Source organism: Rhinopithecus roxellana, chromosome 9 (assembly GCF_007565055.1).
Source record: "Rhinopithecus roxellana isolate Shanxi Qingling chromosome 9, ASM756505v1, whole genome shotgun sequence".
Taxonomy (NCBI): domain Eukaryota; kingdom Metazoa; phylum Chordata; class Mammalia; order Primates; family Cercopithecidae; genus Rhinopithecus; species Rhinopithecus roxellana.
The window spans coordinates 84,242,613-84,313,801 of NC_044557.1; the positions used below are offsets into that span (position 1 = coordinate 84,242,613).

Consider the following 71,189-nt stretch of genomic DNA (forward strand, 5'->3'; position numbering starts at 1 on the left):
CACAGAAATGACGATTCCCCAGCCACTGAGCAGCTCCGGAATCACCCGCGTGATCACAGAAATGACGATTCCCCAGCCACTGGGCAGCTCCAGAATCACCCGCGTGATCACAGAAATGACGATTCCCCAGTCACTGGGCAGCTCCGGAATCACCCGCGCGATCACAGAAATGACGATTCCCCAGCCACTGGGCAGCCCTCAGCCCAGTGAAGGCGAAGCACAAGAGGACCCAGTAGGGCAGCCCAGCCCCGCCATGAGTCAGTCAGCTCTGCACGAAGCCACCCCAAAGAGGCAGCCATTCAACTCGCACCTCATACCTGATGCAAATCCTGTTTCAGGACGTGGCTCCAGGCCCCTTTCTACTGACAGCTTCCCGAGCTTCTCCCATGTGGGGATCCTGGAGCCTCCAAGGGTGAGCGTGTATGTGGAGGGAGGGGCCAGTGAGGTGGGAGAAAGGTCCAGAGTTCCACATGGAGTGCGTCTAGCTTTAGGAGACATCAGATGCCCCCATAAAGGACAGCTGGGTGATGCATGAGGACAGCTGCCGGCACAGCTATGGGCTGGAGTCATCTAGGTAGAGCCCTATGTCTTGCACATGGTCTTTGAGTATAAGGTATTAAGAATGTTTCCATTTGGGACATGTTTATACTCAAACATTATTTGAGAATAGTTTATTTGAGTATATTTATACTCAAACATTATCAGAAAGTCAGATTTAGTGACCGGGTATGGTGGCTCATGCCTGTCACTTGATCTCAAGTGATCTCGAGATCACGTGAGACTAGGAGTTTAAGACCAGCCTGGACAACATAGCAAGACCCTGACTCTATAAAAATTAAAATTAAAAAATGAGCTGGGTGTGCTGGTGCACACCTGAAATGCCAGCTACCACTGAGGGGTGAAGCAGGAAGATCGCCTGAGCCCAGGAGTTGGGGATTTTGTTGAGCTGTGATCGCACTGCTACACTCCAGTCTGGATGACACAGCAAGACCTTGTCTCTATTTTTAAAAATTAAATTAATTTTTAAAAAGGAGAAATTCAAATCTGGTGACCCTGAGGGGATGTCCGTTAGAAGAGTCAGTACAGCATGGAAGACCCCTGTTCTTACAGTGAAAGGGTCTCAGGGCATGGGTGGCTGGGGGGTGTGGGTGACTGAGGGGTGTGGGTGGCTGGGGGGGTGTGGGTGACTGGGTTGGCTGGGGTGGCTGGGGGGTGTGGGTGACTGAGGGGGTGTGGGTGACTGGGGTGGCTGGGGTGGCTGGGGGGTGTGGGTGACTGGGTTGGCTGGGGTGGCTGGGGGGTGTGGGTGACTGAGGGGGTGTGGGTGACTGGGGTGACTGGGGTGGCTGGGAGGGTGTGGGTGGCTGGGAGGGTGTGGGTGGCTGGGGTGACTGGGGGGGTGTGGGTGACGGGTGGCTGGGAGGGTGTGGTGACTGGGGTAGCTGGGAGGATGTGGGTGGCTGGGGTGGCTGGGAGGGTGTGGGTGGCTGGGGTGGCTGGGGGGGTGTGGGTGACTGGGGTGGCTGGGGTGGCTGGGAGGGTGTGGGTGGCTGGGAGAGTGTGGGTGGCTGGGGTGGCTGGGGGGGTGTGGGTGCCAGGCTGCACCGGGCCCTGGAGAGCATGCAGTGCCTTCCTGGGTGAGGGGCAGTCGTTCGAGACCAGGAGTGAGAGAATGGCAACTCTCAGTGTATGCTTTGTAAAGACCACTCTGGCCATGGCGGCAGAGAGGAAAAAAGAGTTTGGTTCAGGGGGGATATGGTCAGGGCAGCCGGGAGGCCAGGGAGGAGGCTGCTGTGCTCCCGGTAGGGGAGAGGGCGGTGGGTGGTGCTGGCGGTGGCAACAGAGAGGCCTTTGCAGGTGGCCTTGACGGAGGAGCAAAGAGATGAAATAACACTCCTGTTTCAGGCGAGTAGGATCCAGGTTCCGCATGAGGAGCAAAGGGCTTCCCCAGGGAAGGGCCTGCTGGCTGAGAGAGGCGGATCTCTGCCCCAGCCAGCGGGTACTTGCAGGAGGGGCTGCCTGCCTCCCAACACGAGGAGAGGCAGAGGGTAGAGAAGGAGGGGCTTATCCAGGAGACCCCCTGCTCCCAGCACAGACAGCTCACCCCTCAGTGTGGCCTGCACCTGCCCCGCTGTCCCGGGGTAGAAGGGAGGTGTGCAGCTCTGAGAAGCCACAACAGCCCCCAGCTCGACAGCCAGGGCCCCGGAGCCGCGCAGTTTCACATTGAGGAGATGCGTCCCACTCAGGGTCTTTGTGTGAGCAAAACGTTCTTTTTCTGATTCCATTCTTTTTCATACAAAGAAAAAGTCTCATAAAAGGGCCCAAAGCCACAGCGATTCGTCTCCAACTCATTTCAGAGTTTCAATTATCTAAATTATTGCTTTGCCCTGGCAGAAAAGGAAGAGGCTCTATTTTTAAAGTCACTGGGAGATAAGTGCCGGGTTGCCTCCCCTGTCAACAATGCATAAGAATTTTGATCAGGCGCTCATCACGTTTCAATAGCAGCAACAATGGCAGCCACCGGGGTCCCGGGGATTTTATTTTTAGCCTGAAAATCACAAAGGAGGAGCCAGGAGATTTCACACGGCAGCCTGGGCTTTTGAATGTCGCCTCTGCAAGGCCAGCCAAAAATCGTGCTTGGCTCCCCGCGAGCTGGGAGAGTCCGAGTGGGAGGGCCACTTGGCTGGGAGCGGAAGGAGCAGCCTCTGGCACCGGCTTCGTGCATCCTTTGCGCATCCATCCACGATGCTCCATTAGCTCCTTCGGCAGATGGCCGGGTCCCCGCAGGGAAGGAAGAGCCGGTGCTACGCTGTCTCTGTCGGCAGGGGCGCTAGTTCCCAGCTGAGGGGCAAGGGCCCTGCAGGAGAAAGACAGGGGATGCCAGGAGGCTCAGGGAGACATGTAGGCCTGACAGTTATCACAGGCGGCTTCCGGGAGGAGGCAGCACAGTCTGAGCCTGGGGAAACAAATCTCACCTTGATGGTTGCAGATGAGAGTGGGAAAGGGGAGGGAGGGTGTCCCCGGGTGTGGAGAAGCAAAAGCAAAGAGCTGGAGACCGAGAAGAGCAGGGAGCCTGGGTGGGCAGTGAGTGCAGCGCAGAAGAAGGAAGTGAGAAGAGATGGGACAGAAAGTGGGCATGCCCACAGAAGGAGGCGGGGGATTCGGAGGACGGCAGGTGACAAGGAAGGCTCATGAGCAAAGGCGCGGAGGGCTGGTGCTGGGCTGGACCTAGGTCCTGGGGAGGCCAGGCTACCGAATGTCCCAGAGGAGGTCACGTCCAGGGTTGAGGTCAGCCCTGTGAGTATCTGCCAGCCGGCTGAGGAGCAGTGGGGGAGTGAGGTGCTGCCTGGGCCCTGTTCTCTGCGGGTCAGGGGGTCTTAGAGACAAGAGGGACCCTTCCCGCTGATTCAGTCAGACCAGGGTTTCACTGGCAGGGCGCTGGGAGGCTCACGGAAGGGCCAGGAAGGCTTGAGGTCCAGGCTCGGCGGCAGGTTAGACGGAGAAGCCACCCAGCCAGATGTGCAGGCCCAGCGAGGGCACCACGGCTGCCCTCAGAGGCTGCAGCTCGTACCCTGGCAGTTGCCAGCTCAGAACCCCAGCTGTGGGCACTGCCACCGAGACTGGAGCAGCCCGCTCTCCTGGGTCACAGCTTCTCTGGACCTCCATGTCCTGGGATATTGGCCTGGCTGGTTGAGTCAGGGACAGGTGCCCACATCCTAGCTATAGGGCTGGGAAAGTGATTCTGTGTGTCTGACTTCTATACTGGAAAGGAACACAGAGAGGGGTCCAGGTGCTGACAGCCAGAAGACCGCACAGGTGTCAGCTATGCAGGGTCACAAAGGGGAGCACCGGCTGGCGATAGGGGAAGCTGCTGTGAGCCTGCACTGCGGTCTCTGCAGGGAAGGCCAGGTGCGGGGCAGGCAGGGTGCGCAGACCTGGTTTGGCTCGTTGGAATAATTTTGGTGGGTGAATCATTTCAGTAGGCTCTGGGCAATGTGGGTGGTCAGGTGCTGGTGACTCAGCCTCTTGTAGACGCAGCCAGTAGACACACAACTGGCCTTAGGTGATTTAGGGCAGGGGACTAGTGTCCTGGGCTGCGGGGGCCTGATGATGGCAGGTGAGTGGTCTTTGGGCGCTGGGTGGGCCGGCTGCATTGGAACAGCACTCTGCATGGCAGCTTCTATCCCTAGGGAGTGGCCAGCCTCTCCTGGTCAGCCCTGGGAGGGGCAGCCACTCCTGGTCAGCAAGGCGTCTCCGTCAAAGCATGGTAAAATATGCAAAATGGAAAGCACAGTGAATACAGTGCTTTCCTCTCCAGCCTCTGCTGTTCTTGGGCTGGGCGGGAGATTCCTGTGGGGAAGGAGGCAGCTCTGCCAGGGCTTAAGCCTCAGCTCCCTGTTGGCGGTCTTGTCCTCCTGCCCTCGTGCCTGGTCCTGCCCGTGCTGACAACTTGCTCATGTAATTGCTCCAGGTGCCCGGCCTGGCTGCAGGCCTGTGGACCCAGCTTCCAAGCCTGGAGTCTCTATCCTTACCTCCTGACCTCCTGGCAGGCTTAGGTCTTATGGACCTGGGAGCACACACCAGGTCCCCAGCCCTGTGGGAACACCCACCATTGACAGAGCCTGGGGTCTGCTCTTCAGACCCTTACAGCCTGGAAACCCCTTTGTCCCTGGCCCTGGAGTGAGGCTCAGGATTGAGGATGGCTGAATCGTGGCCTCACTCTTGGGTTCTGGGCCTCTGGGAGAGACACATTCATCCATAGAACCCTAAGTCAAGGCGGGAGGTGCTGTCATTGAGAAAGGCCTCGCAAGCACCGAGTGGCCTCATTTCCAGTGTGCTGGGAAGTGCGAGGGGTTCCGCCTGAGTCAGGTAGGTGGGGTTGGGAGCAGAGGGAGAGAGAAGCAGATGCTCAGGAGCTGGGCTGAGGTGTGCTCAGGAGGGGACTTTGGGGGAGTCAGATTTTGGGGGACAGCATGGTGGAGAAGAGTGTAATCCTGAAGACTTGGCCTCTTGGGCACTGGGACCTGCAATGTCAATCTCCTCCCTGCCCACCCAACCTATCCACATGTGACCTCCACACCGGGCACTTTCCAGGGACTGCCACATCCCTAACAAAGCCCTGAACTCAGAGACCCAGAATGCTGACCCCCTCGCCTCCCTATGCCTCAGCCTCTTAGGTGTGTCCAACTGGATGAGACCCCTGGCAGGCTGGCTGTGGGTGCCAGAGGTCACAGGGCTAAGCCCTGACACGTGGTCCAGCCTGAGTCTGTTCCTTCTGAGAAGCTCTGACCTGCCAAGACCCCGGTCTGACCTGGCCTCTCCGCTGCCTCAGCCTCTCAACTGACAGAACAGAAGGAAGACGTGTTGGGAAATAGCCCAGGGTGCTGGTGCTCCTGCCTCCTGTAGACACAGCCAGTAGATACACAACATAAAGCAAGACACACACACACACACACACACACACACACACACTGTTCCTGCCTTGCACCCAGCCAACCTAGGCATTAGGGATGGGGAGAGTCCCATGACTCAGGTCTGAGGCCCTCCGAGGCTTGCAGCCCCTTCCTTGGTACTTAATGCAAAATCCTCTGCAGACACTTCTGCATTCTGCATTCTCCATGTCATGGCTCACTTCATGAGGCACTGCTTGGGCCTGGTCTGCGTCCACCCCCGGATCGCACCGCATCAACTGTACGATGATTAGGGAGCGTGTGGCATTCTCTTGGTGCCTGCATCAGAGCTGCCCAGCCCCTGGGAGGGCACTGTCCAGGAAGACCTGTCTCCTTGCAGTAGACTGTGAGCAGCCGGCCCTCACTTGTTTCTTTCCGTGTGAAGATGAACAGCGTGCATGGAGCCACTCCATCACCAAACCTCCTTCCCCGCTCCTCGGAGGATGGAGTCTTTCCTCAGTGCCTCACTTAACAGCCTGCCTGACAAGCAGTGATTGGCCCAATGGACTAGGAGATTAACTCATTTTTAGGAGGATTCAGGGTTTCTATTTATCATGCTCCCCCAACTGTGCTTCCTGGAGTGATTGATGGGGTGAGGAGGATGAGGGGCTGGTCAGAGGCAGCCGAACCACAGGGAGCTCTCCATTTTCTTCTAGACTTTCCCCACCCCAGCCCAACCCTAGCTGCTCACCATGGATACAGGTCAAGAGAGGGAAGGATTCGGTTGAGGGTGGGCTGGCTTTGGGGCCAGCGTCCAGGGGAGGGAGGCAGGGCAAGATGAGGCTTGCACTGGAGGCAGCCAGGGCTGGGCAGTGTGGCCTCAGAAGCCCTCGAGGAGGTGGTCTTGATGTTGGAGCCCTGGCTCTAGGCATGGGGGTAGCATGCTTGTCTTGCATTTTGAGAAGATCACAGTGAACACAGCATGAAGGGAGGTGACAGTGGACATACTGTGATGCAGGAAGCCAAGTAGGAGATGAGTCCAGATGACGGGAAAGCTGGGATTGTCGAGGGGACTTAGGAGTGGCTTCCCTGAACCAGGACAGAGCTGCTGATTCATGAAATAGTGGCCCCAGTGCATCACTGGGCTGCAGTGTGCAGCTGTCTACCTCTCTACTCATGTTAGATGCAATTCACAGAGCTGGAAACAAGAAAGGTTTTCTGGCCTGCTCACCCCTATGTTGAAAATGATACTTAGCATAGTGAAAACATGGAGTTTTGGTATTAAACATGGTTGAATCTCACTTTTTCTTTTTTGAAAGATCTTGGACATGTTAGGTGAGACCCTGGACTCGCCTAAGCTTTTATACCCACTTCTGGCCCAGACAGCTCCTAAAACACACCCCTGCCTCATAAGGCTACAGATACTTCCTGCCTGTCTCAGCAGGTTAAGTAACAGCCTCACTCCACAGTCTGGACGTTAGCACAAGTTGGGGGACTAGACCTTCCACACTCCTGACCTGCAGATGAACATTACTGATGAGGAGGTCAACCCAAGATGCTAGGCCTTTCACAAGAAATCAACAGACAGTGGCTTTGAACTATGGATGATCAATATGGACTGTGGATGGCCAATATGGACTGTGGATGGCCAATATGGGCTGTGGATTGTTAACGTGGTCTGTGGATGATCAAAATGGTCTATGGAGGATCTATGTGGACTATGGAGGGTCAGTGTGGACCATGGAGGGTCAGTGTGGTCTATGGATGGTCAGTGTGGACTATGGATGGTCGGTGTGGACTATGGAGGGTCGGTGTGGACTATGGATGGTCGGTGTGGTCTATGGATACACAGTGTGGTCTATGGATGGTCGGTGTGGACCATGGAGGGTCAGTGTGGTCTATGGATGGTCAGTGTGGTCTATGGATGGTCAGTGTGGACTATGGAGGGTCAGTGTGGTCTGTGGATAGACAGTGTGGTCTATGGATGGTCAGTGTGGTCTATGGATGGTCGGTGTGGACTATGGAGGGTCAGTGTGGACTATGGAGGGTCGGTGTGGACTATGGATGGTCGGTGTGGACTATGGATAGTCGGTGTGGACTATGGAGGGTCAGTGTGGACTATGGACAATCAATGCAGACTATGGTTGGCCAACGTGAAGGGAGAATTCAGTCCCTGCCAGAGTAGAGAGTTGAGTCTTGTGACCCTCAGGATGGATTCAGCACCAGAGTGTGAGAACGTAGTAAGATAGACTTGGTCACAACATATAGGAGAGCTGCCTAGCACAAGATCCATCTTCAGTCATAGGGCTAGCTCAAAGGTACTGAGGTCCCTGTTACTGGAGGTGTTCAAGCAGAAGCTATATAAACAGAAGGTTGCTGAAGACATTCTTGTACAGTAAAAACAAAAAACAAAAACCAAACCAAAACAAAAAAACGTTGAATGAAAATCTAATCCAACCTCCAACATCTCTTCCAGTTCCAAGTTTAAAAAATGTTTCTTGATCTTTGCAGGATCCTCTCCACTTGCCTATCCCTCTGGTGCCCCTAGTTTCTGTCTTTAGTCTTTCTCCCTTCCCCTCCCTCCCCTCCTCCACTCCTCTCTTCTCTTCACCTCTCTATCTGCTCATTTTGGCACCATCTTATCCACAGACTCAGTTAACCTGTTTGTTGAAGATTCTTACCTGCCCTTTTAGCCTCTCCTTTAAGTTGTGTCTGTCCCAGCCCGTAGCCAATTGCCTTTGGAGCATCTTCTCTTGGGCATTACAATGGTGATAAAGGTCAGTGTGTCCAAACTGAGTTATGGATCCTTCTAAGTCTTCTCCTCTCCCAGAGGCATAGTCTCTGTGAAAGACCCCTCTATAGATCCAGTGTCATGGCTGGCTCTGTGCTGTGTCTCACACACCCTCTTGGCCTCCCAAGTTCTCTTTCTGGATGTCTACTCTGACTCCCCCAAACTCACCAGCGCCACTTCCTGTCACCCTCGTTCCTCTGAACACATCACACCTCTGCCTCAGGAGGTCCTGGCTTCCCATAGCCCAAGGAGGAAGCCCAACATCTTCACTTTCAAATATGGTCTTTTGCCTTTACTGACTTTTCTCCTCTCTGTTGGCAGAGCCAACATCCTCTCTGCCCCATGAGGCCCTCACCCCAGGTTTCCTGGACAGCATGGGGTCCCAGGGGTACTGCGGTCCCTCGCTTCTATGGCTTCTTTGCGAGTTCTGTTACCTCTGCTTCTGGCGCCGCCACTCCAGGAATCCCTCCTCCCTCCAGCCTGATAAGTGGCTGCTCCTGCTTCCAAGTTCAGCTGAAGCGCATCTTCTCCCCGGGCCTTTCCTGCACATGCTCCCTCCAGCCCCATGCTGTGCTCTCTGCTTCTTCTGAACTTCCCTCTGCCCCCTTCTGCCCATAGTGTGATGATGGCTCAGCACTCTGACCTGGACTCTGGGGGAGAGTAGGGGCCTGACCACCTCCAGCCAGCACCATGTTCCAACTCAGCTTACCCAAAACCCCTTCCTCGGAGGAAGTACCTGTCTGCTTTCCCAGACCTGTGGCAGGTGTGCTGCCCCACAAGACCTCATAAGAAGGGTGGCCATGGCTTTCTGCCTGAAGCCAGTGTCCTATAGTGGCACCATAATCCTGCCATCACGTCTAGCAAGTGGTGGGCCTCAGGATCATGGAAGAAACATCTGTTCCTCTTAAGAGGCCACTGAGAGAAGCACCGCTCCTGTATCTCTGTTTTGTGCCTGTAGCCAGGTCTCAGGGCATTCCCTGCACCCAAGCCCAGTGTCCCAAGGGGGTCACATTTCTGTCTATGGCCCACCCTACCAGGCAACAAAGCAGAGCCATGAGCGTCTCCAGATTACACCAAGCCACCGGATGAATGGGCTCCATGTCCACGCAAGCCAAGTGTGGACAGAGCTGCCGACCACAAGAGAAAGGAACAGCTGGATCAGCACAGGACCAAGTGGCCTCTATCATTGCCATTGAGAGGTGTGGACTAGGAGGGCACACATTGCAGTGTGTGGAAGCCAGGTCAGGTGCCCTTGAAGCCTTCTCCGAGGGCTCTGTGGGCCCTACTCCCAGGCAGGGTCTCAGGGGCTGTGAGGTGCCGTGGGACTGACATCCTGGGTGGAGGCTGGCTCTGTGTGGCTCCTGCTGCTGCACTCACAGCACAGCTGAAATCATAACCACCGCCTTGGGGGGTAAGTTGTGTGCCACTTAGCTCCCATCCCAGGCACACAGGTGGTGGAGAGCCAAGACCTGCATCCTTCCCTCCGTCCCTGGAGCAAGAGCAGGCACTGGCTGGGAATGTTCCAGTGGCTCTCCTAGCATAGGAAAGTCAGGGCCATGGGATTCTGCTTCATCACACGAGGTGCATGTTGGGTGCGGTGCACATGCCATGGCATCTGAGCTCACCCCAAGCTGTGCCTCCAGGAGGAGCCTGGTGCCAGGTAAAGAATGTGGCCAGGGGCGTGGCGGGACACAGCACCCTCAGGTGGGCAGCATCGCCCACTCATGCAGCATCTGCAGGCTGAAGAAGTGTTTTGACTCAGCCTTGAGCTGTGACCTTGGGTGAGTCACAAGGCTCTCCACGTTTCCTGTCCTCATCAGCAAGGAGAGGCTAGTGACGCCATCCTCCCATGTGCTACAGATGCCCTGCCGTGGGGTCCTTGCCACAGCCCTGGAGGAAGGGGAAGGAGCCTTGATGCCCACCTGCCTTGGCAGACATGCAGATGGCTGAGAGGGCTGAGGGCCCAGGGCTAAGGGCAGTGTTAGGGAGCAGTTACTGGGGTGCTCCTGGGGTCTCTGCCTGGGCCTCCTTGCGTCCTCAGCCTCTCTGTGCGTAGCTCCCTCTTGGGTCAAATAAGAAGGGCATCCCGCCCCAAAGGCCTCCTCAGAAGGGTGCTGTGAGATGAAAGGGGAAACATGATCCCACAAGGGCTTCGAGGGAGTCACCAGGGTGCTGGGCCACTGCCTTCAGCTCTGCAAGTCTAGGCAAGGGCATCGTGATGACCAAGCAGGGCTGCAGCCGGAGACGGCTCAGCCCAGGGGGAATGGGTGTCTGCTATGGAATACACTCAGAAGTGGCTGGCAGGGAAAAATTGGGGCTGCCCAGAGCACTGTGAACCTAAATGCAGGTCTCCTTGCCCCAGGCCTGGCCTTTCCTCGCTTCTGCTGAGGGCAGGGCCTGCTGCCAGAGTGGCCCCCACTCCAGGGCACACAAGGGCTGAGCCCTGAGGGAGCAGCTGGTGCACAGAATGCATGGCTGCTGCATGGGGCAGAGGGTGGAGGGGTGCGCTTATGTCAACCAGGGACAGCCTAGCCAGACAGTGCTGGCTCTCGGCTGCATAGGAAGCACAGGCTTTGCAGCCAGATAGGCTGGAAGGAGCTGAAATCCTGTGTCTGTGGCTTCCGAGCTGTGTGACCCTGGGTGTGTCTTCCGCCTTTATGATTGCAGGGAGCATGCCTTTCCCCACTGGGTTGTGTGCAGCTGTGAGGGGCAGAGCAGAGATCAACCAAACACACAGGCTGTGTTCATTGACTCTGAGATGCTGCAGATGCACTAATATTTTAGGTATTCCTAAAAAGAAACAAACCCGATGGTTACATGGTAAGGCAGCATTGATTGTGAGCTGTATCCTGGTTTCTGAGCTGTTCAGATGTGAACAGATACGTTCATCACCGGCGGGGAGGACACTCCAGAATATTCATTCCCAAAGCAGTATTCACATTTCTGAAAGGCCTTGATGGGAACATGGAGCAAATATGCCAGAAACGGGACTTCAGGGTGAGGTTCCCAGGAGACGGACTTGCTCAGTGTGAAGAAGCAGCCTCTGGGAGTCACAGTGTTTCACGGTGAAATGGCTGCTTCGCAAGGAAGTGAGCTCCCCAAACCCTGGGAATGTTCAATCCAGACGCAGTGGGGTCCAGAGAACTCAAGAACTGGCCAGAGACTGCCCTGAATGCCCGCTCATGTCCTTTTCCATCCGGGACTCACTTCTGTAGACATGAACCTGAGCTTACGAAGGTGGGTAGATCAGATGGCCTCTCACAGTGCCTTCCAGCTCTAAGTGCCCCGGGCCTCAGGCTGCCTGTCAGCCTTCCTGTCTTGCTGTTGGCTGGTATTTTGACTTAGGAAATGGGTGGTTAATGAAAAAGAGACACAGCAGCTTCCTGAGAAGGGACTGAGGTTACTGCCTGCCCAAGGAAGACAGCTGCTAATTACCAGCTCCAGCTGGCAGCCCAGGGGGGACCATGCTGAAGGCAGAGAGATGGAGGGAGGAGAGGACCCAGAGAAGGGAGGTGCTTCCAGAAGCAGCCTGCCCTGGAGCCTTCTGGACTCCAGCCCTGGCCCTGGGGAGGCCCCGAGTGACGGGTGGGGAACCAAGGCCACCCTCCCTGCTGTGCCGTTCTTGAGCAGGCCTGGGTGAGGCTATCAGTAGAGCTGTTGGGTCCATCTGATCACCAGCTCCATGCTGTCCATGACCTTCAGCTGACCTTGACTGTCACCTTTGACCAGCACACGTGTCGTCCCCACACAGGGGCTTCTGTCCACTTGGCCAATCACCCTTCTCTGACTCCCGTCTGCATCGGGAGCTTATTCCTGTTGAGCTCTTGTCACCATTCCTGCAGACAGGCAGCAGATGGCTGCCATGATTCCATTTCCAGTCCCTGCTGGGGGCCAGTGCCTTGCAAGGCAGGCCATGAAGGCTGTCCCACTTACGCTTGGGATAGCACAGTGAGGGGGTTACGACAATTCTCACTGTGCAAACGAGGAAGCTGGGCTTGGGAGTTAAACAGCAGGCCCATGTCATCGGCAGAAGTTCCCAGAGACTTGGGTGGCCGGGTCTGCAGCTCTAGGGGTTAAACAGCAGGCCCGTGTCCATTGGCAGAAGTCCCTAGAGCCTGGGGTGGCTGGGTCTGCGGCTCCCTGGCTGGGTGCTGTGCCATGCTGCCTTCCTCTGGGGTCCCGGTGCCTCTGGGAGCCCCACCCCTCTTGACACCCCTGTCCTGGCCACACTACGCTTCATATTCCTCCTCTCAGCCAAGAGCACTTAGAGCCTGGGCCCAGGTCCTCAGTGAGCCTGGCCTCTCCCCAAGGCAGGCTCCGAGTGTGGGGGACTCCGCTGCCCTCCCTGGCCCAGAGCCACAGGCCTCCTACTGCCCCGGAAGGTGGCACCACCTGAGGGACATTCTGCCCTCCCTGCCCCGGGGTCTCCCATCAGGGTTTGCTCTGCCTAATACCCAGACCTGCAGCCCTGCTCCCTCAGACGCCACCTTCCGCTTGCTCTACTGGCGTCTGTCCAGCACCTGCGCCAGGTGCTCACCTCCTCACTCCACCTGCCTGGAGAGCACCCAGCATGGACCCCCCCCGACTCATTCTTCCCCATCCAGCTTGATTCTATGGGATCCCACTGTGCAGACACCCCAAACACCTCAGGAGCGAGTGCATCCTGCCAACCTTGGTGAGGTCAGATTTCAGTGGCCAGGAAGCTTCCTCTCAACCTCAAATCACTCCCTCACCTCAAAGGTCCCAAAACCTTCACCTGATAGGAGGCAAGGGGGAGCCCAACCCCCAGCCACCCTCGATCTTCCCGTATCGGCCTCTCAGGGCTGTTGGGGCAGAGAGCTGTCCCTCGGCTCTGGAGGCCGGAAGTGCAGTGGGGCATCGGCAAGACTGCCTCCTTCTGCAGGCTCCGGGGAGGATCTGTCCCGGTCCTCCCCCCAGCTCCAGCTAGCCTTGGCTTTCCTGGGTTGTGGAGGTGTCACTCAACCTCAGCCTCTGCTGTCACACGGCGTCTCCCTGGGTCTCTGTTTTCTCTTCTTATAAGGACACAAGGTGGATTTAGGACCCACCTTGGTCTGGTATGGATTCATCTTACCTAATTACATATGTAAAAACCCCATTTCCAAATAAGATTTCATTCTAAAGTTGGTGGTGGACATGAATCTTTGGGGACACTGTTCTATCCAGGACACCCTCATATGGCTCTGCCCTCCTGGGTTCTCTCCAGCTCCTTCTCCCACGGTCACTGTGTCCTCTCATGCTCACACTCAAGGACCCAGTTCCTTACTGTGCCTCACATCAGCTCCCACAGCCCAGCTTAGGGGTGCCTTGGCTCCATCCTTGAGGGTGTGATGCCTTGGGGCCACCAGGACTCAGGGCCCCAGAATTATGTCCAAGAAATACCCAGAAAAGAGAACTAGCGACCCTGGTGTCACCCCTGGGAGCTGACTTCAGGGGTGTGAGGAGGGGGCTTCCTGCCTTCGGGCTGTCTGACAATGGACAACCGCAGACGGACGTTAAAGAAGGGGCTCAGGGACCTGAGAATCTGCAGGAAGTGCACTCAGCTACCCGGGAGACTCCATTACCTCTTCAAACCGGGAAGGTCCCTGGAATTCCCATCCCCACCTCCCCACCCCACCCCGCCTGAAAGGTGTGATTGTGCTTACTGTCATCTGCGTTAGCAATAGTAGCCTGGCATTGGATGCCCCTTTATTCTTCTCCAAGCCCCTCTTCTCACCAGTGGCCTCCCGTGGTCCTTCTAGGCCTGGGAGGGTGGCAGCGTGGGAGTCACTGCTCTCCCTTTTAGAAGACACTGCCAGAGGGCACCTTCCTCCAGCTGCCATCCACTGTGGGCTGTTCTCTCCCAGGAGGCACCAACTCCCAGCAGACAGTGCCGTCCTTCCTATCAGCATCCCCGGCTCCTGGGCTGGTGGTGCTGAAGGGAGGAGTCTTGTCACCTGGCCTCACTGCAAGCTAGTGACAGAGCTGAGTCTCTTGTCTCTTAGTCCAGAATCTTCTAATCCTTGCTATTGGCTTTCCTTGTTCCTTATTTTGGAGAAGGGACTTACAGCCAAAAGCTACTCTGATCTGTTGAGAGGAAATGGAAGCACCATAGTTCGGGCAGGATGGGGGCTGCCTCGCCCAAAACCCCCGACACAAACCCCTTCTCAGGCATGGTTGGGCAGCTTCAGAGGCAAGGAGCCCTATGGGGCACTGGAATAGAGCCTTCTGGGTGAGAGAAACCTTCCCCTAACATCCCAGAGAGGGACTGCCCCATGCACAGGGGGCCTGCATCTGCTCCTGGTGACCCTGTCTTCCTCCTCCCCAAAGAGACAACCCCTCTGGAAGCCCCTTTCTGAGTCGCCCCTTGAGTCTCTGTGTGCCTGCAACCCCATAATACTTACCTGGATGGGTTCTCGGAGACCCCACCCTTCACCTGCCTAGCTCCCCCCACTCTGCAGATTCTAATGCTATACGGTGCTTTGAGGCACTCCGGAGGTTCTCATGCCCAGCCCCAGCCGGCACCTGCTTGCAGTGGGTCTAATGAGGAGTGGCTCCTGGCCACTGGTCCCAGGGGAGTCTTTGAAAGGACCAGCCTCCCCTGTAAGCAAGGCAGCTGTCTCCCAGTACCCCAGCGTGTGGGAGAGGCTCTAAGCCCCCCAAGGGTTCTCCCTGGAGAGGAAGGAGAGGCTCCAGTGAATGGGTGGGATTATACAAGCCCTTTGGGGCAGCCCCAGGCCAAATCGCAGCTTGAGCACTCGGTGGACTGGCAATCCTCTAGTTATCTGGGTGTCCCAAGCCTCCGTTTCCACCTGGCAATGGGAGCACCAATTGTTCTCCGCTCTTTATTTCATGTTCTCTTTTGAAAACCTCCTGTCTCAGGCACTGGGACACTGGACCTAGGAGCCTAGGACTTGTGGTAGGATCTGCTGGCATGAGTGTGGATGGCAGCTCGCACTGTCCCTGGGATGGGCCAGGGCACGGTAGGAAATTGTGCCTATAGTTCTCAGCAGCAGCGTTGCAGAGAAGGCGGGTGTGCGCGGGAGCAGCCCTTCTGGATTCTCGAACCGTGAAGATGATGACAGCAACGGTAACAGCATCATCCACAACAACGATGGGGACAGCAGCCCTCGACGCTGGGTCCTGCAGCAGGCGGCGCCTCCACCGCTCTCGTGTCCAACAATGATGGGGACAGCAGCCCTCGACGCTGGGCCCTGCAGCAGGCGGCGCCTCCACCACTCTCATGTCACCCTTGGCAGCTCTGGGATAGAGACACCAACATGAAGCCTTTTCACAGGGAAGTAAACGCATGCCTGGGGACGTGCGAGAGCGCTCAGGTGTCTGCCCCAAATCCCAACCTCCTGTGTCTGCAATAGAGGCACCAGGGACTCACCAGGTGGGACAGGGGCAGCCCACCCGCCGTGGTGGGAGCTCTGAGACCCGGCTTCCTCTCCTGTGGATGGTCGCCCCTGGCTGCCCACCCCTGGGAAACAGAGGGCTTCCTTAAACACCCACCATGTTTCTGTGGGGTGGAGGCCTCATGGGCCTTTGCTCCCCAAGCTTTAGAAGGCCACCCATGAGCATGAAAACAGGACCCCCAGCCCAGATGACGCCACCTGCAGGCACACACGAACACACAAACACACGTGTGGGCTTGCACATGTATGCATGCTATGCTACGCTTGGTCACGGGACCACATGAGCTTCTTTTTTACCTTGAGCAAAGCTGAAGGCCAAGGAGAGGAAATGAGGTGGCACAGGAAGCGTTTTTCCCGGTAATCACCGCACCTTGTGTAATGTAATAAGCCGTAGAGGGGCCCGGATGGAACATTTAGGCAGAGTTATTGAATGTTTCCTCGTAGTTCACTCAGTCGTAGGTATTAATTGATTTATGGGATGGAAGAGTGAGCATGTGTGTCTTTGTTAATATGGTTTTCCTTCGTGTGAAAGCAGAGAGGCTGGGCTGCCGGCTGGGCCTGGGCCTCACCTGTTTTCAGACTGGCCAGGCCCACAGAGCAGAGCCAGACGGGTGCTGGCAGGCATCACCCTCTGAGATTAAAAGCCGAGAAGCCACCCAGAGGGTGTGGGGAGGTGGTGCGCACATGTGAGCACAGGCACCTGTGAGCGTAGACACCTGTGAGCTCAGGCATGTGTGAGAGCAGGCAGCTGTGAGCTCAGGCACCCATGAGCATAGGCACCTGTGAGCTCAGGCACGTGTAAGAGCAGGCACCGTGAGCACAGGCACCTGTGAGCTCAGGCATCCGTGAGCATGGCACCTGTGAGCTTAAGCACCTGTGAGCATAGACACCTGTGAGCTCAGGCACGTGTGAGAACAGGCATCTGTGAGCGCAGGCACCTGAGTACAGGCGTGTGTGAGGTAAGTACAATCTCTTGCTTACTCTCCCTAAGTGAGTGATGCCTTCTGTCACGGGGATGATGCAACAAGAAGGCCCCCACCAGATGCAGCCCCCTGACCTTGGACATCCCAGCCACCAGAACTGTAAGAAATCAACCTCTATTCTTTATGAAGTACTCAGTCTGTGGTATTCTGTGATAGCAGCACAAAATGAACTAAGACAGATCCATGATGTAACAAATGAGGAATGGAATGTCACATCCCAGCACAAAACCTGACAATCCCATTGGATTCCATCAATAAGCCGCTCCTGAGTCAAGCAGGGGCCTGACGCAGCACGAGCCGGGGTGACGGGCCCTGCCTGCTGGAGACTTGTGGCTCTCCCACTGCCCAGGACACCCTGGCTGGTGGCAGGGGCATGTGGGAGAAAAGCCTTCTTCCCTCCTCTTTCCCATCCAGAGCAACACTGGTCAGAGGCCTGGCTAGCTCTCAGTCTACCAGGAAACCAGGTCCTTTCTCCCAGAATTCCCTGCAGCGATGAGAGCTGCCGCCCCTGTCCCAGGGAAGGGGAGTCAAGGCAGCGCGGTGTGAACAGGTTCTTCTGTGGTTGTGGTTCTGAAACACACACTTGTGGGCACCGAGCCTCACCTGGCCACATTCTGGCCACAACTATCGGCTTCTTTTCTCTGGACCTCAGTTTCCCCTCCTAGAGGCCACCTCCAGAGAACTAAATAAACCACTGTGCGTGAAATTCTATTTCAGTGCCCCTGGCACAGCGGCATCCAAAAGTCCCTGCTCCCTGCTCTACCTTCCTCCCAACCCAAGGGAGCCCCATCTTCCAAATGGCCACACTCAGAAGAACGTGTCCACAGGAGGATACCCCTTACTTCAGCTTGCACCAGGCTGCCTTCCTGCACACCTGAGCGTGCTGGCCCAGGGCCTGCGCTGCAGCGTCAATCCTTTCCCACTCCTCTGTCTCCACGTTTGCTGGTTATGTTACTCTCTCTTCTGGTTGGCAGATTAAATGAAGGGAGATTTGCATAGCAATAAAAAGGTAATTAAAATCACAAACACATGAAAAGGCCATTATGAGATTCCTTGGAAGAGATGCCTCCACTGGTCAGGAAAGATACAGTAGGAGGGTGGGGGTGGAAAACCAATTAACCAAGCCTGTTAGCCGCCCATGATCAGCACTGGGACTGCAAATATAAATATTAATTGCTGCAGGGCCAAATTGTTAACAGACAACCAAACTCACAAATATCTCGCGCACAACTAATGGTGCCGAAGTGCATCACCGTGGTGGGGCTTTGAAGAGCTTGGGGTGGACACTGAGGGGGAAGTGGGTGCGGCCACCACGGGTATCCTGCTTCACATACGCTCATTGCAGACGCAACTACGCTCCCTGATAAGCATCGATTGCATTTCGAGGTCTGAATGATGATGTGTCAGGTTATCAGTTTATTCATTATTTACAACCACTTAGAAAGGATATGTGCGTGCCCATATACATACGTATATATGGACATACATGTTGATAAAACTAATACACCCGTCAAGTTACTGTGCAGTCGATAATTACATTAGAGCTCTCTTGACCAGCAGGAATCCTGGGGTGATCTCCTTTCTGAAGACAGTGGCTTCTTGTGTAATAACGTCAACAAATGACACCCCATTGGCCATAAACGGGCACTCGGGGCTCAGAAACAAAGTCCCCTGCTGTGGTTTCTCACAGCCTGGGCGCTCCCAGGCATTCTACCGAGGGGTATAATGGCCCCTGCCCCGTGCTGTGATTCCACTCTGGAAAGCAATGGTGAAATCCCAGAGGCCACCTCTGTTCCAGAGAGAGGCTCTTTCCACCCCAGGGGAAGACCTGCCCAGCCGAATGGAGCACTGTCTGGGGAGGTCAGAATTCAGGCCAGCTCCCTCTTTCCTGTCTCAGCCTTGCCAGTTGTGCCCGTGGACTCAGATCTGCCCAGATGCCACTCCCAGACAGGAGGAGCCACCGCGGGGTCTGTGTCTCAGGGTCCAGGAAGCATAAAATCCATGGCACGTTCATGCAGCCAGGGCTGGGTTCCATGAAGCCCAGGGAGTGCTCGGTCCCCGGAGAGACCTAAGTTAGACCCCCTCCCAGTCCTGCGCTGCTTGGATCATTCATTTATTCACTCATTCACTTCTTCCTTTCACGACTTGGTCATGGAGTGACCATTTCCCGAGGGTCCGCCCTGCAGACTGTGGGCAAGTGCTGAGGGGTGTGAGGTGAGTTAGGAGAGTCCCCAGCACCCCAGGCTTCGCTACCAAATGTGAGGATGCCTGTTTCCTCATCCGTTCTTCCTCTGTCCCTCTGCTGTGCTCTCTCTCCTTCCTTTCCTTCTTTCTCTCAACAAGTGTTATGGACCAAGCACTGCTTTTAGAGCTAAGCATGGAATAGTCAACAAGACAGAGTCTGCTCTCTCTGAGCCTGTGTTCAGCGGGAAGAGCAGACAATAAACAGAGAACATGTCAAGTGGTGACAAGTGCCGTAAGACAAAGAGAATGATTGTAGAAGTGCTGTTCTCTGTCTGATAACTACGAGCCAAAAGGCCAGGAGGAGGTGTGAGGGCCACAGGGAGGAGGCCCCCGTGGGCTGTGGCTGGGAGGGGTGGGTCGCAGGGGCGGGGGGCAGCATGCTGAAGAGACTGCAGGGGTGGTGTTTAATATCACGCAGGCCTTTCTAGGCCGTCATGAAGACTTGGGCTGTGTTCTAGGTGGGGAGGGGCCCTTGGAAGGCGTGAGCGTGACACAACTGTGCTTTCATGAGACCATCCTGGATGCTGCGTTGAAAATGGTCTGGAGAGGGGGGAAAGTCAGAGAGACAGAGAGCAAAGGGAAGACATACAGACAAGGAGGGCGAGAGACGGAGACAGAGAAAGGAAGCGAGCGAACACAGGAGAGAGCACAGTAATGCCAGTGAAATGCGGGTGCGTTTGGAGAGAAACGTGTTAGTATGGAGGTAATGGGAAGTGTCTGGACACTTAAATATGTTTTGAAAATAGAGGCTATGGGTTTTTCCTTTGAATTGGATATAATTGGTGTGATATGAAGAGAGGAGTTAAGAATATCTCCAAGGTTTTTAACGTGAGAACATGTGGAAAAGAATTGTCCTTTGCAAGATGGGGAAGAGCAGGCTAATTCGGGGAGGGGAGGAATGTTTGGTTTTGGCCACATTGCACCTGGGGGGGCCTTAGACATCTAAGTGCTGTTTTGGTTAGACATTGGATATATAAATCTGGAGTTTAGAAAAGAATTCAGGCTGAGACAATTATTTTACTTGGGAAGAGAATTGAGAGAAAAGGCCTGGCCTGACACCACATCCCGGGAGAACTCCAGGTTCTGGAAGTCGGAACGCTGAGGAACCGCAGCAAAGGACACAGAGAAGGAGGACCTGGGGGATGGAGGAGAACCGGGAGCTGGGGTGTCTGGGAGGAATGCTTCAGAGACACGGCAAGGGGCCTCTGGCCAAATACGGATAACAGGTTGAGTTAAATAAGAGTTGAGAAATGGCTGCTGACAAGTGCTGCTGAGGTCAGATGTGGGAACACTCTGACCGGAGCAATGGAGGCGTTGACAGAAGGAGAAGGAAGCCACATGGACAGATGATGTGCTGGAGGGGTCTTCTGTAAAGGGGAGGAGAGGGAAGGACAGTTTTTTTGAGGAATTCAGGGTCAGTTTATGTGTGAACACACACCCACACCCACACCCACGCACCCACATACACAGAAGGTATTTATACGTATTTCATATACACACACTTATGCATATATATATATGCAAGAAGACATATACATTTCGTGTGTATGCAAGATATTTACAGCAGAATTTTATAAAACCATAAGGTGGGGAAATTTGATGATGCAGGGGACAGAGGCAAGATATTGGCTGGAAATGGCAGTTTCAGGAGAGAGCAGGACCCCACGGCACCACAGAGGAAGCATTTATGACCTTCGACAGTGAGGTGAAACAAATAGAGAAGGGAGACTTGGTTCTAACATCCAAAAATCGGATTGGAAGATCAACAGTCGTGGTTCCTCTTACTTCAATCTGAACCCGTCTGAGATTCTTCAGATAGATCCTGAAGTTACAGATGAGAAAATAAAAAAGAGGTTTCGGCAGTTATCCATATTGGTGCATCCTGACAAAAATTGAGATGACGTTGACAGCACAAAAGGCTTTTGAAGCTGCGGACAAAGCTTGCAAGTTGCTACTGGACCAGGAGCAAAAGAAGACGGTCCTGGATGTAATTCAGGCAGGAAAGGAATTCTTGGAAAACAGTGTGAAAGAGTGAAAAAAAAAAAAAAAAAACAATTAAACAAGGAAGGAAAACCTACGAGTTTAGCAGAGGGTGATCCTGAGCTGTTCAAACAAGCTGTATATATACAGACAATGAAACTCTTTGCCAAACAGGAAATTAAAAGGAAAGAGAGAGAAGCCAAAGAGATGCATGAAAGGAAACGACAAAGGGAAGAAGATATTGAAGCTCAAGAAAAAGCCAAATGAGAAAGAGAGCGGCAGAAAAACTTTGAAGAAAGTCGAGATGGTCGTGTGGACAGCTGGCGAAACTTCCAAGCCAATACAAAGGGGAAGAAGGAGAAGAAAAATCCGACCTTCCTGAGACCACCAAAAGTAAAAATGAAGCCGCGTGAATGACCACCCAGGGTCACAGCACAGAACCTTCCCCCTGCTCTCTCCCCTCCTGCTTCCAAGACTCATTCTTTCCTCCCACTTCCACCCCAACATAGAGTAGTATTTGCTTTTTAGTCCATTTTGTTTTCAATACAATTTAATATCGAACAGAGTAATTCTTTTGTGCATTGAAATGAGGGGCTTGGTTTAAACAAAAGACCTTCCCCTTTCCCTACCCCTAGAACCTCCGGAATTGGAGGGTGTTGCCTCCTCTTCCCCCAGCCTGTAACTTAATGTTCTTTTCTTCACTGAATTATGATGGTTAGAGACTTCGTGGATAACTTGTGGAAATCATCCAATTAAACATATTGCTTAAAATGGCATTTGTGACTTCAGAGACAAGCCTGGAAGGGGCACCTCAGGAAGCTGCTTTGCTTCAGTTGCTCACTTCTGGGTGTGCTCCCTTCAAAGCCCCAGATGAGACAGGGAACCCTGCTGCCCTGATGCCCTTTGGTGTTCGGCATGTGCTCTCCCATCTACTGACCTATCAGCCTGGCATGAGGCACATGCCGCCCAAACCTTTCACTTTCCGAAGAGCTAGCCATCCTCCACCCCGTACCATGCTGTCCTAGCCTGCCAGCATTTGTTAGTGGTGATATTCTTTATGTATAACAAACTTTTATACCCCCGCAAGAAAATATATTGTCCAGTGGCCCCAAGAAACAGGTAAATACCCTGCGCTGATGGCTTCATTCAGGCCCAGGAGCTACAGACTCCCTCCGTGCCCAGGGTGCTGTCTGCGGTGCTGAAAGTGACTTTGCTTCCAGCCGAGATGACACTCGTGAACCCGGAGGAGGTGCTCGAACACGCGATTTATGGTTTGGCATTTGACTACAGCAGCCTAGATATTTAATTGGTATTTTGTCATCCATTAAATCATAAACATCACATTCTGTATTGGATCCCATCTGTACTGAAGAGGATGGAATCTGGAGGAAAGGGGGATGGGAGAGAGAGGAGGCTGGGTCTCTACACAGAGCCCAAAGCATGCCAGGCATGTTGCTAGTCGGTTCTCCTCAGTTATCTCAGATACCTACACGGAAACCTGACAGGTGGGTCCCAGGATGGTCATTGTTCCGGTGTGGCTCAGGTGGGTCCTGGGATGGTCGTTGTTCCGGTGTGGCTCAGGGAAGTTCAGAGCCTGGTTGTGCACTGCACGTGACAATATTTGAACCCAGCTCCGCCTACATGCCCTTATCACCTTGCATGACCTCAGATGCCACCTACAGGACATGTTTCTCCCATACCTTCCTCCACCCCCACTGCCGTGCTTCTCCCGAGGTCAGCAAGGAACAACAAGACGGGGTCACTCTGCCTGGCTGGAGGAACCCTGGGAAGGCTCAGGGTTTGTGTGGATTGTGAGCCTCAGGGAAGTAGGTTTATTCAGGGTCTCACAGTCACCACAAAATAATCAGTTTTCATGGAGTGCAAGAGTGCTCAGCATAATTGGCCAATGGACTCACAACCGCCTTCTGGGCCCCCACCTCCTGTGCACCGCGGCATCAGCCTGCCCTCATCCCCCTTTGTCTTCAAAAGTGTCTGCCAAAGAGTGGGAGGCACTCCCTGCCTTCACCTCCTTTAGCTCCTCCCCTTAATCCTCCACCGATGTGCCCGTAACCCACGACCTACACATCCAGCCCCACCTTGCACTGCTTCTTGATGGACCCAAACTAACTCAGACAGGAGGTGCTCACCTGCTCTGGGGCTCCTGAACCAGAAGTGGCTGTCACCCAGGTCTCACCCAATGGCTTCCTCTCCTCTGTGTGTGTGTGTGTGTGTGCACAGGTGTATGCTCTGGTGCTCAGTTCTGATCATCAGCCCCTGGGAACCCCTTTCCAGATGAGGATTTGATCAGCACTTTTTTTTAGTGAGTGAGAGAGAGGGTCTCACTCTGTTCCCCAGGCTGGAGTGCAGCAGTCCAATCATGGCTCATGGCAGCCTCCACCTGCCAGGCCCAAGTGATCCTCCCACCTCAGCATCCCGAGTAGCTGGGACCACAGGTGTGAGCCACCATGCCCAGCTAATTTTTTGTTTTGTAGAGATGGGGTGTCCCTATGTTTCACAGGCTGGTCTCCAACTCCTAGCCTCAAGCAGTCCTTCTGCCTTGGCTTCTCAAAGTTTTGAGATTACAGGCGTGAGCCACTGCTCCCGACCTGTTCAGCATCTTGACATCAATAACAGGGTGACTCTAAGGGGAAAAGGTCTCTTCACCCCCATCATCATCTTATAGCTTCCTGTTTCTCCTTCCCACAAAAATATTGCTCAAGGCCCCCTTCCCAGAGCTGGGTCAGGCCTGTGTTACCTGGGCCTTCACCTGACCAGCTCTCTGAAGGCCAGTGGTGCCATGCAGCTGGATAGAGAGGTATAAGACCCAGAGGCACAGCAGAGGAGCTGTTCTGCTTCAGCACTGGGCCCTGTGTGATGGTCTCTGCCTGCCTGCAGCGGAGAGAACTGCAGTGGTCTCAGACAATTTTAAGGTAGCATTTTGATTCGTTGTGTTGATTGAACTCTCTGAAGTTGCCATTTTTGTGGATCAAGAACAGCTGACTGTCAGTGATTTCCTGTTTTACAGAGATGCCTTCCTTCAGAATCTTGCTGGGGCCATGAGTTGAGGAGACAGCATGGCAGAATTCAGGCATTCTTGGGTCCCTGGGCCTAATAACAGCAAATATCATTCAAGCCAACCTCTTCCCAGGTGGGCCTGCACAGACCCCACCTGGGAATTGCACCTGGGGACTCAGTATGGACTCCAATTCCAATCACAAAAAGCCCAGCTGTTTTCCTAAACAAAAGGGTGTGGATGGGTCTCCTGAGAACCCTCTTCCCTGCACCAGGAGGCAGTGCCCAAAGTGGCAACGTTAGCTTCAGTCCGGAGGATTGGAAGGGAGGGGAGGCCAAGTGGCATGGACTGAAAGCATCCCTGCACCCCTCACCTGTGTGCCAGCACTGCACATCTGAGCTTCAGGCCATTTTCTCTTCCTCTCAACACTCATGATCCCCACTCTGTCTTGAATTCCCAGTCTCGGCCCTCCCTCCACACAGCTGCCCAAACCAGAAACCTGAGCCTCTTTCTCCTCTGTCATCCCCATGCCGACCCCTCACTAAATTCTGTTCTGTGGGCCTCTAACCACTGATGGAATTCATTCCCTGGGCTCTAGCTCCCTGCTTCCACCATGGTGAGACCATCACAGAGCCCTGCCTAGGTGATAGTGACAGCGCCCTGCCAGCCTCACCACCCCACATAAAAGCCAGAGCAGTCTTTAAGTCACACATCAGCTTCAGCTGCAGCCTCATTTCAATGTCATCAGTGTTTCACACCACTTCCAGGACAATGCCCTGTTGCAGGCCTTGACCCAAGGTCCTTCCCCACCCAGACTCATCTCTCCCAGCTGCACCTGCGCCTGGGGAAGCCTCACTCCTGGCCACCCTCTGCCCTTTGCTGCCGGTTGGCCTTGTCCCAGTGTTGGCTCCTCTGCCCAGAGAGCCTTCACTCCCCTCACTTACTCAGGGTTGCTGCCCTCTTGTCCTGGAGGCCCGCCACGAGCCATGTCAGGCTCCCCTCTGCCAGGAGTCCCACTCAACACAATCCAGGATCATGGTCTCTCTGGGAACATGCTTCCTCCTTGAAGGCACTCAGAGGCCAGGACTGCACTGAACCTGCATTTCCAGGAGCTCTGCAAAGGAACCGGGCATGGCTGGGCTTATGCAACTGAAGGTTGCTGTTGTCTCCACAGCCCCCTGGAGTCTCTAAGACCTTCCTCCCTGACTGTGGGTCTCAGGATACAGAACCAGAGGAAACCCATGGGATGTGGGTGATTGAAAACGGGAGGTTGTACTTCCAGGGAAAAGGCACAAAAGAGGATGTGAGGAAAGTCAGAATGGCAGGCTTCAGGCTCAGTGGAAGGGGCATGTTTAGGAGCTGTGAATTCTCACCAGCAGCCCTGAAGTCTAGTCCCCGAGGATGAGGCTGGGGCCAAATATGTGAGCAGAAATGCTCACTATGGGGTTGGATTACTTTCTTCAGTCTTCTCTTCTTGTATTGTATTTGGAATCAGTCTCTTAGAGTAATGGGATATATCTATATCCATCTGTCTGTCTGTTTATACTTCTATCATCTACTTATATTATCTATCTATATCCATCTCTCTATCTGCATGTATCTATTTGCCTGCATCTCTCTGTATGTATCTATCAGCATGTATCTATGTATCTCTCTGGATTTATCTCTCTGCATATATCTCTGCATTTATCTATCTGTATGTATCTACTTATAGCTCTCTGCATGTATCTCTGCATCTATCTCTCTGCATTTATCTATCTGCATTTGTCTACCTTATAGCTCTCTGCATGTATATCTCTGTATGTATCGATCTGCATATATCTCTCTGCATCTATCTCTCTGCAGTTATCTATCTGCATGTTATCTATCTGCTTATAGCTCTCTGCATGTATCTCATTGTATGTATCTACCTGCATGTATCTCTCTGCATTTATCTCACTGCATGTATTTCTCTGTATGTATTGACCTGCATGTATCTCTCTGCATGTATCTTTCTGCATGTATCTCTCTGCATGTATCTTTCTGCATTTATCTCTCTGCATGTATCTATCTGTATGTATCTCTCTGCATGTATCTATCTGCATGTATCTCTCTGCATGTATCTTTCTGCATTTATCTCTCTGCATGTATCTATCTGCATGTAGCTCTCTGTGTGTATCTATCTGCGTGTAGCTCTCTGCATGTATCTACTGTATGTATCTATCTGCATGTATCTCTCTGTATGTACCTATTTCTATCAATGTGTGCATCTATCATCTCACCTAAATAGAGAGAGAGGACAGAGTCTTGGAGTGGAAGGACCCACAGCTGGGATTCCTGTGATGAAGACCCCACCCCATTTCCTGCCCTGTGACTTTATTCAGCACTGCATTCTAGAAAGAGTTTGGTCCGCATTTGGGCGTAGAATCGATTCCTATGTTTGCTCTTGGTGACCGTGAAAACTTCGACTGTCACATGAACTCTCTGTGCTTGGGTCCTTCATGTGTGAAGTGAGGGAGTGGTAACCAGGTTGGAGGCTGCAGTGAGGCGTCAGTGAAGCAGGGGTGAGAGAACCCTCGCCCCAAAGGGCCCCCATTTACCTGAATGTAAAACTGCACGCCTGAGGGTGAGTTTGGGGCCCAGCTAGGCTGGGGCGAGACTGGAACCTAAGCTTTGTTAGGGCAGCGTCCACATCCATCTAGTTATCTGTCTAAAGCCTAGCACCTTGCCAGGCAAAGAGCAGGCATGCATAAAGGTTGACTGAGTCTTCTTGGAGGGGCTGATTTATCTCTGCTCAGTCACATTTCTCAGAGGTGCGCCCCCCTGCACTGGTGAGCCCCAGCCCCCGACAGTGGGGATCTGCTGATGGCCTTCTCTTCTAATGAGCTCCGCATGTCAGCCTGCAAATTGGCAAAACTGTCAGACAAGCAACAACAGAAAAAAAAGTTTTTAATTAGTTCTTCATAAAGATCAGGAAGTGTGGTAAGGGAAAAATGCTTGAATCTGCACGTGGTTCTTTGAACTATAATTAGTATGTTGGGTTTAAAAGTGGTAAAAGCCCATTAGCTCCTGTACTGGCTGCTGAAAAGTTAGATGAAAAAGAGGAGTCTGGGGAAGGCTGGTGAGGATCAACGCTTTCAGTTTAAGAAGATGCATTCTCCAGGCCGTAAACACTTCGGGATTGTCCTTTTCTCTGTGTGCACACCCACGCAGCACAGCTGCCTCGTAGTTGGGTGCTGCACTTAGTGATGAGGATACAGTGTCCATCTATGGGACGTTCACATCTGATGAAGGAAGCAGGACCTTCATGCCACAGTTTCTGGACAGGCTGGGAGTAAGAGTTCAGGGCATGCCTGGGTACTTGGGGAGCTGAGAAGTGACCTGAGACGGGTTCATCTCACACCCATGTGGAACCTCAAAAGGCCCCTGACCCCTTTGGGCAATAGTTTCCTCCTTGGAAAGCTGAAAGAGGTCAATCAGGGCTGGACTCTGTGAGTCTTTGAATTTCCCAGTAAGGTATCCGATTTAGCTAATGGGGAGGGGGGAGGAAAGGGAACCCCCCAAAAGCTCAGTTCACCTGCATTGATTGGCCCCGAATCTTGTTTGTTCTTGAAAGGCCACCTGAAGTCCCTCCTTCTCTCAGAATCTTTCCAAAGCTTCCGGCCTGCAGGAATTTCCCTTCCTTAAGCTCCATGACATCATAATAGTAATTACAAGAATTAGAAACCTGAAGAAGCTGTGTTCTCTGCACCTGCTAAGTCACAACTCACCTATTTCTCACCACCTTAGACTCATTTTGTAGATGGAGAAACAGAAAGAAGGTGAAGCCGCTTCTTGTGGCAGAGCTTGAACTCAAACCCAAGCCTGACCCCAGAGTCCACTCTCTTAACTGACACCCAACACCCCAATTTTCCTTTTTAGCAGGTTTACCACACACCAGGTGTTGCATTAGGTGCATTAATTAGGCTGTCTATTAGACCTCAAACATTTCTGCAGTGAGGCGCAAAGATGCAGCCACGAAAGTGGAGGAAGCTGAAATGTCTTCCCCGCCGTTTTGGGCTAGGAAACTGCCGAGCTGAGATCTGAACTCAGAACTCTCCTGGCAGCAGTTGCCTTCATGTGGCATCAACAGCACAGGGTTCGAATTCTACTGCTGATCATTTCACAGCACTGTTTAGCACTGTAAGTAGAATACACATTCAGAGAAATGTATGCATCATAAGGGAACAGACTTGATGAGATTTTACAGAGATTTTACTGAGTGAGGTCCCCCAGCTAACCATCAACTGGGTCAGGAAACAGAACATCACTGGCACCGCAGAAGGCTGCCTTCCCTGCCTGTGACCACCTTCCAAAGGTCTCTGCTATTCTAACCCTGACACAGAGATGAGTTCTGCCTGACTGGAGTAGGGTACGATGCACTCTTGTGTGTCTGGCTCCCTTCTCTCCACATTATGTTTGTGGATCATCCCTGCGGTTGCAAGGAACAGCACTCCGTTACTTTGATTTCTCTATTACCCCCCTGTATGAGGCCATGGAGATTTAGCTCTCCATTCTACTGTTGAGGGACAATGTAATTGATTCTAATTTTTTGCCTATTACAAGTAGAACTGCTATAAACCTTCATATACACATCTTTTGGTAAATAAACACATTTATGTTGGGTGTATACCAATGAGCGAAATTAACAGGTCATAAATGCTGGCAACGTGGTGTCGGGAAACACTGGTGGCTGGTGGCTGGGTCTTCAGTATAGCTGTGTCAGTTCACTCCTACCAGTGCATTGCCAGTTACTTCACATCTTTGCAGACACTTCGAACCTTCAATTTAAAGATTTAGTTATTCTGTGTAGTGATACCGTTTAGAAATTTTAATATGCATTTTCTGGATGACTAATGAGGGTCAGCACACTTGTATATTAACCAATTCAATATCTTTATGGAGCGCCTGTATGAGCTATTTGCCAACTTTTTCTAAAAAAAAAAAAAAGAATTGTGTGGTGGCTCACACCTGTAATCCCAGCACTTTGGGAGACCGAGGCAGGCAGATCTCTTGAGGTCAGGAGTTTGAGACCAGCCTGGCCAACATGGTGAAACCCCGTCTCTACTAAAAATACAAAAATTTGCCAGGTGTGATGTTGGGCACCTGTAATCCCAGCTATTCAGAAGACTGAGGCAGGAGAATGGCTTGATCCCTGGAGGCGGAGGTTGCAGTGAGCCGAGGTCACGCCATGCACTCCAGCCTGGGTGACGGGGGAGACTCCGTCTCAAAAAAAAAAAAAATTGTTTGTGTTTTTTCTGTTGATTTACAGGGGTTTCCTTTAAAACCTATATTCTGGAGATGAGTCTTTTGATGGGCATAAATTATTAATTCTGATAAAATCCCATGTTTTAACCTTTTCCTTCATGGTTAGCAACCACCTCAAGGTCATGCCCTATATTATGTCCTAGAGGCTTTATTGTTCTACCTTTCACTTTCAGGTCTAAAATCTACCTGACCTGGTGCTTTGATGTGGTTGTTAAGCTACTTTTAAATGATGTGAAATCAGGGTCAATTCATTTTTCCCATCTGGTTATTGGATTAGCTCAACATGATTTATTGGGAAGACTGTCTCGTCCCACCGCATTGGAGCCGCACCACATCAAACATTCTGAGGGTTTTCTTCGTGAACAGATTTTCAACTACAAACTCAGTTTCTTTGTATGAGTAAGGGGTATCCCGGACAGCTATTTCCTTTTGAGAGAACTTTGGTTATTTGTGTATTTAACTAACTTGTGAGTTTTATCTAGATTGTCAAATTTATTGGAATAAAGTTCCTCATATTTCCCCAGTATCCTTTTAATATCTATATAGTCTGTAGTGATGCCATCATTCTGATTTCTGATATTTATAATTTATGTCTTCTCTCTTTCCTCTGGTCAGTCTGGTTAGAGCTTTTCCAATTTTAATGACCTCAAAAAAATAAGCTATTGGCTTCATTGGTCTTCTTGTTTTTCTGTTCTCTATTCCATTGATTTCTTCTCTTATCTTTATTGTTGCCTCACTTTTGCTTAATTTCAGTTTAATTTTCTTTCCTTTTACTGGCTCTTTAAGGTTGAAGGAGAGAGCTTTGATTTGAAACCTTTCTTTTCATCAACTATTGGTCTTCCGTGCTCTAAATTTCCTCCTATCTGCTGTTTTAGGGACATCTTGCCAGTTCTGATACGCTCTGTTTTCATTTTTCATTCAGTTCGAAACACTTTCTAATTTCCCTTTGAATTTCTTCTTTAATGCATGGGATATTTACAAGTATATTATTTAGTTTTCAAACATTTAGGAACTTTCCAGAAATCTTTCTGCTACTGATTTCTAATTTCAGACCACTGTGGTTACAGAGCACACTGCGTATGAGCCTTAGTCCACCGTGGGCTGCTGCAATAAAATACTTGAGACCAGGTAATTTTTAAAAACCAAAAATGTATCTTCTTACAGTTCTGGAGGCTGGAAAGTCTGAGATCAAGGTGCTGGCAGGTCCAGTTGCCTGGCGAGGGCTGCACCCTCCAGAGCGGAAGGACACCATGTCCACACAAGAGGAAGCCGGAAGGGCAAGTGGAGGAAGCCTCAGGCAGAACAGGCTTCACCCCACCCACGGGAGGAGCCGACGGCCGGATCATCTCTCATTATCATCACACTGGTGAGACCTGCATTTTGGAGGGGACACACTTACACCACAGCACATGACTTTCAAATGTATTGAGATTTTGTTTTGATGACCCCAGATAGGGTCCGTCTTGGCAAATGTTTCACATGTACGTGAAAAGGAAAACGTGCTTTATAAATGATAAATGTCAATCAGGTCAAGTTAATTCATGCTGCTGTTCAAGTCTTCTGTGTCGTTGTCGACTCTCCCTCCTCATTTTATCAGTTAGTGAAAGATAGATGTTTCCATCTTGCTATTTTTGTGGATGTGTCCATTTTCCTTTTGTTCATAACAGTTTTTGCGTCATGCGTTGTGAACCTCTGTTATTAACCCATAAACATGTAGGACTGTTATGTCCTCCTCATGAGGTGACCCCTTTGTCATTTCTGAAATGATCTTAAGAGCGCTCATGACACTCTCTGCTCTGAAATCTATTTTGTCTGAGCTTAATGTAGCAACTCCAGGTTTCTTTTGGTGACTGTTAGCAAAATAGACCATTTTCTATCATTCTACCTTTATTTGTGTCTTTATATCCAGAGTGGGTTTTTTGTAGGTAGCATAGAGTTTGGTCTTTTATTTTTTTTTTCTTCATCCAATTTGAAAATCCCTGTCTTCTAACTGAAGTATTGAGGACATTTAAATTTAAAATAATTATTAATAATAATGGGTTTCATGCTGCCTTCTGAGGTTCATCTTTTATTTTTCCTTTTTCCCTCTTTAATCGACATAGCAATGTCCATTTCTAGAAGTTCAATTTGGGTCTTTTCCTCTCTTCCGTGTTATGATGTAATATGTCCAGTCTTCTCTGGGTTATTTTTCTTTTTGAACACACGGAATATAGTCATAAGAGCAGTTTGAATGTCCTTGCCTTTTACTGTTATGATCTGTGCCATCCTCTCTTGAATGTTTTTTTGTCATCAACTTCGGTCAAACTTTCTGCTTCTTTGCATACCTGGTAAATTGATTGTATAACAAATGTTATAATTTTTTTTTTTTTTTTTTTTTTTTTTTTGAGACAGAGTCTCACTCTGTTACCCAGGCTGGAGTGCAGTGGCCAGATCTCAGCTCACTGCAAGCTCCGCCTCCTGGGTTTATGCCATTCTCCTGCCTCAGCCTCCCAAGTAGCTGGGACTACAGGCACCCGCCATCTCACCCGGCTAGTTTTTTGTATTTTTTAGTAGAGACGGCCAGGATGGTCTTGATCTCCTGACCTCGTGATCCGCACATCTTGGCCTCCCAAAGTACTGGGATTACAGGCTTGAGCCACCGCACCCGGCCACAAATGTTATAATTTTATCTTATTGGGTGCTGGATATTTTTGTGTTTCTATAAATATGTTTGAGGATACTTGGAAATAGTTTGATCCTTTTGGTCCTTCTTTCAAGTTTAGTTAGACTGATTCAGAGCCACAGTTACTGGAGGCTATATTTATTCCCTTCTACTGAGGCAAGACCTCTTCAACACCTGACGCCCCATGAATTGTGATGTGTTGAAGTTTAATTGTTGGAATCGAAAATATTCCTAATATTTCCTATTGCAGGAGCCCTAGAAATTTTTCCACAGCCTTGGCAATTTGGGGGTTTCCTCACCACATGCATACACGATCATTTTACTTTGACATATGTTATGAACCCCATATAGCATTGTTATTATTTTTGCTTTGAAATGTTCATTTCTTCAGAAATGTTTTCATCATAAAATAATAAAATGCATACAGAGAATCAAACACAATAAATGTGTGGTTTACAAATTATTCTTAAGCAAATACTCTGGTAACTCCCATCAGTTTAAGAAACATGGTTTTGTCACCCACCCTGGGAACCATGTCCATCTGCCTGGCCTCAGTCAGGCCCCTCCACCTGCTCCACTCCCCATAAGTAAACACAATCCTGACTTTTATGGTAATGGCACATTTTTAAACAAAATAGTTTTATCATTCAAATGTGAATTCCTGGACATGACAAATTAGTCTTGTCCAATTTTAAAATTTGACATGTCTTTTAAGCTTCTTTTATCCTGTAAACTCTTTCTACTTTTTTCTTTTCTGTGCCATTATCTGTGGGGAAGTCTGGTTCCTTTGAGTCATGGACTCTCCTGCAGTCTGGAATTTGCTGATAGCACTCTTAACATGCTCCTCTGTCCTTTATATATTTTTTTTTTGCAAATTGGCAGTGGGAGCCAGAGACTGGGTCATGCTCAGGCTTAATCCCTTTGTGAAGATGCTATTTGGTGTTTGGCCAGAGAGTGGGAGGCATGTAATTTTCAATTGTACCTCTTTTTGCCATGCGAACAGTCATTGATTTTTAATGCTCACATCTACTAATTCACTCAGAGTTGCAAGGCGTGATATTCTCATTCTGTTGACTTTTTGGCTTATTATTTGTCAACTGACATTTCAAGAATTTCAGGAAAGAGTCATCTTATTTGCCCACATCTGTACATTTCCAGTGCTAACCCCTTTTTCCTTTCGCTGAAGAGAATTTTTTGTTCCAGTGTGAAAGTCCTGGTGATGAATTCTCTCAGTTTTCACTTTTATGAAAATATCTCTATCTGATCCTCAATTTTGAAAGTGTTTTGCTGGTTATAATATTCTAGGTTCACATTTAAGACGCCACTCTGTTGTCTTCTGGCATGAGGGTTTCTGATGAGAAATAAACTGCTACTTTTATCTTTACCTTCTGCCTGTCTGTCCCTTTTTACCCCTCCAAATGCCACTAGGATTTTCTCTTTAACCGGGATCTCTATCCATTTGGCTAGGATGTGCCTAGCTGTTCTTTTCTTTGCATTTATTTTGCTTGATTTTATTGAATTTTCTGGAATAATAGATTGATGTTTTAATCACATTTAGAAACTTTTTAGCTGATAGGTATTTAAATATTTTTTCGTCCATTCTGTCTTCTCCTTTTAGGATTTCTGATATATATATATATATATTATATATATATAATATATATAAATATATATTATATGTACATATTATATATACATATTATATATATATTACATTGCTTAATATTTCTACACAGGTGGATAAGGCTATATTTACTTATTTTCAGTCTTTTTTTTCCCTTTGTGCTTCAGTTTATTCAAACTGTCATGCTCTGACTTCAAGTTGAATGACCCTTTCTATTGAATGGATTTTGTCCTTCACTTTTAGAATTTCCATAGCTCTCCAAAAATTTCCTACCACTCATTATATGTATTTTGCCCTGTAAATACTTAACATAGTTATGGGTATTTTAATGTCATTTTCATCTAATTCCAACATCTATACAATGCCTGGGTCTTCTTTTATGAACTGTTTTTTCCTTTGACTTTGGATGACAGCTTACTGCCTCATTCCATGTCTAGTAATTTTTGTTTTTATAATGAACATTGTGGGTGATAAGTTGTAGAATCTCGAGATTCTGTTATCTTCTCCTAAGAGTGTTAAATTTTGTTCTAGAAGGCAATTAAATTACTGGCATATCATCTTGGTCCTAAGGTCCTATCTGCTGTTAGAAAAATCTATTCAATTTTGCCCTCAGCCTTAGGGTGTCAGTACTAGCTTTAGGAGGGGGTTCTGAATTCTTCTGGGGTTCCAGTGGAATGCCCTCAGTGTTCATCAAGGCCCTCTAACTTGGTGAAACTTGAGCTCTAAACTGTTTCTGCAGCACTGTGCAGTTGCTGAATTCTCTGCTGTCTTTCAGCCTTCCAGCTATTTTTTGGTGAGGCTCTGTGGAGATCTGCCCTGTGTATGTGCATGTGCATGTGCATGTATATGTGTGTGTGCACATGTGTGTGCATCTACATGTGCAAGTGTATGTATATGTGCATGTGTATGTGCATGTGCATTTGCATGTATGTGTGTATGTGTATTTGTATGTGTGTGTGCATTTGCATGTGTATGTGCATGTGCACGTGCATTTGCGTGTGCATGTTTATGTGTATGTGTGTGTATGTGCATGTACATGTATTTTCATGTGTGTGTGCATTTGCATGTACATGTGCGTGTACATGTGTATGCATTTGTATGTGTATTTATGTGCATTTGCATGTGCGTATGTATATGTGCATTTGTATGTGTGTGCATTTGCATGTGTACATTTATGTGCATGTGTGTGTGTGCATGTTTGTGTGTATGTGTATGTGCACTTGCATTTGCATGTGCGTACATATATGTATGTGCATGTGTAGTTACATGTATATTTGCATGTACATGTATGCATATTTGCATGTGTATTTGCATGTGCATTTGCATGCTCGTGTGTATGTGCATGTGCATGTGTACTTGTGTGTGCATTTGCACGTATGTGCATGTGTATGTTTATGTTCATGTGTGTGCATGTTTGTGTGTATGTGCATGTGTGTATGTATGTGTATATGTATGTGCATTTGCATGTGTGTGCATGTGTGTATGTGCATGTGTGTATGTATGTGTATATGTATGTGCATTTGTATGTGTGTGCATGTGTGTATGTGCATGTCTACGTGTGTGCACTTGCACGTAAGTGCATATGTATGTTTATGTGCATGTTTGTGTGTATGTGTATCTGCATGTGCATGTGCGCATCTGCATGTGCATGTGTGTGTGTGTGTACGTGTGCATGTGAGTGTGAGTGTGCACGTGCCTGTGTATGTGTATATGTACGTGTGTATGCGCATGTGCATGTGCATGGCAGAGTGAGCCAAGAATTTGAGGGAAGTGTACAGATTCGGGGAATCATCCTATGCAACTTCCTCAATCCAGCATTTTCTTCTTCAATTTCCAGCCTCACTGGAAGTGCTAAACACAGATTCCTGATTCCCCAGCCCGGTAAGACTGCTGCTTCCTTGTCCTCTAATCTTCTTGGGCCCTGCAGGCGGGAGATTCCCTCAGGAGAACAGCCGGATGCACATAAAACTTTCCCAGATTAAACCCCTTATCTCAGGAGTTATGTCTCTCCTCCAGATTCTGCCTGTTTAGTCACTCTCCAGTGCCTCCCAATAGTTATTTTGATGTCTTACTCAGAGCTTATACAGGCAGGCAGAGATTAGACATATCGCAGGTTTGGTTCCAGACCACCAGGATAAAGTAAATATCACAATAAAAAGAGTCACAGTTTTTTTTGGTTTCTCTGTGCATATGAAAGTTATGTTTAGATCATCTGTTAGTCTACTAAGTATGCAATAGCATTATGTCTAAAAAATGTACATACTTTAATTTAAGAATACTTGATTGCTAAAAATACTCATGATCATCTGAGCTTTCAGGAAGTCATAATATTTTTGCTGGTGGAGGATCTTGCCTGGATGATGTTGGCTGCTGACAGATCAGGGTGGGGGTTACTGAATGCTGAAGTAACTGTGTCAGTTTCTTAAAATAAGACAATAATAAAGCTGGCTGCATCAATTAACTCTTTCACGAAAGATTTCCCAGTAGTATGAGGTAGCAGTTGACCCATGGTAGAACTTCTTTCAAAATTGGAGCCAACCCTCTCAAAGCCAGCCACTGCTTTCCCAACTAAGGGTATGGAATATTCTAGATCCTTTGTTGTCATTTCGACAATGTCCACAGTGTCTTCACCAAGGGTGGATTCCATCTCAGAAACCACTTTCTTTGCTCATCCGTAAGAAGCAGCTCCTCATCTGTTCAAATTTGATCATGAGATTGCAGCAGTTCAGTCCCATCTTCAGACTCCACTTCTAATTCCAGTTTTCTTGCTATTTCCACCATATCTACAGTTCCTTCCTCCACTGAAGTCGGAAATCCCTCAAAGGGTTGGAATCAACTTCTTCCAAACTACTAAAGTTGACATCTTGACCTCCTTCCATGAATGACAAATGTTCTTCATGACAGAAATCTGTCTGTGGCAGCTGTAGTACTATAAAATGTATTTGTTAAATAAGGAGAAAGTTGAAATGACTCCTTGATCCAGGGTTGCAGAAAGGATGTTGTGCTAACAAGCATAAAAACAACAAAACAACATTCATCTCCTTGTGCGTCTCCATCAGAGCTTTTTTCTTTTTTTTCTTTTTTTTTTTTTTTGGACAGAGTCTTACTCTCTCTCCCAGGCTGGAGTGCAGTGGTGTGATCTTACCTCACTACAGCCTCCGCCTCCCGGGTTCAAGCAATTATCATGCCTCAGCCTCCTGAGTAGCTAGAATCAATTACAGGCATGTGCCACTATGCCTGGCTAATTTTTGTATTTTTAGTAGAGATGGGGTTTCACCATGTTGGTCAGGCTGGTCTCGAAATCCTGAACTCAGGTGATCCACCCACCTGGGCCTCCCAAAGTGCTGGGATTACAGGCGTGAGCCACCGTGCCCAGCCTCCATCAGAGCTCTTGAGTGACCAGGCAAACTGTCACATTAGTATTTGGAAAGTAATCTTTTTTTTTTCCACCCCTAGGCAGTAAGTCTTAACGTTAGGCTTAAAATATTCAGTAAACCATGCTATAAACAGATATGTTGTCATTCAGCCTTTTTGTTCCATGTGTAGAGCACAAGCAGAGTGGATTTAGCATGATTCTTAAGGGCCCTAGAATTTTCATAATGGGAAATGAGTGTTGGCTTCAGTTTAAAGTCACCAGCTGCATTAGCCCCTCACAAGGGAGTCAGCTGGTCCTCTGAAGCTTTGAAGCCAGGCATTGACTTCTCCCCTCTAGCTGTGAAAGTCCTAGATCGCATCTTCTTCTAGTAGAAAGCTGTTACAGCTGCACTGAAAATCTGTTGTTTATTGCAGCCATCTTCATGGTTGTTGTAGCCACCTTCCTCAGTGATCTTAGTGAGGTCTCATGGATATCTTACTGCAGACTCTCCACCAGTGCTTGCTGCTTCACCTTGCACTTTTGTGTTATGGAGTCAGTCCCTTTCCTTAAACCTTGTGAACCAACCTCTGCTAGCTTCAGGCTTCTCTTCTGCAGCTTCCTAACCTCTCTCAGCTTTCACAGAATTGAAGAGAGCTAGGACCTTGCTCTGGACTAGGCTTTGGCTCAAGGGAATGTTGTGGCTGGTTTGATCTTCTGTCCAGACCACTCAAACTTCCACCATCTCAGCAAGAAGGCTGTTTGTTTCACTTTCTTATCATTTGCGTGTTTTCTGGAGTCGCACCTTTAATTTCCTTCAAGAGGTTTTTCTTTACATTCACAAAGTGGCTGTTTGGCACAAGAGATGCAGCTTCTGGCCTATCTCAGCTTTCAACCTGCCTTCTCACTAAGCTGAAGCATTTCTAGCTTTTGATTGGAAGTGAGAGAAGTGTGACTCTTCCTTTCATCTGAACACTTTGAGGCCATAGTAAGGGTATTAATTAGCCTAATTTCAATATTGTTGTGTCTGAGGGAGCACAGAGGCCCTAGGAGAGGGAGAGAGATGGGGAGATGACTAGGGGAGCAGTCAGGACACACACAACATTTATTGGTCAAGGTCATAGTCTTTCATGGGTGCAATTCATGGTGTCCCTAAACAATTGGAACGGTAACATCAAAGACCACTGTTCACAGATCACCATAAAAGGCATAATTTAAATGTTTGAAATACTGCAAGAATTGCCAAAACCTAAGAATTACCCAGATAGCACAGAGACCTGAAGCGAACCCATGCTCTTGGGAAAATGGCACAGACTTGCCCAGCGCAGGATTGCCACAAACCTTCCCGTTTTGAAAATCACAGTATCTGGCAAGGGCAATCAAATGGGGTGCGCCTGTGATGATTTCTGGCGGGAAGGTTCATCCCGTATAAGCCCCTTCCCATTTGGCAAAGCTGTGATGTTCTCATGCATTCTTCTTTCCCATATGTGTGAATCGTACTGTTTTTCATTCTTACCACATATTTGCTCTCTTCATTCTTCCCATTGCCCTTCCCACTTACCCTGCTTACACTGCAGATAGTTTCCTTCTGAACTGGGAAAGCTTCCCAGAGAATTTCATAGGCAACTTGATGTGCACTAAGCTGCCTGGCAGTCCTGGCTTCTCATGCCTTAGGGAACTCCCCCTACACAGCGGACCAGAGCTATGCGCCCTCCAGTGAGGTCTGGATTGCAGCTGTGGGTCCCCTCTTCCAGACGCCTTCCTCACTCCGTGGTACCGCAGCAACCCCCGGGGCAGGGCTCACCCCACAGCTTTTATCCCTGTGCTGTTTGCTGTTCTCTTTACACCCTGATCGGAGGTCCTTATTATCAGATACTGATCCTTTCTGTTAATATTTCTCTGTTCAGATTTATGGTTTATGTCCCCTACAGGGGTCCTGGCTTAGAGCATTCTTAGTTTCAATTATTGTATGTTTGAGTTGTTATTCTTACCAGTTCTGGGGTAAAATTCTCAATTTTATTATGTATTTTCTTGAATTATTACATTTATGTTAAAATCTCTGTCTAAAAACTGCAAAATCTAGATCCTGTGGAGATTTGTTTCTATTGTCTTATTTTTCATGTCATTCTATCTTCTCTATGGGCAGGCCTGGCACATTTGTGTCAAATGTTTGACATGGTGCATGAAAAGCATTAGAAGGTCTGGATGAGGCTGCCTTCCTCGACAGAGCATTAATCTTCTCCTGCCCAGCTGTTAGAGTAGAACAGGATATTGATTCAAACATGGCCTGAGATATTTTGAGGCCAGGTGTTGGGCATTGCAAAGATTGACTTGGTTCTGGTTTGTCTTCGCTGTTGGTCTACAGCATTGCTGAGGCCTCTACTGGAACAGGAGGTGCTCACTAGGGACCTTTCTCTTCTTGGAAATTTTTGTCTTATTTGACTCTCCAGCTCTCCTTGGCTACTTAGCGCTGAGCAGCTGCTTTGTGCTTGATTTGTAAGCCTCTTATGACCCCATGAGCCTTGAGATTTGACAAATTCCCAAGAGAAAAATCTGTGCAGAATGGTGGACTCACTTCTCTGGAAATCTCTTTTCTCATGGACCATGCCCTCTCAAATCCTGACTGCCTGGAGAGCCTCGGCTTCCTCTTTGATCTTTTCAGATGCATGGGGCGCAGCTGTCTGTTGGACTCTTCCCCACATGGCGGATTACACATGCCCCTGAGGAAAGGTGGCCACGGCACTTAGCTTGTCTCCTGCATTCCCTCATCTCAGGGAGGCGACACTGGCACCTAAGGTCTTGACCATCTCGATTACTTTCCAATGCCTTCAAACAGCAGTTTTTCTTGACTGCTTTCCAGCTTTAATATCTATTAATCATGGGAGGGTTGGTCTGGTGAGACACATTCTATAAGCAGAGGGTATCTGTTCCATTCAATTGATTTTTTTTCCCATAACCAGACAATAAGCATCTACAGGCTGGGTTTTTAAAAATATTTTTAATTTCACACAACCTAATTTGGCTCTGAGCCCTCTCTTGGGGGTCCAGCAAACACAATTTTATGTAGAAACCAAAAGCTGGAGCAAATACTTAGATTATTTCAGGAAAAATCATCTCTGGTTGTATTTATCCAGGCTGCCTGTACACAGTCCAGACAAAATCAAGAATAATTTGGCAGAGCTTTGGAGTGTAGACCACACACCAATGTTTGAATTTCTTAAATAAATGTTAGTTGAGTTCTGTCATAGCCAAATTTGCATTTGTTTTTCCTGGAACTCTGAATTTTGGTCTTGTCTATGCTGGAGGTTCTGAGATGTTTTTGAGAACAAGTATGTTTTCCCACCATGTCACCTTCAAAGGTGAGTGGGCGTGCTCCTAGAACACACAAGCGCCCTTGACATCACATGGTAAATCCATCTTTCTGGAATTGTCCATGGCCATTGGGGATACTTTGGAAGTAAGACTGGCTAGGATTGGATTTCCATTCTAAGTGGAGGGACTCTGCAAAGCTTCCTGAATTTCTATAAGTCCCAATTTATTCATCGCTTAAAGGAGAGTTGCACTTAATTTGGCATGAAGATTAAAAGCAATAAAGAGATGTTGCAGTGAAGCTGCAGTGAAGCACAGACAGAGAGACAGCAAGAGAAGCTGACCCCTGCGTGCCACTGTTCTTTCCTTCTCTCCTAAGCCATGTTCTTCCAGATCCGCCAGAAAGCCCCCTGCTCCCCGGCTCTGCACCCCAAAGCACTCTGTCTCCATGTCTGTCCGCTTCTTAAGGTCAGGAACTTGAGGTCTGCTTTATGCTTGGGCAGAGGGCCCGGTTTGGAGGAGGTGCCCAGGGCAGCTCCGTCCAGTACAGCAGACTGGTTCATGCACACATCTAGGGCAGCAGCACCGAATGGGCGCCTGCCCTCTGCTGGGACGTGGGGATGCAAAGAAGGCCCATGAGCCAGGCCTCCCAGATGAAAGGCCTCCGAGGGCCTGACTGCTGGGCAGTGGTGCAGAAGACGGCCCTGAGCACTGGTTGTGCATCTATGGAAGAGTGTGGGGAAGGTGGTTTGTGGGAAAGGATGGGAAGGGCTTCCCAGGAAGAGGCAGTGTGAGGAAAGGCTCTGGCCCCATATATCCCTCGCGGGAGAGGTGCATGAGGAGCTCTGGAGGGAGTGCTGGGGAGAATTCACATTCTCTGTCGTGGGGCTCACGCTCTCTCCTCTTCCCATTCAGGCAGCTGTTTGGTGAGACCACCATGAACTCGGTGAATGTAAGGAGAGCACCACCCTGACTCTCTCCACACCCCATCCCTGAGCTGGTTCACCCCTAACTGTTGCTGACGATGCCCTGGGCAGAACAAGGGGACACGGGGCCTCAGACCACACACGTCCCCCCATGGGCACGCCCGCCGCTCTGTGCTCCAGAGGTGCACGCCTGCAGAGGAGACCCTCAGACCAGGGCATTCCTAGTGAGCAAGAGTGTTTGCCTCTAGCCCCGCATGACTTACTAACAGGGAACTCCCCACACCATGAATGAGGCTCAAGGGCGCCTTCTGGCTGGAACCAGGGCTGACCTGGGCATGTCCCCCTTGTTCTGCTCTTTCACCGTGAGGATGACCGGAAGCAGGAGCAGGCACACAGGGAAGCCCCTGCCCTGCTCACGATGCAGGGTGCTGCGTGGAGCCCAAGAAATGCACTTCACAGAGCATGAAGGCACTCTCAAGGCTCATGTCTTATCTGCATTCCCCAGAAGCAGGTACTGAGATGAGGATTTTAGGTGCAAATTGTTTATTCGAGAGGGATTTTAGGAAGCGCCAACTAGAGAGTGGGTACCTGAGACAGTGAAAGAAGCAGCCAGCCAAGGGAGACTTTCCAAGCCAGTGACCCAGAAGGCACCAGAAGCCCACCCCTAGGACGTGTCCTGGGTGTCTAGCACACACCCTAACCTTATCCCACTTACGGGGCAAGAGAATTGGGGTATTCACACATCAACTCCTACCACCACTAGGTGAGGGCTGCTCCTGGGACGTGTGAATCCCCAGAACCTCTGACCCCTTCTGCATGTGGGCGAGGCCTCCTGGCAACCAGGAAGAGGGCAGGTAAAGGAGCGCAGATGGCCGCAGGTGGCAGCACGACTGTGTACACTGGGAGAGTGAAGCCGGGTGGAACTGAGCGCCAGCTACAGTCTCTGTCCCAGCCCCACCTAGCTTGACTGCCCTTCAGGAGTCCACGCTCCTTCCAGTGAGGGAAGAGGATGCAAGGCAGATAGAGGAGGCAAAGCAGACAGAGAATGCCAATCTTATGCCATCTAACGCTGCGTGGAGCAAAGCGGTTTGCAGTCTCCCCGCCTCCCACCGGCAGCTCCAGCCCAGAAACCTTGGCCCAGAGGCGCTTCTCTCCCCTGATCTCTTCTTCCTGGGATTGGAGTCAAAGGAGAGCCTCGGTTCCCTGAAGCTGACCTGAGGAAACTGACCTGGGTTCTCCGCTGTGGGGTGCCCAGGCGTGGCCTCTGCCTGGCAGACACTAAGTTGGGTGAGTTGGACCACAGGCGTCCAGGATGAGGGACTCACCATGGGGTGGAGGACTTAAAACCCTGCCCACAGGCCTCGGGAAGAGGCCTTCTCCCTTCCCTCCTGGCCTCATCTCCAGCTTCTACCTCTGACCACTTGGAAAGCACACCTGGTTCCTTTTCTTTTCTATTTTTTTTTCTTTTTTTTTTTTTAAGAGGGTCTCACTCTCTCTTCAGGAATGCAGTGCTGTGATCACAGCTCATCACAGTCTCAACCTCCCTGGGCTCAGATCATCCTCCCACCTCGGCCTCCCAAGTAGCTGGGACTATAGGCGCATGCCCCCATGCCCAGCTAATTTTTTGTATTTTGGGTGGAGACGGAGCCTTGCCATACTACCCAGGTTGGACTCAAACTCCTGGCCTCAAGCAATCCACCTGCCTCAGCCTCCCAGAGTTGAAATTCCAGGCAGGAGACCTTGTGCCTGGCCATGCTTCTTCCAGGTGCAGCCAGCATGGAACTCCTCTGTCTTCCTTTGAGTCTCCTTCCAGAAAGAAAAGCCCAAGTCCACCGTACACTTGAATTACTCAAAAGTTTCCACCTCCTCTGCCTCTCCTTCCCCCTCTTGCCCCCTCCTCACTGAGCTCCCCAAGCTGCCCCCGCAGTGCACAGGCCAGGAGCCGCCTCAAGGCAAGCCTTACTGCAGGATTTGATGCTGCACATCCGGAGCACAGGATCTGCCAGCCTGACTCCACCAGAGCCCCTCGAGCATGAATTGGAGGATGCGTTTAGAGAGCCGGAAGAAAGGGATAGATAAGGCAGCCCAGCCTTCCTTAGCTGCTGGAGATAAGAGAAGTGCCCAGAAGGGGTGTTTTATCACACAGAGATGCTTAAAGTCAGTGGCCTTGTCCCCACTAAACCCAGGAATCTCAGAAGTCCTTAAGGGAGCCCATGTCATTACTGAAAAGCTCTGCTTGGGAGAAAAGGGCCTCTCGATTGAGCTGAAGTTGGCATCCGTGTCTTCCAGACATTGGCTCCCAGGTCTGCTGTCTTCCAGCTCACAGTACCCTCCACTCTCTGCCCATCACTCCTTGTAAAAACATGAACACAGTGAGCATCCCTGCTCCCCAACACACACACGCACATGCACACACATGCACACACGCGCACACACACACATATGCACATACACGTGCATACACACGCACACACATGCACACACGCGCACACATGCACACACATGCACACACGCACACACATGGACACGCACACACACATGCACACGCACACACGCATGCACATGCACATGCACACACACATGCATGTGCATACGCACACACGCGCACATGCACACACACATGCACATGCCCCTTCCTGAAACTGTATCTAAGCCCCCAGTCGCTGCTCACCTCTGCTCACCACGGCAGGTTTTCTCACCCTTGCCACACTGGGACTCCTCTTCAGAGGCACTCATAAATTATAGACTCATGACATGTCACAGATTTGGGAAGGGCCTTTGGAGGTCATTGGGTCCAACCCGCTCACTGTACATGCGGCAGAGCTGGAGGCCCAGAGATTGTAAGCGGGATGTGCCACGTGCCACACAGCAAATCAGTGGCTGAGCCCGCCCCTGCGCTGATGTCAGCTGACTCCATAACTAAGCTCTTTCCCGGGTGCAAACTCCACCCTAATCTGTTCATACCGTGTTCCTAAAAATAGAACCCTGTGCTGAGGGAGGGAGGTGGAGTCCCGGCTTCCCTCTACTTCATGAGGTAGAAGTGGCTTCTAAGGATCCTCTCTCAGGAGCTGGGGGCGCCGCTGTTCCCCCACAAGTACTTGCGCAGCAGGTGAGCTGTGCTGGAGTCAGTCTGAGGAAAGCCAGCACCAGCTTCGCAGAAAAGCCCTTTGCAACCGCAGAAGCACAAAGCACCTGAATCCAGTGGACTCGCCTTCGTGGGAGAGCAGATGATGGCTTCCAGGTCTCCATTCCCGTGCAATGGGCTCTGTCCTGAGTTAGACGCTGTCCAGCAGAATATTGGCTCAATGGAAGAAGGACTTTGCAAAGCTAGATTACACAAGAAAGGGGTGCTGTCTGAGTTAGACAATGGGGTTAGACCTTCTGCCCTCTGCCACAGGCATTGGGAATGCCCCCAGTATTGTCGTCCAGTTACTTTCCTGCCTCAGCTGATGCTGAGCTCAGCCATTTGACTGCCTTTGGCAAAAGGAATGTGGGCAGAAGTGACCGTTTGCAATTTTGACCTGAGGCCCTCAGAAGCCATGCATTTTCCTCTTACTTTCTTCTTTTGCTCTTAATAGGAGAGAAATGAATACAGCCTGCCCCAGGCTCGTCCACTGGGCAGAGAGAAGGCATCCTGAATCCATCTTGCAGCTCGGACAGCCCAACCTGGACACCTCAGCATGGTGCTAAGTGTCCCTTGGTAACTGCTGGGCTTTGCAGAGGCTAGTTATGGACAGTTATTACTCAACTGCAGACGAGTATAGCCATGTTCAAGAAAGAGATAACGAGCATTGTAAAGATGCCAATTTCTTCTAAATTAACTTATGGATTCAATGCACTATCTGATTAAACTCTCAATAGGAATTTTTGGAACTTGAAAAACAGATTAGAAATTATGTATAGAAAAATAAACCCTAAAATAGGTTAGCACATTCTGAAAAAAAGAGTAAAAATTCGGTTGTTGGGGGAAACTCATTTAGTAGACTTTAAAACAGATGACAAAGCCACAGGAATTGCGAGTGTGGAGCTGTCAAAAAACACAGGATGTGAGAGGACGCATGTGGAGAGAGACCCCTGTGTCTGTGAGAATCGGATAAATGGTAACAGATATTTGGGGAAAGCATGGATTATTTATTATTTATTAAATCGTGTTGAGAAATTTTGGCAGCTTATTGATAAAATAAAATTGGTTTTCCCTTTCACACCATATTAACGAAATTAACTCTGGATGGATTTAGCACATAACGGGGAAAGGTTAACATGATAAAGTTAATTTTGAAAATGCAGGAGACTATCTTTGTGACCTTGGGGCTGGAGGTCACTCTGATCAATCATCAGCAGAAGTCAGGAGGGGAGAAGTCACTGTCGGTTATGTCACCTCACCGTGAACGTTGTCCCTTAGTGGAGGACTCCAGAGGCCCACGGGCCAGGGGGGCGGAGCGATCTGCACAGAGCTGGCTCCTGAAGGGTCCGCAGCGGGAAGGCCGATGAGCAACTCAGCAGGAAACCAGCACTGACAGGGAGAGGAGAGCCGCGGAGAGGAGGGTCCGCGGCCACGGCCGCCCGGGCTCCAGGCGGATGCTCAGCACCACTGAGGCAGAAAGGCCTCGCTGCCACCCTGAGATGCTGTCAGAGTGACGAGACCAGACAGGTGGGTACCCACAGACACTTCTGAGGGCTGGTCATCCACGTGACCCTGTGGAGCTGAGAAGGCCTATGAGGGAGGGCCTGCAGGACAACGTGGACGGTCTCAGTGACATGGCAGAGCCGGCCACACAGTTCCGGGGCAGCCCACAGAGGCCCCCGCCCCGAGGCGCAGTGAGACATCTTTGAGGATGTGAGCTGCAGCGTTATTTGGGGTGGAAAGAACTGAGGCCCGCTGGCCACGCACCCCTGGAGGCACAGCTGTGGGACAGAGGCCGTGGAGTGCTCGGAAGGGCTGTGCCAGCGGTGCCCGCAGGCGGGGGGCCGAACCTCAATGACGAACCATCGCCAGAGCTGGGACTGACTCAGGGGCCTAAGGGATTTCCGAGGGGTTTCACCTCCTGAGGTGGTTTTGGCGAGATGGTTCTTTGTTCTGTCCACGGCCTCCCTGAGGTTCTCTGGGCCCAGGCCTGGGCCCCACACCCCTTCCCCCAGCTCCGTGTGGGAGAATCAGGGCCAGCAGGGGCTCCTCCCTGGGCCCAGCCTACACCCTGGAGGGCAGTAGGAAAGGGGCTGCAGGTGGCAGAGTTGAGAGATGTCTCCACATCTCACCCACCCTGTCCGTGCATCCCTGAGCTCTGCTTGGCTGGTCCACCGAGAAGCTTCTGCCTCGGTTTCCTCACCACCCCCTGTGGGGACCTGGATAGTTCTGGACCCCAGCCTGCCTGTCTGGGGAGACCTGTATGTCTCCTGCCTGCACAGCCCTGGCACAAACTGGGAATGGGCCAATGTGTGTCTCCAGGCCTCTGCCCACCAAATTTCAAGGGTCACCACCAGCTAGACTCCCTGTTGGGCTCGCCTGACAGTAGGGTCTCCTCACACCACAGGATCTGCCTGAGCCAGGCCCCGTGAATGGCAGTGCTGTCGTCATCTACATGACCGCTTGGGTGTCCTCAGCAGGTGACTCCGTAACCATGAATGAAGCTAACAGACCCCGTCCTGGCTTTGCCCCCGCCTACGGCTGCTCAGCCCTGGAACTTCCCAGGGCGCCTTCAGCAGAGCACCGGAGAAGCCACCCCTGTCTAGGAGCCGGGCATACACAATGCACCACACACACCGCCATCAGTTCAATGCACATTTGAGAGCTTCTGGTTTGAAATGCAACATGACACCCAGCCCGGCTGGTGACAGCTGACGCATTGCAGAGGAGAGCCTTGGGGGCATGGGTTGTTACCATTCTGCCTCCCCAACCTCGCCCGGCTTTGGGCTCTGAGCAGAGACTTAGACTGAGCTAGGTCATCTGCACCTTGCCCCGTGCCCCTTTCCTTGTGCCCAGAGACCCTGGGGGTTGGAATCTGCCAGTTTTTCCCACCACAGCCAGCATGGGCACCGCGGGTGGCCATTTGCCCCAGGACTAGACCAACTCCCAACTTCAGTGCCGTCGCTGCTTCTGGGATGTGCACACATTTGCCCTAGCCTGAGAGTTAGGCTCAGGGCTCCAACTTCTAAGGCGAGAGCCTTCCTCCACTTATTTTTCTGTTGAGATTGAACTTGAGGATATGCATGTAAAGCCGCTTGGTGGGGATTGCTTTTCCGCACATGAACCCCGTGTTAGAAATGGTGCTAACATGGAGGAGAAGGAAGTCAGAGAGAGGGGAGGCCAGGCTTCGGCCCGCCTGTGCCTTGAGTAGAGGTGCTCTTTACTTTCCGCCATCGTCTGAGCCGAAGCATTCCTTTCCTTCTCTTCTCTTTTCTCCTTCTCCTCCCTCTCCTCTGTCTTTGTTTCGTGTGTGTATGTATGTGTGTGTGTGTGTGTGTGTGTGTAACGCCTGTTTTAATTCCTGCCACCGCTTACAGCAGACAGGGTCCTGACCCACACAGTGGGGGAGTGCAGTTGGCTCCATGACCCGGGCAGGCTCCTGTGTGAGGCTCGGCCGCTGCTTCCCTCCTCGGCCAAGCCTTTCCCAGCCACTTTGAGGTTCCAGGCTCCCTCTGGACCAGCCACACCATCTTTCCCATTTTATCAGAAGGGGTATGGCAGGAAAAGTAGATCTGTCCTGAGTTCCTGAGTTGGATGCTGTCCAGCAGAATGTTGGCTTAGTGGAAGAAGGACTTTGCAAAGCTGGGGTACACAAGAAAGGGGTGCTGTTTGAATGGTGGTCCGTGCCCCTGGAAGAACTCCAGCATCGGAGAGGCTGGATGTGGGAGCAGAGCTGGCCAAGCAGGGCGGGCAGGAGGAGAGGGCCCCTGAGCCTGTCCTAACTTGAGTGACTCTGAGAAGCAGCATGGGGCAGCCGGCCTTTCCTGCATCCTCTGAATGCGGACGAAGCTCCGGTGTGCCCACACTGGCCGAAATGTGTCAAAATCCAACAGTTGGCAGCCACGACAGCCCTCGAGGGTCCCCCGCTTGGAGCTGGCATTTTGCAAAATGCTGATGTGGCTGAAACTATGAATGTGTGGCCAGCAGGCAAGTTGCTTGAAGCAGGACAGATGGATTCGGGCCAAGCCAGGCTCTTGCTGGCTGCTCCACTCTCTCTCCTGCCATCTGCTTCGACGTCTATTCCAGGGTTGCTGGAGGCAGGGTTGGAGGGCCTGGTGGAGCACAGGTCCAGGCCAGGGTGGGATGGGGGGATGGCAACATCAATTACCAGCCCTGTCTGTGAACAGCACGTGGAACAGCTCACAGTGAGCAGATGTCTGTTCTTCCTGAGAAGCATATTGTTTCCAAGAGGACAAGTAACACAAAGAGAAGCAGAGAAGCCAGGATGCAGAGCTTTCTAAACCCGAACCATCCCCATGCCCTGTGCACTTCCACGACACCTGCGCTCCTACGTCTGGAAGGCCAAGCTTTCCCAAGGTGCTGCGCTCGTTCTAGAAGGTGCACACGGAGTGGGGGGCTCAGCAGTGAGATCCTCGTGAGCAGGGGCCAGGAAAGCCCCTCTGTCCGAGCAGCTGGAGGGGGACTTGGAGAGGAGGGAGGGGAGTGCTAGCCAGCAGGGTCAGATGTCAGGGGACTCCTGGGCAGCAGGGAGACACTGCCATGCCTGTGCCCTCCTGCCAGCATGTAACATGGTTATATGTTACTGCAACCAACACCCCCAAAATTTAGTGATGTGAAAGAACAATGTCTTATAATGATGTGTGTGGATTGAATGTCGCTGGGTTCTTCTGTTCACATGGTGCTGGCTGGAATGGCAGTCATTAGGGAGCTCTTCTGGACTGAACACCCTAGATGGCTGACTCATGTTGCGGTAGAGAAGGCTGAGATGCTGTAATAACCAGATGTCTCTCCTCTCTTCTCCTCTCCTGCCCTCTTCTCTCCTCTCCTGCCCTCTTCTCTCCACTCCTCCCCTTCTTTCTCCTGTCCTTTCCTCTCTTCTCTTTTCTGCTCCTCTCTTCTCCTCTCCTTCCTCCTCTCCCTGTCTCCTCTTGCTGTGACCTGAGAGGAAGCTCTCCCCAGAGAGGGCAAGGGGTGCCCAAGGTTGCCCATGGACCTGGGAGCGCCCAAACCCCTGATTCTTAGTAGGCAGGAGGTGGGGACTTTCTTGACGTTCCAAGCCATTTGATCCAATTCAGCCCGGCGCTGGGTGAGTGAGCAAAAGGAAGACACAGCCCTGACTGTTGGGAGCTCACTATATCTTTGGGAACTGGAAAAGCGATTTCCGCAGTTAAATATTTAGGATGTTTCAGGTACAACCTTATGAAATTGTCATTTTTGTGGCTCAAAAATGGCCAGACCTCAGTGATCTGGCCAATGACAATGCCTGGGTGCCAAGGAAGGCATGAGAGGGCATGGGTGGGTGTGGGTGGTACCGTGGCCTGTGGCTAACACACAGGGGTCCCCATGGTGCCGAAGCCTGCATCTAGGAACTGGGAGTCCCCCATGCTGTGCACCCCTGTTCTACAGCCTTCTGTGGGGCGTGTGGGGCTGGCTGGGAGTCACTGCTTCCATGTGCCTGCCCCACCTGTGGGGTGTTGCACCCCAGGTCCATCGTGTCTGCAGGTTCCACGTGCACAGAACCTTCACTCACTCATCCACTCTGTGACAGACACTCTTGGGTGGCCTCTGAGCAGGAACCCTACTCCGGGTGCTGGCTCTCCGGGGCAGACCTTGTCCTCCAGCCTCTCCCAGTGAGTGGAGACACCAAGTGGGACCCGGCTGAGAAAGTCCCGAGCCCTGTGGGAGGGCAGCTCCGGGAGCTCCCCTGCGCAAGTGCCCTGAGCGCTTCCTTCTGGCCGACGTTGGTGGCCAGGCCATGCCACCCACCCTCTGACTCTGGTTGGGGGTCGTGGCTGGTGAGAGGTCTTGGCCCACATCGGGGGTTCTCAGTATTCAATGACCCCATGGATCCTTTTGTGTCCAAATGCAACTTTTTATTCCAGGGACTTCCATTCAAGGGGAGGAAAACCAGGTGCCCCCAGGGCCTGTGGCGGAAGCACAACCCGTTCCCCCTTTCCTAGGCAGGGAGAACCAACACCCCGAAACCTGCTCTGGGGCCAGCCTGCCTCCCAGCACCTGAGGCTGAGCTGCTCCTGAGACAGTCCCTGGCTGGGGGCCCAGCAGCCTCTGACTCACAGGCTGCTGCCCTGGGCCCCACTGCCGTTCTGCAAAACCAGCCGTCTCAGTGTCTGGATCTGCTCAGATGGGGCCTGTTGGAGATTTCTTCCTCTCAAGACTTGAGCCAGGGAGCTGTCCAGGATGAGGTCACCAGGGGTGTCTGCTGGGAAGGACCCCGCAGGGAAGTTGCAGTCCCATCCCCCGTGTGGTCATCCCAGGGCCCTGGGAGTGGGGGTGCCATGGGACCAGAGTGCCTGTCTTCCGAGCCCCCTCACCACCTGCTAGCTTTGGGCCTGGGGACAGGGGAGCTGCCTTCTGACGGAGTATCTGGGCATTGTTTACCACGGGGCAGGTGTGAGGAGCAGGCAGGCTTCGCAGGAGGCCTCTGCCTAAGAGCTACCATAAGCTGAGGCCACTGGCTCTGGCCCTGTCTGCTGGCTGGGTGACCCGACATGAGTGAACGTAGCTAAGGGCTTGGGATCTGGAGTCAGCCCCACGGGCTCAGCCCACCCAGGGACTAGCAGTGTGACCATGTCCGACTTTCCCCACGGGCAGCTGAGGGTCAGGGGTCCTGGTGGGATTTCACGTGCACAGGGCTGTGCCAGGCTGAGGTCCCCTCTCGGCAGACAGGAGCTGGGGCCAGCCCCAGGGGTCCGCGCCTCTGTGGGAAGCTCTCTAGGGGCAGAGTCGTCACTTCCGGGTGGGGGCAGCGCATCCTGTCTTCTGGACAGTGTTCCTATTGGGTGTCAGGCTGGGGGCAGCACAGACCCCCCAGGGATGGCGTCAGGGCCTGGGCAGGCTGAGCAGGGTGGCCGGGCTCCAAGGCGGGTGCCCACATCTACAGCCTTCCATGCAGGGTGCACATCCAGCGCCGGGATGGGGTGCCGCCGTTTCTTCCATTCCTCTCGTTTTCCAGCATGTTTTCAGTGATTTGAGTTTACAGGGCAAAGAGTCTCCTGGCTGGAAGCACAGACACCTCCTCAAGAGGGGAGGGCCCAGCTAACCAGCGCCCGTGCAATCGCCAGCGGTGGGGTGAGGCAGATGTGCTGGAGTCCCCTGGGGAATCTGGGCAAGGGATGTGGGATCAGAGAAGAAGGGGCACAACCAGGGAAGGGGCTGTCGCCATAAGCAGGAGGGCACACCATGCACCCCACTTCTCCCTGCCATGTCTGTGTTTGCTGTGAGGCAGGGGTGCTGGGGATGTCTGTGTCCGTCCCCCAGGAGGCTCTTCTGAAGTGTCTTCTGTGCCTCCTATGTGCTTCCAGCTGCAGGGTCAGGGCAGGACCATGGAACCCACTCTTTACCTGCTGTGCTTCTGGGGGAGGGAGAGAGAGGAGGGAGGAAGGGAAGGGTAGAGGGCAGGAAGGAGAGAGAAAAGGAAGAAGCGAAGGGGAAAATGAAGGAAGAAGGGAGAGAGGGAGGAAGGGAGACAGGGAGGGAGAAAAGAAAGGAAGGGAAGGAGGGCAGGGAAGGAAAGAGGGAGGAGGGAGGGAAGAAGGTGGGAGAGAAGGGAGGAGGGAGAAGGGTGGAAGGGAAGGGAAGAGGGGGTGAGGGAAGGAAGAAGGGAAGAGGGAGGGAGGAGGGAGGAAAGGAAGGAGGGAGAAAAAGAAGAGGAGAGGGGGAAGTGTGAGAGAGAGGGAGGAGGGAGGGAGCCTGAATGCTGGCCCCACAGCCTACTATAAGCAGGGCGTGCCCACTTCCCCTTCCAGGTCTTCTTTCTCTTCCAAGGACTCAGCTCCGCCTCTTCCGGGAAAGCCTCTCTGATGGCCTGCGCAGGCCCTCCGCACCTTGGATACCCTCCCCATTTCCTCATCCAGTCCCTGCGAGGGTCTCTGGATTAGAATCGCTGCATCTGCCTGTCCACTTCGGGCCTCTGACAGCACCACCCACTCATGTTGGGGTCTGTGCCATATGTGTGGGGCCACAAGTGCGAGCATTCTCTCGGCGTGGATGTGCGTGCTGTCTGCACCCTGGGGGACCTTGCCCTTCCAGAACTGGGCGATCTGCTCTTCCTGTGACAGGAAGTGGAAGGGCCAGCAGAGTTGGGAATGCAGAGCCCGGGTCACCCCCAATGGGGGAAGCTGCCCAGCAGGAGAGGCAGTCCCATGGTGGGCGCTGACCCTCCCAGAGGATCCAATGGTCCCAGGAGGGCACTTGGGGCAGGGCTCACCCTTCTCTCCCTACTGCACACTCTTCTTATGTACGGCCAAGTGTCCAGGTAGTGGGGTGTGACCTGCCACGGGAGCTCAGTTGTGGGCCCCAAGGACCAAGCTTGCAGAACTGGAGGTCCATGCTCATGGGCAGGTGTGGCGGAGGCTGTGTGACAAGAAGGAACAGAGTCAGGAGCGCAGACACGATGGATCTTTCGACATCCCCCTGGTGGCTAGCATGGTGGGCTTCCCAGCTGAGCAGCAGGGTGAAGGCCAGGACCCCACCTTGCTCTCTGCTCAGACCTCTCTGAGCCTTGGCTGGCCCCACTGTGCAGGGAGCTCAGCCCTCCACCCCCTTCATTTCTTCATTCAGCTCTACCTTGTGTGGGGACAGGGTCACCACAGCAGCCCCTAACCCAGCAGTCCTGCAGCGCAGTGCCCAAGCCAGGGTCAGAGGGATGAGGCTTCACGGGCTCCCTGGGCAATGTAGGAGCTTGTGGCCTTGGGCCTGTCACTCAAGTGCTCAGAGCCCAGGCTTTCTGCTGCTGAGGGGGGCTGGCTGGAGGCCGGTGAAGGGGTACATGCAGGAAAGAGGGACTGGTAGGACCTGCACAAATGCTGGTGGGTCCCGGGGCGGGTCCCAATCCCGGAGGCTGGGGCTGACTCTGTTGGAGAGGTGGATGTGTGCAGAGGTCAGTGCAGGGCGCAGGGGACCCAGGAGGGACTAGCGCAGCCCAGGGCAGGTGGGAGGGCCTAGGGAGGGACTTGCCTGGACAGAGACCTGAAAACGAGCCCAAAGGGAGCAGGGCAGGCAAAAGCAGGGGCACCTGGTGCCAGGCAACGTCTGTCCTTCCAGAGGGCACCTGGCCTCCTGGCCCCCGCAGAGCATCCCACACCCCAGGAGTTCCCACGAGGCTCCAGCCCAGCTCCCTCTCAGGGATCCCAGTCATGCCTGGGTGTGGCCGCGGCCTAAGGACGTCAGAACTGCCAGTTGTAGAGCTGGCATCGGGTAGAGGGGCCTCAGCAGAGGGTGGGTGGGAGATGGGCTGAGTGCCTTCCACGTGGAGGGAGGGACAGGGTCTCACAGGACAGTTTGTCCCCAGGGAGCACCAAGAGGTGAGGCTGAGCAGAGAGTCGCTCGTCACAGGCCACAGGGAAGTGGCCTGGACGGGAAGAGGCTACGGCCAGCCTCATGCTGCCCTGATGGCTGCCGTCTGCCCAGAGACGAGAAAGCACGCTGGGGGCCATCATTCTGTTGGATCCTCGCCCACGGGGAGAGGTGCCTTTTCCTGGATGCCCTGGTCAGACCACTGTGGGCTGCTGGCTCTGCTCTTGGCCCTCAGTGGTGAGGGACTTCTGGTGGCCTGCAGTGGTGGGAGGTGGCAGGAGACAGGGCATCTCTCACCTCCTGCTTCACAGGTCCAAGTGCAGGAGAAACCAGTGCAGGCAGCATCCCTCGGAGGGCTGGGCATAGGGGACTCACCTTCCTTTTGTCTCTTTTCCAGGACTGTGGCCTCCCACAGGCACTGCTGTCACACCCGGCTCTGACACATGGTGGTGTCTGGCACAGGCTGGGCCCATGATGCCTCCCCAACCTCCCTGGGATTTGTTCTGAGGGGTGCCAGGCATAAGCTCACCCAATCAGGTTTCCTTGAGATGGGAACAGTGCTGGCCCCGTAGGGTGCTACTAACTGGGAAGATGGTGACGGAGACTGGCCAGCAGCCGCCCTTCCCCAAGTGCCACAAGGGAGAGGTGTGGACAGTGACCTGACATGGCTGTGCCCACCGGGCAGAGCTTCCTGCAGCATGCGGCCCTGTGCCACTTGGGCAGGCCACCTGTCCAGCCTCTGGCTTCAGATCCAGGAGCCCGTCCAGCCCTTTCCACACCAGCCATCCATCCTGCAGGTGGATTCTGGCACTCACACAACTAAGGGCCTCAACCAGGCCAGGGTGGGCAGCCAACCCAGACTCGGGCAGCCCCAGGGGGAGGGAGAGGGCTTAGACAGCCCGCAAGCAGCCTGGCTCCCCCTTCGCCCATCGGCAGAGACTTCAGGTCTGCCCCGACATGTGTTTTCACCCAGCCACAGGACAGGCCCCCTTCCAAAGGCTGGGCCCCACTTTCTGACAGCCAGGTCCCATTGGCCCAGCAGCCCTGGAGATCTGCACAGCCCACCTGGCCATCCTTCCGGTTTTGTCCTAGATGCTGTCCTTGTGGCCTCCAGTTCATTCCTCTGCAGCCTGCAGGCCAGACCTATGCCCATCTCTGCAAGCCCAGAAGCAGAGACCAGAGGTGGCGTCCTGCTTTCTCAGCACATCGCACCTGGGCCAAGACCTCTGACCAGCCACCTTGTTGGAAGTCTTAGAAGAGGAGTGTCCAGGCTCCTGGCTGAGCCAATGCCCTGGCCATTATAAGCTGTGTGGCCTTAGGCAAGTGGCCTGACTCCTCTGGAGCTTTCAGGGTCAGCATGAGCCTGAGCAAGAGTGAAACGTGGGCAGCGAGGGGAGCACAGCAGGTGCTTAATGAGTGCCTGGCCCTCTTCTTCTAGGACTAAGTGTATGGGGGCAGCGGCCATGGAGCATCGGCTGTGGATCCCACCCTGCAGGTCAGGGCAGGTTGTGGGTGGAGTCCAGCCCCAAACCCAGGCCTGGGATGTGCAGCAGCTTGAGGTGGACGAGAGAGCAGGACTCAGGTTCCTGAGAGAGGGGAAGGAAACCCCTGCTCCTCACAGAGCCTGTTTCCCCAGCTGCACGAGGAGCAGGTTGGAGAGACAGCGCATCAGCTTCTTCCCGTGTGCGGCTCAGCTGCCCCTCCCTGCCCTGGTGGAGGCTCCCCCGAGGCCCGGAGCTGGCTTGGAAAGGCCAAAAGCCTCCAGGACATCATTTGGGAAATGAGAGTGGGCAGGATCGATGGGCGGCACCGGAGGCAGCCTCAGAGGCCAGTGGATCGGCAGGCAGGAGGGCTGGAGAAGACAGGGCCCTGTAATGCTCGCTCCTTCCCTGACACCCTGGGAGTGATGACAGCTATCATCGGATCCAAGGACCTGGCCTGTCAGTTGTCAGCGAGGGGAGAGCGGAAGACAGCTGTAGTGGCCCATGACAGCCGTGAGGGCGCCCCACCGAGGCGGGCCAGAGAAGGCAGGTGTCTGTGGGTGAGCGGGGAAACCAGTGTGTCCCAGCCAGGAGAGCTCACCCCAGGCTCTGGGGAGCCAGGGAGGGATATCGCAGCCGTTCTGGAAACCCAGGCCCCCTTCCCCTCCAAGGTTTGTTGCTGATCTTACTGTGAGGAAAAGCACGCGTGAGCAAGATGGGGTGCTTTGGAAAGAGGACATGGAAGAAGAAAAAAATCCAAGTTCTCAGTACCCTGACATGGTGCTGCTTCTGAGCAAAGGGCTTCCCTGAGGATTTCATGCTACCCTGTGTCGTGACCATGGAAACAAGGTGTGGAAAGGGCCTGTTCCCACCTTGCCCCCAGGTTGGGTTGCTGTCTCTCACCACGAAGAGGCTCAGGTGCTCCCAGGGCCCAGGGATCTGTGGTCCAAGGGTCCGTCTATCTGTCCAAGCAGGAAGACTGTCATGAGTTGAGCAGTGTCCCCCGGAAGTCCTAGGGTGAAGTTCTAACGCCTAGTATTTTAGAATGAGACTGTGTGTGGGGATAGGGCTTCCTACAATGTAATTAAGTTACAATGAGGCCAGAAGGCGGGCCCTCTTCCAACCTGCTGGGGTCATTATTATAGGAGATTGGGACACAGACACACACAAAGAGACGACTTCATGAGGACACAGGGAGCACACGGCCCTCTACATGCCAAGGAGAGAGTCCTCGGGAGGGAGCAGCCCTGCTGATGCCTTGCTCTGGGAGCTCTGCCTTCCAGGACAGGAAGAATTCGTCTCTGTTGCTTCAGCTGCCTGGTGTGTAGCCCTGTGCAAGGCAGACCAGGCTGGGGAATGCACAGAGCCAGGTTCGCAGAGGGGCGAATGCCCTACTCAGCCTGGGGGCCCCGGGTTCAGTGTCTTCCCTCACCACGCAGGCTCCGTGGCTCAGAACTCTCTGTGGGCACAGGACGCTCACGTGTGACTGGAGAAAAGGTGAGGGCCTGTGGGCCGGGATGGCATCTCAGTACCCCAAAGGTCACTGTCCATTCATGACTCATTCTACCCCGGAATGGGCAGGATGTGCTTATGTGTGTGCATGCCTGTGTGTACACATGTGCACGCATCTGTGTGCATTGTTGGGGTGACTGAGCTGAATGAGGCCCAGCACCTCCCAGCCTCAGGAGTCCCCCAGAGCGGGGTGCAGAGGCGGCAGGACCTGGCAGCTGAACTATTCTGCCGTGATGAAAATGGATGAGGCTCAGTGGCACTAGCCTGGAACGATGGCCACCACAGATTATTACGTGATGGCATGATGGGGTCTTAGGGAGCAGAGGCAGCGGAATGCCATTTTGGCTAAAAAAGAAAAACAGCAAAAAATTATAGATATAAATTATACACACACACACACACACACACACACACACACGTGGATATATTTCCCTACATTTGTCTGAGGTTGAAGGAAATAATACCACAAGCTAGGTGCTGCTCCATCACCATTGGTGACCTTGACAGGGCCAGAGGGAAAGGAGATTTGATTGTTTCTGCAGTGGCTACTGCATTCTTGGAATTCTTAAGAGTGCAATGACTTTCATCCTAGAGAACCCAGTGCGGGAGATGGGAGAACAGACCAGAGGTGACCGGGAGCCACGGTGAGGGACAGAGGGCTGGAGTAGGGGAACACCCGCTCCCCATTAGGACTGGGGCGCCCTGGACAGGGGGCACTGCTAGGCTAGGATCTGGGAGGGGAGGCCCCTGCGCCCCTTCTGTGGTTCTGGAGAAGTCGGCAGGGGAGGGGTGAGGTTGGGGACAGGGACGGGGGAGGGGGAAAAGCTGGCCTGGGAGCTCCCCTCCTGGGGGGTGAGGGGTGTTTGACTCCTGGCCTCGGCGGTGAGGGGTGTCTGACTCCCGGCCTCGGTGGTGAGGGGTGTCTGACTCCTGGCCTCGGCGGTGAGGGGTGTCTGACTCCTGGCCTCGGTGGTGAGGGGTGTCTGAGAGCACTCTTCTCTGTGGGGCTGTGTGGATGATGAGCCAGGCATAGACCTTGCCGGTTCCAGGTAGGTTGTGGCCCCCAGATCCCAGGACCCTGCCGCTAGGCACGGTTGTCAGCTGACTGCAAGGAAGGCCAAGGGTGAGCAGGGAAGGTGGCTCCGCATGCAGGGCCAGAGCCTGCCCACCACCACAGAGTTCCGTGGCCATGGAGCATCCCGCCCAGAGGCTGTCCCTGCCCACAAGGAGCCATCCGACCAACTCTCCCTGCAGGGGGTGACGGAGATGGAGGCTCAGCCACGGATGCCAGTGACCCGCAAACCAATCTACCTCCACCCCCACTGAAGCCTTCCTCATGACACCCCCAAGCCTCCCACCCTCAGGTCTAGCCATCCACCCTAGGCCTCCCCCTCCTCCCTTCCTCCCTAAGCCTACCCCTCCTCCCTGCCTCCCTGGGCCTCCCCCTCCTCACCTTCTCCTCAGGCCTCCCCCTCCTCCCTGCCTCTCTAGGTCTCCCCTTCCTCCCCTCTTCCCTAGGCCTCCCTCTCCTCCCTAGGCCTCTCCTCCAGTTCTCCCGTGCCCTCGGGAGTGCCCCTTCTTGGTAGAACCTTTCCTTGGTGGCCCAAGGTGACCTGGCCCTAAGTGCTCCAGCTGCAGTCTGGCCCTCACTCTGCCTGTGACCTGGCTCCATTGCAGAGTCAGAAAGGAATCACTGGCTTGTTCCTTCTCTGTGTCAGGAAACCCTGGCAAAGCCCCAGCTGAAAGCTGGCTTGGCATTCGGTGGTGGGTCTGCAATCACTGGAACTGTTTCCCCTGCTTTACAGCTGAGGCCAGTGAGGCCTCACAGCTCCCGTGCAGGTTGCCTGAGGCTCCAGGAACCTCTGCTGAGGAGGGGCTGGTGCAGTCCAGCCGGGTAGCAGGTATGGGACAGCTAGGAGCATGGCTTCAACGCTGAGCTGCCTCTGCCACCACCAAGACCTGGGGTCTGGGCAAGTCCCTTCTCCACTCCAGACCTTGGTTTCCCCATCTGTAGATGCAAGGTGGTTAGATGGGTGCTCTGGGACCCTGCTGTGGGCAGATCACCCAGAGCAGGCTGTTTCGGTCTCAATGCTATTGACACTTGGAGTCAGATCCTTCCTTGCATAGGGGCTGTCCTGTGCCCTGTGAGATGCTGAGCTGCACACCTGGCCTCCCTCAATGAGATGTCAGGGCCCCCTCCCTCCAGCTGCACAACCATAAATGCTTCCAGACATCACCACATGTCCCTGGGGGCAGAACCACCCTGGTGGAGACCCCAGCCCCAAAGATGCTCTTTTTCTTGCGCTAGGGTCCAAGGGTGAGTCTCAGGGTCCCTGAGGCACCCTGGATCTATATACAAAATGGTGTGCACATATATGCACTTTTCTGGGGAGAAATCCACAGAGGTCACGGTGTCTAAAAGGAATATGTGCACCCCAAGATTAGAATCCCCATGGCTGTTGTGCTTGCGGGATGCAGCCCACGAGGGGAACCCCTGCCATCCTTGCATAGAGGAGTCAGCCAAGGTCTTTGTCTCCCAGCACTGGGCTGAGCTCTGCCCCTGGCCTGGGTCACATTTCCTGACCCTGAAGATCTCCTGTCTTCTCACTGCCTCTCCTATCCCTCATTCTCATTAGAAAATCTCTTCCACAAATTGCCCCTTTATCTGAAGTATTCCTACCGGGTTTCTAAACCCCGCTGATGGAACAGGGCTATTACATATGCGATCGCCTGCATTTATTTACATATCAGCAGCAAAAGGGGGCCTGATTTTTCATCTGGGTGACACAGCTGCGCTTGTAAAAAGGGCGTCTATTAAGAAGGCCGTTGCTTGGTACAAGCTGCAGAGTCTAATTGGCTTCTCAGGGACTTTTTTTATTATTATTATTTGCTCGGGGAACTGTTCATTTGAGCAAACGATATTAAATGACTATTGTCTCCGTCTTTAAGGAATTACCAGCTGAAAAACAATGCGGAGATGTCAGCCATGGCGTGACAAAGGCTTCTGGCAACGCGTCTGCCCAGGGACCCAGGCCTGTCACATTTCCGATCGATAATAAGCTGGTTTCAATGGTGATGCCCTCTAACTCCGGTTCCACAGAACCTGCAATTCACTGGAATAGATTTCCTTCCCCTTTTACAACTACTACAAGAAAACAGTCGAATCACATGCAAATACAATGCTCTTAGGAATGTCTATTTAAATTGTGTAAGATTTGGGCATCTATTGAATGAAAGGAATAACCAGTATTTGGGGAAGGGTGGAGCAGGGGAAGGCTCTCCAACCCCATCTGAGGCTCTGAGGAGCTCTGGGGCCTGCAAGACACCAGCTCTTCCAGTCGGTTTCTGGTTCCCTGCAGTGGGGTTCCCCAGGGCCCCTTCCAGCCCTACTGAAGCAGAATATCTGAAAGTGAGGCCTGCAGGGCTGAAGAGTTAAAATTCTGATGCACCCAAATGCTCTGCACTTCAGTTTTTATGCCTGTAAAGTAGGAGTAACAGTGTTTCCCCTCCGATGTTTGCTGTGTGGGTTCCAGAGTTCATGGCTGAGGTGGGTTCCAGCCCAGTTTGGTGCATGGTACGGCCTCGTGTTTGCTGTGTGGATTACAGAGCTCCTGGCTGCGGTGGGTTCTGGCCCAGTTTGGTGTATGCTGAGGCCTCGTGTTTGCTGTGTCACCACTGGCCACAGCCACACTAGACCTAGTGTCACCACTGGCCACAGCCACAGCCACACTAGACCTCAGGCAAGCTCGGGCACATACAGGGGCTCAGAGAGTATTTCCACACACACTAAGCACTGGGGCAGGCCACCGATCCTCCACAGTCCAGTTCTGCCGCCGGAGGACACTGGGCAGTGTCTGCAGAGGCTTTGGGTGGTGGCATCAGAGGTGGGTGGGGCGGGCCTCTCGTGGGTGGAGGCCGAGGACACTGCTCAGCAGCCTGCAGTGCACGGGGCGGCCCCCGCAGGGAGAATGATCCGTCCCAAATGTCAGTGGTGCTGAGGCTGAAAATCCCTGGGTAAGAGAGAGCAGATAATAGGGTGGAAAACAGGAGGGCATACTGGGGGTTGGGGAGCAAGAGAGAATGCGAGGACCCTTGAGTGAAAGGACGCTGTTGGAGAGCAGGCCTGGCACCTTTGCTGCCCCACGAGGTGCGCTGGTCCCATCCACATCCAGGCGACAAAGCCCTGCAAGGCTGAGTGCTTTCCCCCTTCAGTTCCCTGACTTCCCGGGATCTTACGCTGGATTTGAGACCTGGGAACACCGGGGATCCGAGAGGCGGAAGGCTCAGCCAGGCTCACCTGGTGTCCTACACACTGATCTGGGTCTACCGCCTTCTCCCATGACTGAGCTCTGGCAGAGCCCCCCACCACGGATATTTGGGCTTGTCCCGGTCAGGAAGATGACCAGGAGCTCAGAACAGAGTCCCATGGGCCACAGCAGGTGTGCTGAGAGAGGACACATGTTTCCTGGAGCCCTAAGAGTGTCACTACCTCACATTGCTCAGGAGACCCCAGGCTCAGGGAGCCAGAAGCCTGTGAGGTCACAGTCAGTGGCCAACAAGCAAAGCAGGGAGAAGCCTCTGGCCTGCAGGCCTCCACTGCATCCTGTGACCTCAGTGGGAACCAGCTGCAGGGAGCAGCAGTCATACCCACTCCAGTCCATCCAGGGTGATGCAGGCCCCAGGGCTGTGGGATGAGCTGGGCTGGGTTCCCCCAGGAGGCGAGGGCTGGGCTGGACTGAGGACGGCAGGGGGTGAGGGCAGATCCACAAAGCTGGGTGATTCCGAGCTGTTGCTGGCTCCGCTGCGGCACTCAGGCCTACACTCACAGGAGCCCACCAGGCTCTCGCCTGATCCCAGCCTCTCCAGCTCCCCATCTCTGGGCTGTCAGCGGCGCTCTAATTAGCAGCCCGCAGGTGACACACACGCAGCACATCTGTGACTTCTCCAGCGCCGGCTCCAGTGCAGCTCATGAAAAGCCCCGGGGTGGTTTTCATCATGATCCTCAGCGCCTCTGGGGAGAAAACCTGACATGTGGGATGTGATGATGAGTGGTAGGTTTGAGTCCCTGGAAGAATGGCGGGGGTGGGGGGCTCGGCTGCCTTATCAAGTGGGAAGCGAGGCGTGTGTCATCCCACAGTGAGCCCAGACGAGGAACAGCAGCTGATACAGAAGCCTGTGGCTCTCCGATGCTGTCAGCCACGCCTTCCTCCACCACCGCCCCATCAGCTTGGATCACAGGCCCTAGAGAAACTTCCAGAACCGTGGCCAGGTACACAGCGGTTTGCAGGGTAAGTTATAAAGTTCAAGGAAGAACAAAGCTGGAATGAGTTTCCCAGAATGAAAACATAACATTTCAGAGGTAATTTCATAAAAGGAGTCATCAGACCAATATATCACCACGTCGATTTTAACTGTGGAGTTTAAAATAACCTTTGCTCTGATGTTTATTGAATTGTGGAACCTGCAGGCTTCTGGAGAAAGAATCTAAATGTTACATGCATGTCTGTTTCAGACAGCCCGCGCCGTGCTGTAATGGATTGTCCTAGAGCCAATGATGGCACCCAGGAATCGGAGTAGAGCACACATCTTATACTCCTGAGACCCTGGGGTATGGGTTCTGGGGGAGCCACGGCCAGGGTACCCCTTGGATTGAGGTGGCTGGCAGCACTAGAGATTCCATCAGTGGGGCCGGGAGCAGTGGCTCATGCCTGTAATTCCAGCATTTTGGGAGGCCGAGGTGGGCAGATCACCTGAGGTCGGGAGTTCGAGACCAGCCTGACCAGCGTGGAGAAAGCCCATCTCTACTAAAAATACAAAAAATTAGCTGGAGTGCAATGGTGCATGCCTGTAATCCCAGCTACTCAGGAGGCTGAGGCAGGAGAATCGCTTGAACCTGGGAGGCAGAGGTTGTGGTGAGATATCGTGCCATTGCACTCCAGCCTGGGCAACAAGAGCAAAACTGACTCAAAAAAAAAAAAAAAAAAAAAAAAAAAAAAAAAAAAAAGAGAGAGAGAGAGAGATTCTGTCAGTGTTGCTTCACAAACACGTCCTGAGAACCCACTAGCCTCCAGCCCCTGGGACAGACTCCGGAGGCTCAAAGGCAAATTAGGGAGAACCCATGCCACCAAAGGGAGCCCAGGCTAGACGGAGGAGGCCAGGCAGATAGGTGGGAAATGGGAAATGACTCTTCGCTTATTCATCTATGCATCCATCTGCCCATTCACTCACTCTGCCTCGCATGAGTGTGTTCATCACCCTCACAGCTGGGCCTGCCCTGTCCCACATGACAGCCCTGAGCCATGCTGGGTGCTGGGCGCCAGGCAGGTGGCTGTTCCTAACTAGAAGATGCTGCGGTGTAAAACACATGCCTTATTTTGAAGAATTAATATGGAACATAGAGTATCAAATGCCTCCAACAGTGTTTATGTGGATCACATGTTGAAATACTATTTTTGATATACTACATTAAATAAAATTTATTAAAATCAATTTCACCTGCTTTTTACCTTTTTAAATGCAGCTATTAGAAAATTTGAAATTACACACATGACTGACATTTCTCTTGGACAGCTCTGGCCAATAGCCAGACAGCTGAATTCCAAATCCCAGCTCTGCTATTAAACTGTTTCATGACCTGGGAAAAGTCACTTAATGCTCCATGCCTCAGCTGTTTTAGCCAGTCCAGTGCAGCCAGGCCTGTTTTGATACAAATGCATTGGAGGCTACTGTGCCCTCCTAAGCACGAAGGGTCCACAGCTCCTTTGTCACTCACTTTCCTGCTTCCTGCAGGAATATTTACAATTGACTTGATATCTGATTGATGCTTAATACTTGATAAATGCGTTAGGGCTGCAAACCCTCCTGGAAGTCCTAGATACAGGAGGATTGTTGCAGCATTCACAGATAAAGACCCCAAAGCACAGAGAGGCTGAGTCTCACAAAGGCACCACCTGGGCTGTGCACAAGCAGCTAAAAGCAGGCCCCTTGGATTCAAGCCCGGGTCATGCAATTCCAGAGCCCACGCTCCATGGCTCTGCACCCAACTGTCTTTCCCGTGCTCAGCAAGGCAGCGGAGCTGGCGACCGCCCCCCTTCAAGGTTTCCATGACAACAGATGGCAGGACTTGCACCAAAGGTTCATCCCACCAGATCCTGGGGATTTGCTGACCCAAATCTCAACCCTCAATCCTCTGCTCAACCCCGACGACAGCCCCCTGGATCCGTCCTTCCATGCCTGTCACTGGCCTGTGTCAAGGGTCTGCTAAGCGCCCTCCCACACAGCATGGGCTGGGCAGCAGTGGTGCCATGTCCCACCAGCCATGGTGAGGACAGGGCAGGAAGTAGCCATGGAGGGGGCAGTGCTGGCTCTGTCTGAGGGCACAGGTGAGAGGGAGCCAGGCAGGGCCACAGGAGCATCAGAAGGGGAAGGATTCAGACAGACTGTGGTCCAGGGAGGCTGCGTGCCCCATGCTATCTGACTCACAGGTCGGGAAACGTTTTCTGTGGAGGGCCGGATCGTCCTCTATTTTAGGTTTTGTGGGCCAAATGGTCTCAGCTTTTCTGCTGTTGTGTGAAAGAAACCTCAGAATGCATGAGAATGAAGGGGCATGCCTGTGTTCCAACCAAACCTTATGGAAACAGGCTGCAGTCTGGGTCAGCCCTAGGGCCGTCGTTTGCAGGGTCCTGTCCTGAACGCTTGAGGGATGCTGATGTAACCCATGTGGGCGGGGCAGTGGGTGGGCCCCAGGCTGCAGGGACTGAACACACCCATGTTTCAAGCATCTCTGGTCCTTGGGAGGTGGTTTTTCCCACTCACTGTGCACTGTCCCCGGGCTTCTGGGGGAGAGGCCATGGATGTAGCCTCCTATTCCCCAGAATGCTTTCATCAAAGACCCCCTGGAGAAGGTGAGAGCCTTCCTGCCTGAAAGTGATTAGGACGAAGTTCAGAGCTGAACTCACTGATGGCCACTGCAAATCACCCCGAGAGGCTGGGCGTGGGCATCCCCTGGCACTCCAGTGTGGCAGAGGCCCTCGCAGGCCCCAGCAACTGACAGGGGTGTGAGGCCATCCAGGATAAGGACTCACAGGTGTCAAGCGACTTGGTAAAGGCTCTGGGTCCAGATGGCCTCTCTCTGGAGTTTCTCTTCTCACACGTGGTTGGTTTGGTAAAAGGGGACCAAGGGCCTTTTCTGGAGGGAGAGGGGCATGATGACTTCTTCCTTCTCAGAAAGCCAAGGGGAAATCAGGCTGGACCCAAGGCAGTGCCTGCACCACGTCCGCTGCTAAGCCTTGATCTTAGCCCAGGCCATAGTGCAGGGCAGCAGGACAGGAGCAGTGGGCCTGGGGCCCTGTCATGGCTGCCCCAGGGTGGGGGCTGTGGTGGGCTCGAGCCAGTCCCTGCCATCTTCACAGCAGCCTGAAGGTCACCTGGCCTCAGGAAGAGGAACCCTGGTCTGCAGCATGGAGGTGGGGGCCATCAGTGGATGGAAGCTTAGTTGAGGCCAGCACCTGTCAGGTCTTAATGTGCGCAGGGGTCACCTGGGCATGGCGCTGGCATGATGATTCAGAGGCAGCAGGTCTGGGTTGGGGCCTGGGAGTCTGGATTTCTCATAAGTCCAGGGGATGGATGCCCTTTGCTCTTGGCCCAGGTTGAAATTTTGAGGAACCAAGGTTTAGCTGTACAGAAGGGTTTTTTGTTACTGTTTGTTCGTTTGTTTTTTGCCCCGAGATGCCCCTAGGGCTTCCCATCCAGTTCATATGCCCTTTCCCCTGGGATGGAGCCAGTTCCCCATCAGGAGGTGAAGTCTGTTTCTCCAGCCCTTGCATCTGGGCTGGCTTTGACCCATATAATTGGGCAGAAGTGAGCTTGTGGGACTTCTGAGCCCTGAGGTCTTGCAGCTGGTCCTCTGGCCTTGTAATTCTGCAAGACCCTGGGGGGTGAGAGAAAGCCCAGCCCAGAGCCAGCACCAACTTGCCAACAGGCCAGACTGGGCTGCCAATACCGCTGATCCAGGCGAGTGCTGCCCCTGTGTGAGCTCAGCCCAACTGCCGTGTGGGGTGCTAGCGGGGCCACAGGGGGTGACTCATATCCTGCAGGGCACATTCTCTCTGCCTTCCCTGTCCTTGGCTGGCATCTATCTCAGGCACCTGAGCATGGGGAGATGGTCTGGGCCTTGCTTGTGGGAGGTTACCCTCCTGGCCCTGCCAGGGAAAGCCAGGGAAGCCTGGCCCTGCCCTCTCCTAGTTCTAGGGGAACTCACCCACTCCTGAAGGAGAGATTTGCCCTCGGCTCCTATTCTAGAGGCTGCCTCATCCTCCATGTAGAAAGGCTGAGGATGGGGCATGTGCATGGGGGAGGGTACTGGGTTGGCCACAGGGCTGACTTCACTGCATCCTTCTGTCAGATGAGGAAGGGGCCTGAATATTTCCACATGGCCCTACCTGCTATCACAAGGTCAGACTCCATTCATCACTTGGAGTCAAAGTCCCAGTGAGATGCACCCCTTGGCGCCTGCTGGAGTGGCCCTCTGCTGGGCCTTGCTGCTGGAGGCTGGGGTAGGTGGGTGAGGGTATAAGTGCAGTGGATCCAGGATTCCAGCCATTTGACCATCTCTTGTTGCTTGGAGGCGGAGCTAGCTAGCAAAGGAGCAGTGTATCCATGAATCAATGGATGGACAACCGAGGAGACAGGACAATAACAGAAAGAAAAGCCCGGGACAGGTGCAAACACTTTATCCTCTAAGTAACCAAGTCTTTCTTCCTTCCAAACAGCACTTAAAGACCTCACAAGTTCAGGGCATCTTGTCATGAGCACACAAGGCCAGTGGGCTCTGACCCTGGTCTCCCAGTACAGAGAAGCCGTGGGAGCAGGCAGCCTTGGTGTTCTGGGAGCTTCCCACAAGGCATTCCCCACTGGCCGTGCAGACTATGTCTCACCCCATCCATACAACCATGCCAGGGGTTGGGATCTGGTCTAATGCTATGTTCAGATAGCTGCAGCTGGAGAGATGAACAATTCTGCACAAAGCTCCGTGGAGGCTGCCCAAGGGGCCCCATAATGTGTTAAGCGCTAGTCCTCTCCATAGGTCTATTTTAGAAGACGGCTTGAAGGAGCCTATGGCTCTGGACTCTGTCCAGCCTTCCTGGGTCTACTGGTGGACTCGGGGGAGCTGTTTCCCCTCATCTAGCCCCGCTCCTGCTGCAAAGTATGCCTTCAAGTCCTGCCCTGCCTTCTAGCAGGCCCTCAGGAGCACCGGACGAGATCAGACGAGGGGAGGCCAGCATGGCTGCAGCGCGCTGTGCACACAGCCCGGCATAAATCACCATTTAGAGCAGGGAAGTGGTGGCTTCTGGGGTCAGGAGGCGAAGGGAGTGCTTGGGAGAGTCACACAAAAGAAAGAAGACTGTGCCAGAAGCAGGCACGTGCTCACATTTATGCAAAAAATATGCAGAAGTGCATATTTGTATAAGGAAATTAAATTAGAATTTTAAATAAATTAATCACCTTAAAGGTTTCGTAGAAGGTAGAATTTAGGACAAGTCCTGAGTCTGAGGTCCGTATGTTGATATAAGTAGAAAAAAATTCTCTGTAACAATATTCGGACATGATTCAGTTGTGTACTGCATGGCACTCAAATGGCCCCTGAGAGGAACGCTGCAGTTCTCACGGACTGAGATGTTGCATGACCATGTCTGTGGCTTCTTTCTATTCTATTCATTCCATTATGTCAAATTAGGAGACAAACTTCAGGTTTGGATGACCAGTTTTCTGAGCTACCCTTGGATCAGCAGCATCTCTCAGGGGGCGTCATTCCAAAAGTACGTAAGTGTCGTTTTACTTAGCAGAGAGCCCAAGTGGCCAGGAGCAGTGGCCAAGGCAGGGCACCCACATGCAGCCCCCACAGGAGTCCTGGCTCCTTCCCGGGGCAGGTTCACTCACTCTCAGCATCTCCCCAGGCAGGCGGACGGGTGGAGGAGAGGGCACCCTGGAGGGCTGCCACAGTGAGAGCCAGGGGTTCTCTACTGCGCTGGCTCTGGCATGGGTCTGGCCCTCAGCTGCCAATTCTTGAATTAACTCGTGAGTGACCAGTGGCAGCCTCTGCCCATCTCACCTACGGATGGGTCAGCACAGAGGCAGTGTTCCACACTCACCCTTCGTGCTGACATTGGAAGTATGTACATGTCCATCATTGTCCTGGTTGACAGAGGCAAACCATGACTCATAGAGAGAAGGTACCTGCCATCCTCAGCTTTCGCACCGACCATGAATGGCTCTGAGCCTGAAGTCCTCCAGGGTGCACACACCCTCGGTGCCCTCATGGTGGCTGGCTGTGGTGGCAGCGGCGGCTTCCTCCACTCTCCGGCTAATACAGCTCATGGAAACTTGGCTCACTCGGACCATTAGTCTCGTCAGATCTGGCTCAGAACCAAAGAGCTTTAATTATTCTCCCAGGGAAACCAGTGCTCCCCTCCCCAGCTCAACCCCTACAGAAGACAGATGAAAACATAAAGTAAAATACAGTAAAGCATCGCCAATCCATCAGCTTCCCAATGAAGACAGACGACTGGCACTGAGAGGGGCTCTGTGCTGGGGAGTTATTAAGCGTGGAACGGACTGGTTCAAATTAATTGGTTCAGCTGTGACCTCTTGTCCCCAGGAAAGGTTGGGAGTGTTGGCTACACAGGATGGAAAAACCCAACTGAGCAGGCACAGTAATTGGTCCTGAACTCTGTGCCAGCTGGGTGGTCCATGAGGAGAGCTGTTTCCTGCCTGGCTCTAGACCTCTCCTGTGATGTCTGCCTTCGGCTGCCAATCTGCAAAGGGAAATTGGGAAGCAGCCAAGGGGAGGGAGCCACGGGAGACTGGCAGGAATCATAGGACTCTGGTGGGAGCCTTGGGAGGCTGGTGGGACCGTGGGGGTATGGTGGGAGTCCTGGGAGGCTGATGGGACCACGGGAGGCTGGCAGGAACCATATAAGTCTAGTGGGAATCTTGGGAAGCTGATGGGTATCCTGGGAGGGTGGTGGGAATCCTGGGAGGCCAGTGGGGATCCTGGGAGGCCGGTGGGAATCCTGGGAGGCCAGTGGGGATCCTGGGAGGCCGGTGGGGATCCTGGGAGGCCGGTGGGAATCCTGGAGGTTGGTGGGAATCCTGAGAGGCTGGTGGGGATCCTGGGAGGCTGGTGGGAATCCTGGGAGGCCGGTGGGGATCCTGGAGGTTGGTGGGATTCCTGAGAGGCCAGTGGGGATCCTGGGAGGCCGGTGGGAATCCTGGGAGGCCGGTGGGGATCCTGGGAGGCCGGTGGGAATCCTGGGAGGCCGGTGGGGATCCTGGAGGTTGGTGGGAATCCTGAGAGGCTGGTGGGGATCCTGGGAGGCCGGTGGGAATCCTGGAGGTTGGTGGGGATCCCGAGAGGCTGGTGGGGATCCTGGGAGGCAGATGCAGCAGGGTATGCAGCCCACATCCTCACACCTGCAGACCTGGACCCTGGACCCTCCTTGAGACGCAGGCATCCTGCCCAGCTTGCCAGGGCCTTGAGGCCAATGTCCTAGGAACGAGAATGTGTCTTTTCCCACAGACACCCCTCCACACAACACTCACATGGCCGTGAGAGGGGAAGTGCTTGGGATCCTGCAGATCTCCCCAGGTCTCATCCCAGACCTGGTCTGCTGCCTGTTTTCTCTGATGCCCATCACGGCCACAGTCCTGCCTGTTCCCCTCTTGCCAGCCACAGACACCGGCTGCTATTGTAAGCCTCAAATGTGCGGTCTGACTTCTGGACACCGTCTTCCTCCGGGTTCAGCGACTGCTGTCTCCTGCTCCTCCCTGAGCCTCCTCGCCCTGCACTCCTGATGCTGCCCCCACCTGCTTCTCATCTCCACCCTCGCTTCCTGGGAGCTCAGGGACACAACTGCAGCTTCAGCCTCCCCCGACGCTGACCATCTCCAGGCCAGTTCTTGTTTGGAGATGTCCAGCATGTTCTTTCTGCCTCAAACGTCTACTCTAACTTGTCTGTGGGTTATTACCCTCCATTCATCTCCCTTAGAAACCTTTCTTGAACCAAAAAATAGATTTCCTTCAGATAGCTGCATGCCTGGTGCCAGCGTCTTCTTACAATTTTATTGCAGATGAGAAATTGGAGGCTGGTGTGATTTTTGTTCCTTTGTAGTATGATTTTTTTTTCCAGACAGAATGCTAAAAGATGTCATAATTCATTCTTCAAATAAAATAAATAGAAAAATAGCTGCCAGGCCTATGGCGGTTTCTCTGATTTTGTTTGGGAAGGGAGATGTCCTTGTGGCCTTCCTGCTCTGTTCTTTTTCTACCCAATAAGATTTTACTCAATTATGGTTTTGATAATTGGTCCTGCTCCGAGTTATCTGATTTTCTCCTTAGAAACATTTCTACACTTTCAAAGTTTGGATTTCTATTCTCTGCCTTCCTTAGTGAAACCCTTTTTGACCTAAGATTCAGGTATTTATAATTTTCTTTTAAACTGTGAGGCAGCATCTCAGGCTTGTTGCTGGTGTGCTCTTCCGCCCGGTCACATCCTTTCTTCACTGTCCCCGGACAGGTTTTTTTTCTTTTTTCTTTTGACATGGAGTCTCATTCTGTCACCCAGGCTGGAGTGCCATGGTGCGATCTCGGCTTACTGAACCCCCTGCCTCCCAGGTTCAAGCTATTCTCCTGCCTCAGCCTCATGAGTAGCTGGGATCACAGGTGCCTGCCACGACGCCTGGCTAATTTTTGTACTTTTATTAGAGATGGGGTTTCACCATGTTGTTCAGGCTGGTCTCGAACTCCTGACTTCATGATCCACCATCCTGGGCCTCCCAAAGTTCTGGGATGCCAGGTGTGAGCCCCCACGCCCAGCCCCCTGCAGAGGTCTCCCGTTGGCAACATTTACTGGCTTTTTGTCTCACTCATTTCCTTCTTGTGGTTTTCTGTCCCTGATTTTCAGAATGTTGCGGCATTCATTTTGCAACTAACCAAGAATGCATGTTTTCTAGTATATTCTTCCAGTTTTAGTGATAGTCCCTTTCCAAAAGTCTTTTCTTCTAGAATCTTCCAGGGGATGCTGTTTATTAATTAAGACAACCATTACAGAATACATCTCATACACAGAGCGTGTACGAAACACACACATGCATTTAAGTAATTATAACAAAATCAGGATGCATAGACTCACCGGGGAGGTTGGAAAAGAGAACACTGTCAGCTCCCAGGCTCCCTGCATACCTCCCCCTCACCCCATCCCCCTCCCCTTTCCCAGAGGTTTCGGCAATCATTTTCCTTCACTGCGTCTTTACGGTTTTACCTCCTGTGTACAGACCCTTAAATCGTGTGTTGCTTAAGCTTGCTGCATTTGAAGTCTGTGCACACGGAAGCAGCCTGCGTGTGCCCTGCTGGGCCTTGTTTGTCTTACCCTCCGTTACAGTCTCAGGCTGAGTTACAGGGTGTGTGCGGGAGTGTGCCCCCGGTATGGATTTACCATGGTGCATGTATTTGCTTTATTTTGCTGGATATTTGGGGTTTTCAGGTTTGGGATGCTTATTTTTTTTTAATTATTTCATGTTTTTTTTTAAGTTCGGGGGTACATGTGCAGGCTGTGCAGGTTTGTTACATAGGTAAACATGTGCCATGGTGGTGTGCTGCACCTATCAACCCATCACCTGGGTGTGAAGCCCAGCATGCATTAGCTATTTTTCCTTAATGCTCTCCCTCCCCCCACCCCAGCCCCCGACAGGCCCCAGTGTGTGTT

At 52.5% G+C, this 71,189-nt stretch overlaps 1 pseudogene; it reads left to right on the top strand.

The window, feature by feature from the left end:
• Positions 1 to 9,789: 9,789 nt before the first annotated feature.
• LOC104679805 lies at positions 9,790 to 21,220 on the top strand (annotated as a pseudogene).
• Positions 21,221 to 71,189: the final 49,969 nt, after the last annotated feature.